Source organism: Eurytemora carolleeae, unplaced genomic scaffold (assembly GCF_000591075.1).
Source record: "Eurytemora carolleeae unplaced genomic scaffold, Eaff_2.0 scaffold394, whole genome shotgun sequence".
In the NCBI taxonomy this organism is placed as follows: Eukaryota; Metazoa; Arthropoda; class Copepoda; order Calanoida; family Temoridae; genus Eurytemora; species Eurytemora carolleeae.
The window spans coordinates 101662-173750 of NW_019396301.1; the positions used below are offsets into that span (position 1 = coordinate 101662).

The following is a 72089-nucleotide window of genomic DNA, read 5'->3' on the forward strand; positions in this document are numbered from 1 at the left end:
TTAAATGATGTTTTTTTATTCACCTAATTCATTATAAAGTTTATTTAACAGCTTTAAAAAATTTGAAATTTAAATGGATAGTCTAGGGAACATACTGTTATTAATGTACTCTACTGCATATAATTTGTGAACATTTACATGATTTGTAAACTTTGAACTCCCTTTCAGGCTGAAAGGGACTGACAAAATTCATACCGAGAGATTCTCTAAATTCCCCTATAATATGTATTCTATTCTCTTTGACTTTATCAATGCTCAGCTGATAGTCAACTAAATTTTATAGCTAAAATATAAAATAAGCTAAATTGTTAAATAAGCTTTATATCATATCTGGTGCTAACGTGCATAATGTCTATACAAATTATGAATTAAAATGGCGTGAGCCAATTTCCGATGAAAAAAAAACTTCTATCAAAAACTTTTTAAGCCACAAACCAACGTAGTCGCCGCACAGTGGTACAGAACATATGAGAAAAATTTGCAAAACTATATACGCATTTGTAATATGCAAGTTACACTTGTAATTAGAGGTTTTTAGGGGCAAGGATTTCAAATCTGATCTCAAATTTGCGAAAAGGGCATGAATATAGCACGTGCGTGCGCGTTTTTCAGAAAAAACATCAAAAAAGCACCATGCATATCAAATTAAATGTTTTTTTTGGTCAAGGAACGCAAATATGAAGTTCAAACATCCGTTTCTGTGTGCGTTGCGCGCGGGTGCATTAGAATTTCATTTTTAACAATAAAAGCATGTATACATCAAAATATACGTTTTTTGGGTTAATAAATTCAATTATGAAGCTGAGATGGCTGTGTCTAAATGTGTTTGGCAAAAAATCAATAGTTTGCAAAGTTACAGATAAATTCTCCTGCTTATTTCGAAGTCATTGAAAACTTCACTTTAATTAGAGACTTTACTTCTGATCCAAACATTGAATGAAAAGTGTTTGAAGTCCTTTCATCATTCACAAAAAAAGGAATATTTCTTTGTAGGTTGACATTGTTATTGATCAAACCAACAGCTGACTTTTAAATCTAGTAAACCTTAATATGAAGTTTATAAATTCATGTTTATTTCAAAATCTTGAATTAAAGTTTTTCTCGAATGTGTCATGAATTTGTGTTTATTCTTGAATTTGATGCAAGTAAAAACAAAACTGAGATAAATTCGATTGGATAATGATGGTCGCGGTGATATGTAAGAAATGATATAATATCATGTTTTTTATGTTTATTCTTGAAATAATATGATTAAAGCAAATAAATTAGCGTAAAAATCACAAAACCTCTCACACGCTCATATCTTTACCAAGTCTGTTATTTTTGATAACTACAATCACAGGAGCAAGTAGGTGCAACAAATCTTTATTCAAACCATTTCTATGATACTAACTTCATCTTTTGTGATAAGTCTGGGTGGTCACAAAGTAATTAATTCTAAAAATGTTGAATATAGTCTTCATGACTATTTTTAACTAAAATGTTAACCAAAAAATCTTTAATTTCTAACAAAAACTTCAGGGGTTATGACAAAAAGTATATCTGTAGGAGGGGGAAAAGAAAAAATATTTTGACATTAAATGCATATTTTTACCAATTAGGACGTTTAAAATCGAAATTTAGTAAAAAAACAGTGTAAAAAATGAAAGTAAAAAAAGTAGGTTTTGCAAGCTAGTTGTAGGACCACTGTGCGCGCGGCTTTAAATAGTAAGAGTTGCCCAAAAATGTAGGTTTAATATTACGTTTCGAATTTATGCTTTGGTTTGAAGGCAGTATAAAGACGAATAATATGTTATGTTTTTTTTTGGAAAAAACTTGTGGAATTCTCTGCTCTGAGAACTCATCATTATGTAGAAGTTTACTTATATAATAATTAAGAATTTTTCTTTCGTATTTTTTTCGCAAAGTATTTTTGCATTCCCCCCCCCCCAAATTTTCGCATTTAATTCTTTCGCGTTTTTTACGAAATATTCGCAATTTTGATTTCGCAATATTTTGCATTTTTTTGCGATTAGCAGATTAAAGCGAAATTATATAGCTTATCCGACCGAAAAATTTTGCTCATCCGACTTAAAAATATTTCTAATACGACTTAAAAATATTTCTCATCCGACCAAAAAAAAATTGCTCATCCAACCTAAAATATTGCTCATCTGGCCTAAAATTGATGCTTTACCAATCTGAGATGTATTCCCAACTGACCTAAAATTGTTACTTTAACCGACCTAAAATATTCATAATCAACCTAAATATAATGGGACATTTCGCTAATCGAACCTACAGATTTTTAGGTCGGAAAAACGTTGGAAACTCATAGGTTCGTTTCCTCTAGATTCGATTCGAGCGGGTGAAATATCGATTGCACTATGGAGTGATTGGACAAACGAACATTCGTACTAACGTTCATTCAGACTGACGTTCATTCGTAATATAGTGCAAATGAACGCATAATTGTTCGATCAAACTAAAATCCACGTGGAAGGTTTTTGAGCACATGGAGATAAATCTTTTTTAATTCTGGTGGAATTTGACCCATGTGATTAATAAGCTACATTGAACATATTTTAGTGGGAATGAACAAAAAAGTTTAATTTTACTAAAGCTAAAAGATGGGGATAAAAAGATGTTAGTACAAATGAACATATTTTAGTGCAAATGAACAAAAAATGTTCAATCGAACTAAACTTTAAAGTTCATCATTTTGTCCATAATTTATAATTAGTGCAATTAAACTCTTTTTTGAACAAATTGGAATTTAAGTTTCCCTCTTTTAACGAGAACCATGCCTGATTCACAACGGTACCCTTCCAACCTTGATTTGATCAATACTATGGAACATTTTTCGCCTGTCTAGCTTCTATTCTGACTATTTCAACTATTGTCTCTGATGCAGAAGCCTAATATCTCATGCATTGCATTCTTGATTCAACCTAACTTTCAAGGGTATCCAATAAATCGGACATGCCATCTCTAGAATTGAGATTCATTATAATAAAGATAATCCTCTATTCTCAATATAGAATATAATAACAAGGTTTGGCTTCTTAATAGATCTTGACCTGTCTCAAGTCTTCAATTGAATGCCTTTAGGATTCAAGTTTCCTTCCTTTTGTCAGGTATAATTAAATAATAAAATTTATATATATCCGCAATTCAATCACATAAATATATTCCATTATTTCATATCATTATTCCATTCTGCAACTTCCTATGCAAATACAAAACAAAAGATTATTGATAATTGTTTTTTACAAACTCCACATTTTAGTCTCACATTTCAAGTTAAACATTAAAAACTAAAAGCATCTTAAAATCAGCCCTTAAAAAAATCTATACATAGTTTATATAAAAGTATAACTTGGAAAATATAGAATTAAAAGATAAATATCAGAGTAAAAACAGAAAGCACAATCAACGCCATAACTGTCAATCTTAAGGAAAGATTACACCTAGGCTGAGAATAGATTAAATGATAAAAATTCCCATTTTACTACACATCCACCGTTCCTTTAACTTTACTACACATCCACCGTTCCTTTAACTTTACTACACATCCACCGTTCCTTTAACTTTACTACACATCCAACGTTCCTTTAACTTTACTACACATCCACCGTTCCTTTAATTTTACTACACACCCACCGTTCCTTTAATTTTACTACACATTCACTGTTCCTTTAACTTTACTACACATCCACCGTTCCTTTAATTTTACAACACATCCACCGTTCCTTTAACTTTACTACATATCCACCGTTCATTTAATTTTACTACACATCCACCGTTCCTTTAACTTTACTACACATTCACCGTTCCTTTAACTTTAACCAGTCTTGTTTGAATAAATTTCTTCACTTTCTCCAATTTAGATGGGTTTCAAAAAGCATGAGCCTTCAAGATAAATTATTTCTTTAAAATTGTTTACTGTTAAAGATCACTATGAACTATACAGCGGGAGAAGGTAAAATTCATGCTGAATTACTTTGTGACTTTGGACTGCCTCTGGTTTTGAATTGACGCAAATTTATTTGATCAAATTTGAGAAATTCAAAACTAGGTCTTCTATACAAGGTGTTATTTTTGAAACGATATAAGATTTAAATCTTAATTTCAATCAAAAGTATAATTTTCTTTAGTTCGACGTTACACTAAATATAAAATTATGCTAATGAATTTTGATAGGAGAACGTAGAAACAAATATCTATTACAAAAGGTTTATGATTTCTGGATTTCCCTGCAAATCCTATTTTTTAGTCGCTTTCGGATTTGCAGAGATTCGTCGAACTGCAATAATTTGCAATAATTTGGCAATATTATTGGAAGAATCAGTTTCACTATTAGAGGCAGTGCATATTTTGGCAGTGAGGGATTCTGACATTATGCACGTTCAGGAGATATCATTTTCTTCATAATTACGAACATTTAGTTCGAAATTACGAACATTTAGTTCGAAATTACGAACATTTAGTTCGAAATTACGAATATTTTGTTCGAAATTACGAACATTTTGTTAAAAGTAACGAACATTTCGTTTAAAATTACGATTATTTTGTTCAAAATTACGAACATTTTGCTCAAACTTACGAACATTTTGTTTAAAAACATTTTGTTTAAAATTATGAACATTGTGTTCAAAATTACGAACATTGTGTTCAAAATTACGAATACTTTTTGCTCAAAATTACGAAGAGAATGTTACTGATGTAAAATTTGAGAGATTTCCTAAACCATATCTTGCGTACATTCTGTCTTTTTATTATTTGCCGCTAAGCGGTAATTATTTTAAAACGAAACGTTCTTATCGTTAACGGTATTTTCCGTTTTTCTTTAAAGCTAAAGTTTCTTAACGATCTCATTATTATTAACGGCATTAACTGCAGATATCTTAGAAATCGTTAATGGTGCTAGGCCTTTGACAAGCCTTTAACGAGCCGATAACGATTATTTTATGCAAAAAAAAAATGAAGACAGGATTTAAAAGCATCGAAACACGTAAAGCACATCACATCCATAAAATTCTACAGTTTGACATACAAGTACGTGAGGGAGAAAATCAGAAGACAGCGTTTAGAAACAACAAAAATTATCTTTCATTTTTTGAAAATTTCTTGCAATTTTAAGCAGAAATAAAACGAAAATTGCCGTTTTTCATAACACATCCATTTCGGGTTTTTTTTTACAGTTTATTCTTCATAAACGGCTATTTCCGTTTTTTAAAGATTTAAAAAATTAACGGCTTTCCAGTTTTTTAACGGACTTTCAAAAACTTCAGTTTCCATAACGGAACTTTGCCCAGCCCTACCCTGAACAAAGGTATTCTAGAAAACTTAACATATATCTATAAATTTGTCGTTGCCATTATTGAATGGAGGGAATACTAAAAGTTACGCTTACAGTCCCTTTATGTCTCAGCTTTCAAGAGTTCTGATACATCTTTGCGTGAGCGCTTGAACCATTTCATATATTGAGATTTTGTTCATAATTGTTTAATTCGATAAAAAAGTAAATCGTTTTTTAGAACATAATTTTCACGTGTACAGTGTACTTTTCTTAACTATTTAACTTTCAAACAAACTCCTTAAATTATGCCTACATACTAAGTTACAAAAATTTCCTTTATATGAGAAAAAACGTTTTGAAATTTGATAATTTTTGTTTAAAACAGACTTACAATACGACACACAGCCGGTCACAAAAATTCAAAAACTTAAAAAAAATTAAACATTAAACGATAAAACAATGAATAGTTGAACAAACTTAAATTTTTAGAAAATTTTAGACTTTTAGAAGGCACCAAAAAATCTGCGAAAATTCCAACTGCAGTAATCTGTAAAAATTAAATTTAAAATTAAAAAACACGAACCCAAAATTTTTTTTCGACGATATAATTCTTTGGTCCGTTTTGTATATCTTCTATCAGTGTTACATTCGTCATAGGGAAAGTAAAATTTGTAAAGGCATTAAGTCTCTGCACATTTTCTACTCCCCATATCCTTATATCCTGATAGTGTGAACCGTTGATATTACTTAAAATTATTTTAAACAGAATTCAAAGTTTAAAATATCTATAAGGTCTTCGACAAAGATATAAGAACAAGAAAAGATTAAGCTCCAAATTAACTTTCATTTGCCAAAGTCTTGCACTTGTGCAGTGTGCACAGCACATACGTCTCACAATAGAAGGACTTATAATTCATTTAGTGTACTTAATCTAGCTGCCTAAAAATCGGTCTGTTACTTCAGATGAACAAAACTTTTTAGTGACAGAAAGTAGTGATAAAAAGTAAAAAAAAACATCACAATTAAATTATTTCTCCTCTAGGCTCCCTAAAATGTCACTGCTTTCAATTATTTCTATTATTATTCATAAATGTTTAATATTAGTTAGTTAATGGATATTTTTTATCCAATTAAGTCTAAAAACTATCTATAATAATACATATTATATATTATGTCATTCAATCATTAAATTGTAATAGGTAATGTACGTCTGCACCAAAAAACTACAAATTAGGAAAATTATTTTTAAGTACTACATTTATTTGTGAACTTATGACTAATTGTTAAACTGCATATGCTCTCAATCATAACATCTTTTATTGAAGAGCTTTTGAGATAATTGTTTTGAATTTCAAATATATAACTAGATAAATTATCTTTGCTCATTTTGAGATAATTGTTTTGAATTTCAAATATGTAACTAGATAAATTATCTTTGCTCATTTTGAGATAATTGTTTTGAATTTCAAATATGTAACTAGATAAATTATCTTTGCTCATTTTGAGATAATTGTTTTGAATTTCAAATATGTAACCAGATAATTTATCTTTGCTCATTTTGAGACAATTGTTTTGAATTTCAATTATGTAACTAGATAAATTAGCTTTGCTCATTTTGAGATAATTGTTTTGAATTTCAAATATGTAACCAGATAAATTATCTTTTGCTCATACTTCAAGGGCGTATACAGAAATAAATCTATGGGGGGGGGCGAAAGCCCAAATTTTTTTTGCCCCCCCCCCTAGGAGGGGGGGGGCAATATTTGAACTGTAAATTCAAAACATCAGGCATAAGTATGTATATAAGATACTCTAAAGGTTCACATACAGTCCAATTAAATAAATAAATAAATAAATATTTTATTAGGCACATAATTATATATTTACAAGGGTTAAAAACACATTGATGAATTCTATGATTAGTACAGTGCCGGGAAACCCGGAGAGCTCATATTTGGCTGTCTGGTCCAGGTCCCTGAAAACTTTAGATTTATGCGGCGTATGATACGATGAAAGTAAAAAAATGAAGGAGAGGTGAATATTTCTGTTAGGGTTCTGTGTAGGTCCGATCATGAGAGCCCAAGTAAACCTGGAGAATAGACAACAAAGCAATATATTATAAGAAGGTATTGTACTTAGACCCTGGGTACAAGCAAACTAAACAGTGCATAAGTAACAGTTACAATCTATGCTTTAACTTTCATCAAGTTTGTGTAGAAAATAAGATTTTAAATTACTGGAAAACGTTGAGCTGTTAACAATGCTATTTTTAAACACTGGTTTAAATTTATTCCATAAATTCGGAAAATAAAAAAGAGGATGTGATTTTAAATACTGGTAATTTAATCGTGGAATTGCAAAGTCTTCGCCATTTCTTAGCATATATTGGGGGTCTGTATCCCTGTTCAAACTCCATGAGTTATATTAAATGATGATGGCAGACGATTTAACCTATATTCGTACATAAAACAGAGGGCATTAACTTGTATTAAATCTTGGAAAGGGACTATGGCAGTTTTTAAAAAAAGTGGGGCAGTGTGAGAATTATAACTCTTATTGCAGACTAGACGTACAGATTTTTTTTGTTGGGTCTGAACTCTAATAAGATCCTTTTTAGAAAGAAGAGAAAATATGTTACTGCAATAATTAAGATGGGAGTGAATTTGCGCAAAATAAATAAGCTTAAGACAACTCATATAAAGTAAATTTTTAACCTGGCTTAGACAATAGATAAACCTTGAGATTTTTAAACAGATAGAGTTAACATGGGAGCGTAGTTTAAGTTTTTCGTCTAAAAGAACCCCAAGAACCCGTACAGACTTTTCTATCCCTGATAGCGCCCATCCGATTAGGATGAATGTTAATTCTAGATAGATTTTTCATTCGAAATTCTGTCATTGTGTTGTGGCTCTGGTCCACGTCTCCACGTCTCCAATCTTCTAAGTGCACTGAATGAACAGCAAACTAATTTTTCTATGTTCTTCACTCTAGAGTTTAAGATTTGAAAAGTGTGAAAGCTCTTAATTTTAGTGGGGGGGGGGTCTACGCCCCACCCTTTACAGGTCTAGGGTGGGGCACTGCCCCTCTGTATACGCCCTTGTCATACTTCAAAACTATAGGAGCGAGGTCTCAAAAGTTGTACCAGTACAGCTGAAAGAATTTTACTTTTTTTCCTTGCTAATTTTTTTTTTTTTTTTATCGAATTGCTTGTAGGTAAAGAGCACCCTTGCCATATACATACATATGCTGTGCTACTTTTTAATTGCAGATTTGAACAATGTTTACAAGAGTTCTAATTGTCGCCTCCGTAATTCAACATAGTTTAAGTATGGTTACTTTTTAATCCTTATTGGCCGTTTTCTACAATGTTATTTTAGTTTGAGGGGGGGGGGCACAAAGAGGTAGGGGTTAGAAATATTGAGTTTACACCATAACCTTCTTATTCGAGTCAAATAAGGCTCGGTCGCTTGAGTAATTTTTTTGTGAGAAGTCTCTCAGTCATCGTAATGTTATTGATGTGTTAAAGTTCTGAAATATGGTAATTTCCGTGAAAACTCTTTAATTGGGTAATTAATACAAGAAATACAAGAAGCAGAGACCAAACCAATACTTTGGCGGGCTTGTGGCGCCCCTACATCTTTGATTTCATTTTCTGAATATAACAGAAATGCCAGAATAAAAACGCAGTAAATGGATCTGTAATCTGTAATCTGTAATTATATGTTCGTAAAAAATTTAGTCTCTGCTACAAACTCTGGTTTTCTAATCCTTGCATCTTTGCAACCCAATGTCGTAGACCCTAGATACTTCAAACTATGAATTCTGTCAGAATAAATAAGCTAAGATTAGAATATCAAAGGTTTACACCATCAGTTTGCAAAGATATAGGGATGCAAACATTTGATTTTATTGCAAAGATCCAATTCCTTTGCACTTAAGAAAGCTGGGGTTAAAACACTTAAAATTCACAAAAAGGATTTCATTATTTGGCGTACCGTCCCATGAAGCATTACAAAGTTGGTATTTTTATTGTACAGTTTGCTCTAGCTAATTGAGAGTTTATAAGTGAAAGGTGTAATTTTAGTTAAGGGAAGAATTTGTTTTCAGAAGTATTTGCAATTTTGAGCGAACACCGTCTTTGAACATTTTACTTCAGTTAATACCTCTGCAGCGTTTCTGAGTGGAATTAAAACAACAGACCAAGCGATAGAAGAACAGGCTGAAATACCAGAATCAGAAGACCTAAGTAAACACAAAGGAATTGAGTTTTGCCACAAACTAAAATTTTCAAATCCCTTTATCTTTGCAACCTGACAGCATGCAACTTTGATATTTCAAACTTATTTTATCTAACAGAATTCATAGTTTAAATTATCAAAGGTCTACGACATCGGTTATTAATACTATAGAATTAAAAAATCAGAGCTTGTGGCAAACATTCAGTTTCTTTCAATTTTTATTTTTCCTAAATGAGAAAAATTAAATGAGCATTTCGTTAAGTTTTCAAATCAAAACAACGGAATTTCAAATGAGCTTTTATTTCTTGAGTGGTATGATGACTCAGATGAGATATTCATGATATATCGAAATAAAATTTTTGCTTCCACATTATTGATCAGATATAAAGGTTTAAAGGATAACGATGTGAATCAAGTTCGACATGGCTCAATATTTAGGAATCCACAATTACATGATGAAGCGAGGGTACTTGAAAGAAAAGAAAAAGGGGGAAAGCCAATTTGAGGAAATAAATCAAGAAAAAAGAAGAAAACGAAATCTCATTTTGAAATCTCTTCCTGGGGCATTTCAGGGGATTGTAGCAAAGGTAAGATATACTTATCTAATTTTGAATGTTTCCCATATATGGTAAAACTTGAAATCCTCCAACTGTTCGCAGAAAAATCTGCAATAGTATCCTGAAGATTGCACAAGCACGAAACAAATTGTAGATACGATAAAACATCTTTAAATAGTTGTTGATATTTCTTCAAATTTTTTATTTATAACTATTTGTTAGAATTTTTTAATAAATTTTTTTTAATTTCTCGAAAATTGTTATACTTTAATGAACATTGTTAGAATTTCTTGATAATTGTAAGAGTTTCTTGATAAATTGTTAGAATTTCTTGATGATTTGTTAAAATTTCTTGGTAAAATGGTAGAATTTCTTGAAAAATGATAGAATTTCTTAATAAATTAGCATTGTGAGTATATCGATTCAAATCAGTTTACTTAAGTTTCCAACCAACAAAGTTTCCCATTCATTTTCTATCATAAATTTTAACAAGAACTTAAAAATGTTTTCTGGAATATTTTTTGAAACCTTTAAATTAAATTTGTTTAGGTCCCTATATTCAATATTGGGCGCCCGTTCTCTTTTATCTCAGGTAAATCTAATTTGATAGTTTTTATTTTTAATAAAAATAAACCATTTGCGAATTGCAAAAATGTTGATAACATAAAGTCTAAACTTTTGGCTGAGTACTTCTGTCACTTTATTCAAAGAATTTCAAATAATTTTAGGTCAGCATGAAAGTTTCATCTTTTGTGAACAATTCTGAAATTATTTTTTAGAAAATTCTTTTGTTCTTCAACCTGTCACCCCCACCACAGCTAAATCATCAACAACCTCAAGAACTACAACAACAAGATCAAAAACCTCTTCAACATCTTCAACAACGACAACAACAACGTCTACGCCAACAACCATCTCAACCTCAACAACAACAGCAACAACAACAACACCAACTAGTTTGCCTACAACAACAGTGGATGATGTTTCAAAACCTTCAGAACCAACAACACCAGAACCTGGGGAAACTAATAGTGAAGGTTGGATTAAAGGGAGTGGTCGCGAAACGTTAAAGCCTGATCCCGAATTGAATTTGGGGTTGATCGCTACTAATCTTAATTCTATCTGTTGCGTCTTTAAATAGAAAATAGTTAAAAACAACTCATGCGGAAAAGCGTAGGATCCATACAAAGTTATGGACCGTAGATAATAAAATTGTATTTAAAACTGATCTTTCAGATATTTTAAATTTTAAATGTCGAATTCAATTCGGGCATTATTGTTTAGTTTAAAATGTACTTTTTATGTACTTTTGAGGACGATTTTTTGGCTGCTAGGTGTCTCTCCTGAGTGAAATCTCTAAATTATCGAGAGCAGAGACACCTGGTGGCCAAATAATCTAGATCTGGTAAACTCCTTGCTAATGGGTCATCTTAAATTACGCTAAATATCTTACTAATTTGACACTTATTTACAAACGAATTATATTATTATCGTCGACCTATATAAATATAAAATAATCTCAAATTGTCTAGTTGTAAGACCTGAGGGTGAACTTGAATCTGAGATTCTTATTTATCCTGAACTCATCTTCAGAACTTTAGGAGGCAACAGTGCAGACCTTCAGGTCACAGTGCAAACTATAATTACAAGTTATCTCAATATAATTTTTAAATAATTTTTTGTGACCACCCATTTATAGAGTTGTCCGATTGACCACGGCACCTATGGGCTGACCATATGTCTTGAGTAAACCTTACGCGAATTACGTCTCATATTTTATTTATTAAAATATTTCTTTTCTATGACTCCCGGAAAATACATATTTATAATTTTTAAATTTTAACTATGCAGCTGCCATACAATTATTTATTAAAAATTTCGGAAAAATTCAAGATAATTCCGACTTGAACTGTCAACGGTTTGAAATGGCATCCTCTGATCGGAAATGTTTACAAATGGGGGGTCACGGAAAATTTCGTATACAACCCCTTTAATACATAAAAAAAAGGCAGAAGCCCAACAAAGTTACGCAGTACGCACGCATGCTGGGTTGAATTATAATACATAGAGAGAGCCTGTTCTAGCCGCGGCGCTCGGTTCCTATGCCTGTCCTGGACGCAGCACTCGGTCCAGAAAGTGTATTATTCCACCCTAACTCTAAAATATAAACTAATCTCTCTCATTTCTGTAATTCAACGCGGCAAGCGCGCTTAACTCCTTTAGGCAACTGCCTAAAGTAACATCTTAAATTTGCATTGATTTGTAGAACCTGGTTGAAATCATGTCCCAGTATATACAAAAAGGTGAAGAACATTTTCCCTCTTGTGTTTCTTGAAAGGAATTGAGTCTTTGACACAAATTCAAATTTCAGCAATCATATATCTTGCCGTCCTAATGATGCATAATTTTCAAACTTATATTATTATACCTAACGGAATTCACAGAAATATCTAAACTCTACGACAGATAGGATTGCAAAGATATATAGATTAGAAAATCAGAGTTTGTGATAAAGACTCAAATCATTTCACAATCTTTACTTTCTTTCAACTAACTCTCTGAATTCAAAACCGTATTTTTAACAGTGTAGACAATTATTCTTTGCACTGCACGGCAAGCTAAAGTAAACTTCACGTTAGTGTTAAATCTTATCTGTATTTAATAATAACTCCTCTTATTAAAAATCTATTAAAAAGAACAAAAATGTTTTAATTTCTTTTATGCTACCAGAGGTGAAAACTCTAGAATGGTGGATATCGAGATCAATGCTTGATCTCCTTTTTTTCTTATAATCTCCAGATTAAATAATGCTTGTTCTCCTCTTGTTATTAATCTCCAGATTAGTTAACCCCTTCAGGATTAAGGATATCCCATTCTAAAGTTTTCAGAGCTGAAAACTTTAGAATGGTGGATATCGGGATTAAGGCTTAATCCACTCTTTTTCCTAATCTGCAGATTAAATATGGCTTTTACTCCTTTCATTTTTAATCTTCAGATTAATTAAGAGAGCAAGATTAAGGATATCACATTCTAAAGTTTTCAGCTCAGCTCAGATATAAATTAGATTTTTCATGCTAGTCCGTAAAATCAACACAAAAGGAGCTACGAGGTCACTTCTCCGTCAACAGTGTCTGTAAAATCAATTCAATAATTTTTCTATTTTTAGAGCATGAGGGAAGCCATGGGCTTGAAACTCATAAACCTGAAATTCAGGCAGAAAATAATGAATTTAAAATTAATTTTTCGCCATAAAATTTTATTGTATAATCCTTATATCTTTGCAACCTAGTGTCGTAGATAATCAAAATCTGAATTTAGTTTAACCATATTAAGGTTGAAATATCACAGGTTTACACCACTTGGTGGCAAAGATAAATGGACTAGAAAATTCAAGCTTTTGGCAAAAAAATGTCGGTGCGACCCTTTTTCAGTCAAGAAAATTGTGTGATGTTATTCGAAATTTCAGTACTGAAAAAGCTGTACAGTGTACAAATATAATTACCCTGGGAAAATATATTTTTCTTAATAAATTACCAATTCTCTATAAAAATTGTTTATTTAACCTTACAAAAAAAATATTCAGAATTTTTTTTCGATTAAAAAAATTGGGTCAGCCAGGAGGAGGTCGATTTTTCAATTTTTCCGAAACATATTGATATGATTTTCCGAAACATATGATATGATTTTCCGAAACATATGATATGATTTTCCGAAACATATTGATATGATTTTCCGAAACATTTGATATGATTTTCCGAAACATATTGATATGATTTTCCGAAACATATTGATATGATTTTCCGAAACATATTGATATGATTTTCCGAAACATATTGATATGATTTTCCGAAACATATTGATATGGTTTTCCGAAACATATTGATATGGTTTTCTAAAGTTGGGTCTCTCACCACTGAGTAATAACCAGTTGTTGGTGTTTAGAAATTTTGAAAATCGTTGGATTTAGTCGACTAAAAACAAGGTTTTTTACTATTTTAACATTTTTGAATTCAGTGTTTCGAGGAGGAGTTTTTCCTTCCCGTATCGACATATTTTGAAGACAATTTTGAATTTGAAATTGAGGAGAAAAAAAATTTCATTTTTGTTTTACTTTTTTTCATAGAAACTTTTAAAACACGTGCTGAACACGTGCTAAACACGTGCTAAACCGTGCTGAACACGTGCTAAACACGTGCTGAAAGGATCTGAACATTTTTATTAAAAAGTAATACAGCACAAAGTAACGGTCCCACCTGTAGTTTAAATTTAGAACAACAGTTCGGGCATTTTGGAATACTTTTAAAAGTTCAATGTGAAAAATTAAAAATGTTTTTTTAATGCGGTACAAATTATACATAAAGATTAATTGAAAAATACAAACAAATATTTTCGTATTTTTGTAGAAAACAGATGAAATCGAATTGAATTCAGGTCTCCCTGGCGATCAGATTTCATATTTCGAGAATCCAGGGAACCCATACACAGAGACAGATTCCTCTTAAAGAGAATGTACATGAAATTTCCATTGTCCCCACATTTATCTAGTTACCCGTTAAACCTTCATCAGAATACTTTTGTAAAAGATATTGATCTTTATTATCAATAGAAAATAGAGAAATCAAATTATTGCCGTATTTCACCATGACTGGAAATAATAAATATTTAGCTTAAGAAATCTCATTCAATCTTCATTAGACCAGCAAAAGTTTTAAAGGGTGAAACGGATAAAATGGAGACTAACTAAAAATACGTTTACAATCCCTTTAGATTTGTTTTTAAGAAAACATATTCTTAGTAAAACGAAGCTGGCACATGTTTTTATGGTAAGTTTGAAATTGTCAAGATGTAATGATGATGAGACCTAAATTTCAATATACACAGTGATAACCCAAAAGAGGAATGATTAGACTTATATCTAACAAGTAATAATTAAACAAATTATGTAGATTTGTATAAGCTCTAAAAATATGCTTTAGACATTTTTATTACTAATAACGTTATAGACGACCCAAATCTTTAGGATTTAATGGCGATTTAATCCAGAACATTTATATATATATATTTTTACCAAACTAATTAGTTTACTGAAAACTTGAAAGATTTAATTACCTTTGATATAGTGAACTGTTGTTTCTAATAATTAATGATTAAAGGGAGTGTCAGCGTAATTACAAAGATGCCAATACCCGATTGCAAACAATACCTTTAAAACCCTAATCTGAAAAAAATAAGAAAGGTTTGATCATTTTCTAAGTTTGATAATTCTTATATGTTTTCCTGCAGTAGAAGTGAGTAAGTCACTTTTTTAAGAGAAATCACAATTGAAAATAATTATCTTTTAAAATTATAAACATTGATATCTAATTTATAAACAGATTAAAGGGTATCGTTGTGAATCGGACCTGACCGTCTTTTCATGGAGGATTATTTGAAATACTGTAATTATTTTTTTCATAAAAGCATTGTTTATCAATCTGAACAGTTTACCATATAATATTCAGATTTAAAATTTCTTTTACAATTTTTGTCAATTATGATTTAAAAGGTTTTCAGTATTTGAAGTTAGTTTTTAAACTTCAAATATTGAAAATACAAAAAGTTGTATGGTTTTATCAGAGGTTACAACTCAACCAGATTTTAGGAAAATTTTTATATTTTATTAAGCTAAAAAATGTAAAAAAATTGTTAAAACTTTTTTGTTAATCCTTAAAAGGGGTCTGAACCTATGAATCACCTGGGGAAAGAACGTTCCACGACCTCCCCTCCTTCCTGTAAGAAAAAAGCCTGTAACTCATGATGGTTAGGGTGCCAGGGAGATAAAAAAAATGGCAAAATGTAAAAAAAGTCAGTTATGGGCTGGTTTGAATGTTTTTAAAACACCAACAAGCTTTTCGACCATTGTGTGCCCTACCCTGTACAGATTTTACTAATTTTTAAATTTTTTAAATTTGTTTTCGAGTTAAATGAAATTTGAATTATTTTAAAGAAATTCTTTTTTTTCTTTTTTTTAGTTTATCAAGACTTTTTATTTATTCTTATTTTCATTTCGTTCATTCATCGTTCATAAAAACCCCATTTCGTTTTTTTCAATCGTTTAAAAATAATTTATTATGTTCGTTCTCAATGTTGTCGTTCGTTCCGAAAAAAACAATCGGTTTTTTAGAATCTTTGGGAAAATTTGGTTTATTCAGTAAAAACTATCGTTTTTTTCAAGATCGTTTGAACGATTTTAAATAATTCGCTTTTGTTTTTGTTTTTAAAAACGATAGTCGTTTTTCTAAACGACATCATTATTCATGAAATATTATTAGTATTTGGAAGAGCTTTTCAAAAAGTTACAATTTTATTTATTTTGCAAACCTTTTTTTTGAAATATTAATCTGGATTTTGTTTAGCTATTCAGATTTGGGTCTTCTTTTTAATTTATACTAAAATTTAAATTTTCGGAAATTTCTTTTTTAATTTTTGGAATTAATTGCTTCTTTACCCTAAAAAATTGAAACATTAAACGATAATTTGAATTTAATAAAGTTATTTTCCCTCATTAGAAAATTATTTGATTAGACATTAATCCACTTTTGAAAATTATTTTATCAAAATTTGAAAAAAGTAATCTTGTGTTCACAACTCATGCACCAACAAATCAAGGAAAATGTGAAAAAATCGTATATTCAAGAAGATAATAATTTTTGAATTTATTGTAGAAAAATCAATTTTTAAATTGAATGAGTTTCTCAATTCAGAAGATAATAATATTGCCACTTTTGCTGCTGCTGATGATACTGCTGGTGCTGCTTCTACTACAACTGCTGCTGCTGCTGATGATAAAGATGATAATGATGATATAGATGACATGGATGAAGTAAAGGATAGTAGCAATGACAAAAATAATGGTGGTGATGATGAAAATAAGGAAGATCCAAGGTACAATATTTATTAAAAAAGTTGGGGTTGATTTCCACATAGATTTCATTGTTTATTTGGCGTGCCGTCCCGTTTTGCCCTATGCAGTCTGTCAGTGTACAACTTGCTCTAGCTGGTTAAATTTGGACCGGTACTTCAATTGAACAGGAGTTTCTAGCGTATCAGGCATTACAAAATTAGGGACAAATTTAAATATTTACTTACTTGCTCAGACCTCCGCTGTCGGGGTAAGAATTAAAATGTTTATATTAAAATAAAAAAATTCTAAAACATAACTTTTGCAAAATATTGAAACAATTAAAAGATGACTCGAACTATTAAGGCAAAGACAATTTTGATTTATGGATCTCAGGCGCATCCTGAAGTGATGTAATTTCAAGTTGGCCGATTAAAGCCATGTTTTCTTCTTGAAATTAGATTTTTTAAATTGTGGTTTCTCTGCAAAACCAACTTATAGATTTTTACTACAGAACAAAAGAGTAATTATTAGAATTAACATTTCCTACAGATATTTTCCACACTATTGAGCATTTTCACCGTACCATTGAGCTCAATTTTTTTATGTCAACTCATATGACCCTGCGGTAGATTGTGGATCGTTAAAATTACAAAAATTTGGCCCGGAAAAAAGTTGAAAATGCGCCAATTTTAATAGAAAAATCCACCAAATTTTAACTGATGACTAAAAATTTTCAGACCAACTGTTAAAGAAGGCAAAAAGTGACCTAGAAGTCTCGTCTTGATTATTTTTAAATTGTTGAAAAATCCCATTTATTGATTAATTGATTAAGTTCTGGCAGCTGGTGGCAGGATAAAGAAAATGTAATAGTGCAGCTGGTCCAGGCTTCTAATCAGGTAAAAATATATTACAAATCTATATATTGTCGTTGAATTTGTAACCAATAAACTTCAAAACGGCTGAACCTGTTAGACCGAAATTATTTTATATTTTTTAAAACTTCTAAAAATTTACAATTAAAACAGAAAATTGGCGAAATCTTTCATTCTTATTATATTCCCCAGTCAAAATTTCAGGCCAAATTGTAAAGGGTTGTGGCCGTGTGGCTGACACACAAACAGACGCCCAAACACCAATTACTACTTTTTATAATTCGGAGAGCTTGGGGCAGGTTTGCTCTGGAAACTAAACTTTCACTAAAAAAAGGGTGTGTTCATCTTGGTATTTCAAACCAAGCTATAGAACATATTTAGACTGCACTTCTAGGGTGCGAAGCGCCCCCTATTCTGCTTTTTCATTTTTTATTTCTTAGATTAAAAATTACATTAATATAGACCCAAAAAAGGAAATATGGAGGTCTTGTTGAACAATACTTTTTAAAGGAAGTGAAAACTTGCCACAAATTCGAAATAGCTATAGTCCCTTAATCTTTGCAACCAAATGGTGAAAACTTTTGATTTTTCAAACTCAGACTATTTAATCTAAAAGATTTTATTGTTTGAAAAAAACATTGATATAAAACATTAAGAATGGAATTTAAAGAATTTGAGCTAGGTCCCTAAATTACCTGATTCCGCCCGTTTAAATATTGAATTATCGATTCAAAGTTCAGCTACCTCTCCAAATTATTTTAATGGGTCCCAGGGTGCAAGGATATAGGAATAGTAAAATCAAATTTGTGGCTAGTGACAGTTTTTTAAGGCTCCAGTATCTTTCAATTTGTTTTGTTTAGTTTGGTCGAGAGAATTTTGATGTTGAACTTGAGAATGAGCCGATGAGTGAGAATATTCTTGAAACTTGGTCTTCAGCAGATCCCTACAAACTGTATTTCTTAAACCATATGCAGGCTATTCAGTCCACTAACTGGACCATACCAACAGATATCTTAACCAATGAGAATGTAGCATCTCAATATTACAATGATCAAAACCAGTTTGTTGATTTTTCAGCCAATAAGCATGTTTTAGTTTCTGATCCCACCAATCAGAGCTCGGCTACAGAATATCTGGCCAATGAGGACTCATTTGAATTGCCAAACCAAACCAAAGAACTTGATAGAACTTTAAACCAGTATCACACAAACCTCAGTGTTGATTCTTTCCGAACCCTCCTTGATATTCTTTTAAATTCCAGGGGAAAAGTGACAATTTCAGTCGATTGACAGTCTTAAATATTAACTTATGAATTGTAATAAATTTAGTATTTAAATAAAAAAGTGCATTGTTTTATTGAACTATGAGTTAAGATTTAATCCAGATTAAATACATTGCTACAGACAAAAAATTTGTCTAAATTTCAATAATGATGTGTGTGTGTCCGACTCATAACTTCGAGATTTTGAACTTGTCATTTTAAAACTTTGATAGATATTTTGTGACATAGTGTTTTTAAACTAATGTGTGAGATTTCTATAAATAATGTGGTAGCAAAAAACGACATTAACTAAAGTTTATAATACTTCTATAGGGAACCCTAACCTTCGTCTGCCAGGAGCTCCAATATAATTTTGTGAAACTTTTCAATATAATTTTTTGTTTAAAAGACAGTTCAGTATCCTTGCCATAAACTGTAATCAACTGATGTAATTATGAATTATCATTTTAACATGTATAATTTTCGACTAAATATATGTAATTTGATTTGATTTTATTAACGTATTATATTCACTGTATATGATGTTTTGTAAACCAAATAAGTTTACTATAAGCTTAAAAATAATACTTTCAATTAAATTGATAATTTCATGTTACCATTCATGCAAAGATGGCAATGCATTAATATCCGTGGAAGATACAGTCGTTTTTTTAGGTATAAAAGTGGTGAAATATGTATAATTCCTATATGTTTTCCTGCAGTTGAAAAGCGCAAGTCACTTTTGTAATAAATGCACCTGTGAAAACAATCAGTTTTTATAATTATAGACATTAATATATAATTCAGTCTTGCCAGTTTTTGCAATCTTTTAACTTGGTGATTCGCTTCAAATTAGCCTAACAGTCCCTTTAAGTCTCACAGTCGTCTTCCCATTCCCAATGAACTTCTCAAAGTGTGTATTTAAATATTGTGTACTCTATACTTTCTTTGTATCGGAAATTAAATTACAAACATGTTGGAAATTTAAACAATTTTGATTTTATTCAATTATTTGTAATATATGCAATAAAAATCAAACTTGTAAATTCATTTTGCGAAAATATTTTGCTGGATTACAAGTCGTCTTCTTCTTTTTTAGAAAATTTGATGTTTAGTGCATCACACTGTAGGTGTAAAAAAGGAAATATTAAGATATGCCTGGAACTTTCTTATCAAAGATATTTCTTCAGTTTATTCTAAACTCAGGAAACAACAATAGTATAGTTTTAACAGTTAAAAACTAAAGTTTTAACAACTATAGTTATAACAACTAAAGATATAACAACTATAGTTATAACATCCATAGTTATAACAGCTATAGTTAGAAAAAATATAGTTATAACATATATAGTTATAAAATCTACAGTTATAGCAAGTATAGTTATAACAACGTATATAGTTATAACATCAATAGTTATAACAAGTATAGTTATAACAAATATAGTTATAACAACTAATTATAATTATATAAAACAATAGTTATAATAACTTTAGTTATACAATTTATAGTAAAGTGCAACTTTAGTTATAATAACTATAGTTATAAAATCTATAGTATAGTATAGCTATAGTTATAACAACTTTATAATTATTTTAGTAATAAATCTATTCTTTATATACATATATATTAATTTGTAACATATATTAGCTATATCTAAAGCTTTATATTAATTTTCAAAAATCGGGTTTTAGACGAATTTTTATATTCGATTTTTTTTGAAATTCCACTGGCAACGCCGGAATCTTGAGCTAATACTATTGTGTAACAACTATAGTTAAAACATCTCTAGTTATAAGAACTATAGTTAGAACCATAGATTAATTTAATTAACAGATAGAACACTTGATGTCGCCTTTTCAAACTTTGGATGAAACTCGTACACAAAAACCCTTAAACAGAAGCCCAAAGGAGTTTCGCGCAGTCAGCGTAGAATTACATGACAGAGAAAGTGTGTTCTACGCCGACTGCGCAAAACAACTCTGGGCTTATGCCAAAGGGTTATTGTGAACGAGTTTCATCTAAATCTTGAAAAGGTGACATCTATTAAGTGTCTTATCTGTAATTTAAATTAATCTATGGTTGTAACTCGCACAAGTTATATCGACACGTGCACTGGTTAAAAAAAAATGTTGTTCAAAATATTAAACTACATTTCGAACTAAATTTTGAATTTGTTTCCAGTAGGTTTGGTAATATCAAATTAAAACCTAATTGGACGGATTTAAGTTTTTTTTTTAAATTATAGATTAATAAAATTATGCAACCTGTGATTAAGTAAGATTTGCATTTCGCGGAAAAGTGGCAATCTTATCGTTTTATGAGATGAAAATGCGCGATTTTTTCACGAAAACCTTGAGAAGCGGGATATTTTTTTGCTATATAATTGTCCACTGTTGGGAAATCATAGGTCGATAATGTTAGTCTAAAGATGTAAATTTAGAAAAATAGTTTTAAGTCGTTTGTAATGGAAAACAAAACTTAGTTTTGTCCGGGAAACAATATTTTTTTTAAACTTTTGTTTTGAATATTTGAATAACATAATTTTCGTTTTAAACTTTATTCTGAGAAGTTTGTTTTCTTGTGAAATTATAATAAACCCTAGAAACTGTTCTAATTCAATCGTATCAATTGAAAAAATGACAAAAAATTTCATGCATGTTATGTTGAATCTCCATGTTTAACAAGGAGAGATGAAACTTTTCAAGAGTCTTCAGTTAATTTTCATAGAAGGCAACTTATACGCATAAACTACAGAGTGTTCTGTAAAACTCTCTCCACTTTAGAAAATATCCCTGAAAACTCTCTCAAGTTCATGCACAAGGTTTACTGCAAAATTCTCCCCACTTTACAGGGTGTCCCGTAAAAGTCTCTACATTTAAAAGGGTGTCTTGTAAAACTCTTTCTGGTTTACAGGGTGTCATGAAAAACTCTCTTCACTTTACAGGGTGTCCTGTAAAACTCTCGTGACTTTAAAAGGTGTCCTATACAACTTTCTCCACATTACAGGGTGTCCTTTAAAACTCTCTGCACTTTACAGGGTGTCATTTAAAACTCTTTTCACATGACAGGGTTGTGTTTGTTGATTAGTTTTGCTTAGAGGTACAAAATAAATAAGATAAATAACACAGGAAATATTTTTAAAAGAATTCATAATTTTCAAATAAAGCCTTAAAGTCGATAAATGTTTAGATAATTTTCTAAAAATGTTTAATTGATTTAACATTAATTAATTAATTAGGGTCTATCATTTTATTGAATTCTGATCTTTTTCTAGGAAACTAAGCTTAAACTTCTCCGATCAGTTTTACAAGATTATCAGAAACTTCTTACTGTCAGTAGATTGACAAATAGCTCACGCGAAATTAACTGACATTAAATATGTCCTTAGGCCGAATTTAAAGAATTTGACCGGCGGTTTGAATTTAAACCTCGGATTAAATATGCTTGGTTCCACTTAAAATTGTATCAAATGTTACAAGATTTAAGCCGGTGCTTAATTTAAACCGGGTTTTGGCGGATTTAAGGTGCGGCTCAAATTCTTTAAATTCGGTCTCTGATTGAATAAACTCAGAAACTAGAAACTTTCTGTTAGTAAAAAATCTTATGAAAAACTAAATAAACCTATTCTCTAAATATCTAAAAACTATTTCATTGAAATTTAGCACATTCATCTTGGACATCTGAACTGCCGTGAGAGTTAACAGCACATACATTCTTGGACATCTGAACTGCTGTGAGAGTTAACAGCACATACATTCTTGGACATCTGAACTGCCGTGAGAGTTCATAGCACATACATTCTTGGACATCTAAACTGCCGTGAGACTTAACAGTGTTCCTCGTTATTTTTGTTTTTCAGTTTTATTACCATTGTTTGGAGTTAGATATTGGCCAATCAGGGATCAAGCACATTGCACAGTAGATTCGGATTGGGTTGTTAGATGATTGACGGGGGAGGGGGGGGGGGGTAGTCTTCCGAAAAATAGAGTAATAACTGTGAGATTCTCAGCAGGGGCGTATTTTGCTTTATGATAATGGGGTCTTCGCTTTGGAACAAACACATAAACGATTTCCTGTGATGAAAATGTTTGCGCAAATTGTACAAAATTGCACTGTAATGCGCCGAATAGATTTTACTATAGCTGTTTCTTAGCAAATTTGCAAGTTTTTGAAAAACAATGTAAGAATTTTTGCGGGTTACTTAAACTTCAGTTCCTTTAAAGTACCACACCGACTTTTAAGCTGTACAGTATAAAAATAATTTTTTTAATTCAACCTGTAACATTTTAATGATTTATTTAAACTAAATTTGTAGTGAATAAAAGGTTAGCACGGGCAGCCGTAGTGCAGAAACTCAATAGGACTAGCCGGTGCAACAAGGTTGACGAGGTCAGACTTGAGGTTGAATTTTTACTAAAGGGACAGAGGTGCGTGTTATGTTAACGCCTTTTTTTCGGGTTGAGCGCTGCAGCCACATATCTGTGGTTGAGCGCTGCAGCCACATATCTGTGGTTGAGCGCTGCAGCCACATATCTGTGGTTGAGCGCTGCAGCAACATATCTGTGGTTGAGCGCTGCAGCCACATATCTGTGGTTGAGCGCTGCAGCCATATATCTGTGGTTGAGCGCTGCAGCCACATATCTTTGGTTGAGCGCTGCAGCCACATATCTGTGGTTGAGCGCTGCAGCAACATATCTGTGGTTGAGCGCTGCAGTCACATATCTGTGGTTGAGCGCTGCAGCCACATATCTGTGGTTGAGCGCTGCAGCTACATATCTGTGGTTGAGCGCTGCAGCAACATATCTGTGACTAGATTCGCAGAGAGAATGCTCCCCCTTCACATAAAGCTTTAGGGGCGAGAGGATTGTTGCCCCCCTCCCTCATGAATACTTAAAAGCAAAATTTGATAAAACTACAACAAAATATGGTAAAATTAGCTTGGGGTGGAAATTCTATATAACAAAATGCATGTTTTTTTGTGTCAAAGCCACGTGGCTAGAGCCAGGAAAGACTAATGGATCAATGGTCAAATGAATAAACTAGAAAATGAAAAAAAAAACCAGTTTTTCTTTTCTATTATTTATTTTGATTCCCTGTATCTTCTCCAGCAATACTATTTCCCAATACACCCATTTATACATAATATTTCCGCCCCTGTCAGTGTTATCATGCCCACCCTTCCACTTCAACACCCCCCCCCCCTCAATCCTACACCTCCCTCCCCGCCAACCCCTTCCGCCCATCTAAGATAAATCCAAGAACCGACACCGGAGGATCTCACAAGGGTAAACTTCTTCTCAGAGAATGGATACATCTCTTGGCGGTGGGAGGATACAGGATACAGGTATAGGAGGATACAGGATATAGGTATAGGAGGATACAGGATATAGTTATAGGAGTATACAGGATACAGGTATAGGAGGATACAGGTATAGGAGGATACAGGTATAGGAGGATACAGGATACATGTATAGGAGGATACAGGATACAGGTACAGGAGTATACAGGATACAGGTATAGGAGGATACAGGATACAGGTATTGGAGTATACAGGATATAGGTATAGGAGTATACAGGATACAGGTATAGGAGTATACAGGATACAAGGATACAGGATACAGGATACAGGATACAGGATACAGGATACAGGATACAGGATACAGGATACAGGATACAGAATACAGAATACAGAATACAGGATACACTTACGTCCTTTGCCCATGTCGTTTTACATTTCTTGAAGGAACAAAAAACAAATCTGCTGGCCCAGGCCTGTTGGTCTTTTTTCATTATGAAAACTTCTATTATAACGATTATGTATAATATATAACGAATATATATGATATATAACGAATATATATAGTATATATAACGAATACAACTCTAAAATAATTTATCCGTTAATTTTAATAACAGGTTCTCATGACAAAGAATATAAGTGCCAAATTTTGCAACAGAGAAAAAAGTCTTGAAATAATGAACTTTATAAAACTTGTTAAAATTAACAAGCTATTCAGGCTGACGTATGGTTTACCCGAAATAGTCTATTTCCTTAATGTGATACAAATCTATAACATTCAATACATTTTATATTTTAATGACAAACAAATTTGCAAATTTGCAAAATTTCAAATATTTATTGCAATATTAAGTTATAAAGCAAAAAAAGAGTAATAACAACAAGTGCGAGAAATATGATAAATTACACATTTTTGAAAAGCCCTTAGCGCGGCAAATTGAAATAAGCAAAAATATTTGCAAAATTTTCAAAAACTAAATTTGTATTCTTGGAAAACTAAGAATGCGGAAAAATCTGTACAATTTTTTGTTCGCAAAAATTTTGCAATCTGCTTTCTTTTGTTCAAGGCTTTCCAAAGAGCTAGAAAACCTTGACCAGAAGTAGGTCTAAATATAGATTTAGTCGGGTAAAGGTAAAATAGGGCATTCAAGCTGTATATGCCTGAGGACTCAGGCAGTAGGTATAAAAGCTTTGAGCCTAAAGTGAGGGGCATGTGATAGCTAGAAAAGTAAAAAATTTTGAACAGCCTCAGACCAATTTTTGAGAAATCTCCAAAAACGTCACCTCCCCCCCCACCCCCGTAGGAATAAGTTTAAGAGATCATTTTTAAAAGAAATAATATATAAGCGTTGGCTCAACTGTTTGCGACTTCTTCTCGATTTAAATTTTTACAGCTACAATATATAAAAAATGTGACACGTACATATGCCAGCATTTTATGCGATCTAATATATATATGAAAGGAAACAATTAAAAATAATGATACTTTAAGAACCACAAATTATCTGATTACCCATTCTCCGAGTTAAACCCTAAATAAGCCATACATCGAAAGAATTCATCAAATGTCGTATTCTTCACTTTCTAATAATGGAATGTTGCAGATATTTAGTTTTTTTTTAATTAAATGCTTATGTGTAACTCTTTAAACTGTTCCCGCATAAATGGTTATTAATTTATTTTCGCAAATACTGAGATTTACGTAAAAGAGTATAAAACCTGTTGAAATACTGTCAAGACGACATTTGATAAATTCTTTCGATGTATGGCTCATATAGGGTTTAATTGTAATTTATCTTTTTGACCTCTTTTATAAGAAGTAGGATCTAAACGATATAACCTTAATAGAACTACGTAAAACGTTATTTCTGATGATATATTATGTGTATCAAGCAGAGCGTAATAATTGAATGTATGAACTATGTTTATATAACTTTAAAGGCTAGAGCATTAAACAAATTAGGCCTCTTTATCTTTAATGGATAGGATGCTAGGGAGGTTTTAAAAAGTTCAAAAATACGTAGGAAAATTTCTAAATAATAATGATAATACATTATGATAAAAATTGGCGAAACAATTAAAAAGTTGTAACAAAAACATTTTTTTTACATTTTTTGACAAAGGATGTCTTCGACATATCATTCAGATTAACCATTTGGACGACATAGATCCAGAGAACTCTAAAAAGTAATTTTTAAAGTCTGGGTCAATTTCAAAGTTTTGCATCGCTTAGCCTTTGATATTCCTCACTAACTATACTTTTCTGTAGCCCTAGACATTTACATAATAGAAATTTTTGAGAAATCATTGGAAAACTATAATCAATTTTTGTATGAGAGCTTGCAACCTTTGGATCATTGTAGGCGCCGCATGGGTAATTTGCCTGGTAACATTAGAGATGGGGATTGGGCATGTTAGAATTTTTTCCTTTAGTTCATTCATCGTTCGTGAACAACCAATTTCGTTCGTGTTCAGTAAAATTTTTCATTCCAAAAAATCGTCCTTTAAGTAAAAAAGCGTGTTTTTTTAAATTTTGTTCAAAAAAACATCCGTTCAGTAAAAAACTAAATTTTTAAAAAATATTTTGTTAAAGAAACAACTCTTTCTTCCTAATCTTTTGGAAAATTCGTTAGTTCAGTAAAATTACGATCGTTTTTTAAAGTTTGTTCAAATGATTTCCCTTTTTCATTCCCTATAAAAAAACAATAATTTTTTCATTTCTCTGAATGATCCCTTTTGTTCATCAATCGTTCGTTTTTCTTCTGAAAGACATCCCTTTTCACGAAAAATTTCGTCCGTACTCAAAAATTTCATTCGTTCAAAAAAAACGACACCCATCTCTAGGTATCATCTGTATGTGTACTGTAGAGCTCGCGCGCCCTAAGCTGGTTATGATGGCAGCCCGGTTCTTGAAACCAGACTTTACAGTAACATTTGATAGTTTTCTCTCATATGTAAATAAATGTTGAATGTTGAAGGCACATGATACAAAATAGCGCGTGGAATCATCAATTTTTGAGCTAATAATAATTCAGCCAACCGCCCACCGGGTTTTCGTCACATAAAAGAAATTTCGCAATAAAAACAGATTGAAAACTGTTCATACAATTCAAATCGGACGATTTAATATTCTCTTTTTTCTGATTTCTTAAATTAAAATCTTTGCATCGATCTTAAAAACAACTTGGGAGTTACCTTCAACAATACTCTCTTAAATTCCCATCTCTGGTAACTTCAAATGAACTGGAGATTGCAGTTTGTACAGACACTTTTCCACTCAAAATTTAGTGGCATACATTCATTCTTTAATTTCTAATCTCTATTATAGTTTAAGCGCAGCTTTAAATATATTTAGTCAACTTTAATACTTATTTTAGAATGGTTTGCTAAAGATGACGGTTAAAGAAGATGAAGGAGGGGGGCCAGGGCAACAGGGGTTTCCAGGGTTGGGTGGAGAATCTACAGTTAAGGGGTATATAATCGATGATGACGGACTGGGAATGAAAGCATACGAGGAACAGAATAAAGCATATTACCACTGATGTTCATAATATTTAACTTGAAAAAATTAAATTGATCATATTATGATATAAACACATAATTTCAATGGTTCTAGAGTAAAGACTGATCTTAATAATTTAAATATTTGGTCTTAACATGGCAAGGGATCCCACAGTTCAAGTTAAGATATCTTGCAAAAGATCCCATTGGAAGGTTAAGATATCTAAACATGTCATAGAACCAGTATGCTAACATCACATAAACCCAATTGTTGCAGGATCCTAACTCGTATACAAGGATTGACTTGTCTAGTGTTTACTTGTACCAGCCCGTCTAGTGTACACAGCCTGTGGTTGCAGGATCCTAACCCGTATACAAGGATTGACTTGTCTAGTGTTTACTTGTACCAGCCCGTCTAGTGTACACAGTCTGTGGTTGCAGGATCCTAACCCGTATACAAGGATTGACTTGTCTAGTGTTTACTTGTACCAGCCCGTCTAGTGTACAAGGTCTGTGGTTGACCTACCACAGGCTGAACCTATGTGACATGCTACCCTCCTTAGATCCTTAAGCTACTATTCTCTGGGATCAGGTTATTGATGTCGGTCAGCAGAGACCAAGCCAGGTTCAGGAGAACTCTTCTGAATCTAACATTATTCGAACAGGAATATCATCAGTTTAAATATTTTCTCCCACCCTGCGCGCAAACTCCAAACTAAAGTCATCAATAAAACAATCAATTGGTAGTAGCGACTAGAGTTGGGCCCGTTTGGTTTTTTTATTTCGTTTGTTCATCGTTCATGAACGGCCCATTTTGTTCGTTTTTTTTCCAATTGTTCAAAAAATAATTGAATTCATTCTTTTTTAAAATTATTGATCATTTTACATCTCTTTTGTTCAATTCTTCACTGAACGATTGCTTAGTTCGTTTGTTTAATAAAATTGTTCTTTAAAAAAACAATTATTTTTTATGAAAATTTTTCGAAAAAATTGTTAGTAAAGTAAAAAAGCTATAGTAAAAAGTGTTTTCGAAAAAATTGCATGTTCAGTAAAAAAACTGAACAACACCCTTTTCACAAAAAATGTTGCTCGTTCAAAAAAGGATGCCCAATGCGCCCATCTACTTGCAACAGGGCATGGGCACAATCAATGTTTTAACCAATGTTTTATCTATGACTTTTACAAAACTGAGGGGTTTCCTTTAAACAAGATATTAAATTCATGCTTAATTTTAAAAGTGTATGCTGTATGCAACTAGGATTTCCAATTTTCTTTACTGCAACTGGAACAAATTAGACACATTAAAGCAATTTACATAATTTTTCCTAAATACAAAACCTTTAAAACTTTTTAAAATGAAGAGCAGAACAGTGCTTAACTGAACCTCTTTAGTGCTACGAGCTGTGTTATGATGCTAATAAAAGTGTGTGGATGATTATTCCGGATAAATTTTAAATCGTCCTGTAAAGGAATTGAGTCTTTGTCACAAACTATGATTTCCTAAACTCTATATCTTTGTAATCCAATGCTTTAGACCTTAGATATTTCAAACTATGAATTCTGTTAGATGAAAAAAATCTAAGTTTGAAATATCAAAGGTTTACACCATTAGGTTGAAAAAATGTATGTATCAGAAAATCAGAGTTTGTTACAAAGACTCCTTTGTTTCAGCATGTCATACCCAAGGATGTAATGCAAGGAAAGTTATTTCAGAAGTGTACACATCTTTTGTACTGCAGTGTACTGTCACTGGGCGGTAATGTAAGCACAAGACGGATTTCAAAGCCCGACATGGGATCCATCTTTCACATAAATGTTTAATGAAATATTCTGGTCATAGGAAACTATTATGTGAATTATCAAAATTATCAAAATTTAATGCTTTTAACCTCCTCGGATACTAAACGAACACTGATGCATCTATTTTTGTTTACAAATTCCGCCCAGAGAGAACTGGTTCAATATGTACACAGAGTATACACGACCGCAATTAACCTTCCTTGCATTACACCCTTGGTCATACCTAGCTCTGTTTCTCTGCTAAGGGGTGAATTTATTTGGAAATCACTAAACTTAAGAAATGTTGTTAATGGAGTATTATTAACAGCTTAATGAAAGATTTCTTATGTCCGAAATGAGTAGAAATGGATCCGAAAGAAATTGCAAATATGTAACCCCAAAGAACTTTTTCTTTATAACCTTATTTATTTACATCTGGATGATGTTAATCAGCTGTGTCTGTTGAACCGAAGGCAATGAATTTCAAGCTGAGTCCACCACCAAGCTACAAAGCTGTGGTTTATTCAGATAGCAGAGGTCAGATCTACAATTTACTCTATGTACACTCTAAACTATACACTCTACACTCCACACTCTGTACTCTACACTCTATACTGTACACTCCACATTCTACACTCTACACTCTGAATTCTACACTCTACACTCTACACTCTATGTACACTCTACACTCTACACTCTACACTCTATGTACACTCTACACTCTACACTCTACACTCAACACTCTACACCCTACACTCTACACTCAACACTCTATGTACACTCTACACTCTACATTCTACACTCTATGTACACTCTACACACTACACTCTACACTCTATGTACACTCTACACTCTATACTCTACACTCTACACTCTATACTCTACACTCCAAACTCTGTGCACACTCTACAGTCTACACTCTATGTACACTCTACACTCTACACTCTACACTCTACACTCTACACTCTACACTCTACACTCTACACTCTACACTCTACACTCTACACTCTACACTCTACACTCTACACTCTATGCACACTCAACACTCTACACTCTACGCTCTACGCTCTACACTCTACACTCTACACTCTATGTACACTCTACACTCTACACTCTACACTCAACACTGCATGTACACTCTACACTCTACACCTAATTTGCTCTGCAGAACCAAATTAATTTATAGCCAGGCATATTTGAACTATTTTGAATGAGTTGAATCCCCTTTTCTTCAGTTGACCCTAAACACATGAGAATTTGTTAAATTAAGTTCACACGGTTCAACTACTTCATTAAATCTGGTCTGTTTAGAACTAATAGAAGGAGGGGAAGACCGGGAAACCTGGGGTAAGAAAATAGAATTCCTCTTAGCAGTTGTAGGGTTTGCAGTTGACTTGGGGAATGTTTGGAGGTAAATAAATAGTCATCGGAAACTAACCCAAAATTATCAAAATGAAACTCTAAATATGATTTTATTTATTATTTGCCCTTTTTTCTTTAAATCTTGAATGAAAACTTTCGCACAAATGCTAAATTTCATCTGTAAAAAATTCGTATGGAGCCTAAAAATCCAGACTGTTTTTAAAATCCCAATCAATTCAGATGATCAAAACTATTTATCAGGTTCCCTTATATCTGCTATGCAAACGGTGGGGGAGCATTTTTGATTCCTTACTTTACAATGCTGGTCTTTGGGGGTCTTCCTCTCTTCTATATGGAGCTCTGTTTAGGGCAATTTCACAGGTATGGGCTAAAGAAGGATGATAACAATATTGTGAACGGAAATAATCTTTGATAATAATTCAGTTGGCAAAAAGTTCATATTTTACTTTGGAAATAAACATTTTGGTAAGTCCACATGCAAAAATTAACACTGCATAGAAAATAATTTTATTTTGGATGTATATTTGTTGTTGTTAAAATTTCAAACATGTAACGATTTCTTAAAAACAACTTTTCATTAAATTTTAAGTTAATATTGAGTTTAATTTGGATTTTGTCTGAATTTTTATTTAGATGTGGATGCTTGACCCTATGGAAGAGAATTTGCCCAATGCTCAAGGAATAACACCTTTAACTTGTTGTTAGATATGGCTAACATTTTGTAGACAGTGGATTATAAAGATTAGTTTTATTTATGGAGTAATCTGGGGACCAAATTTAATGAATTTGAACTGGGAACCAACGGTTCAAATTTGAATCACCAATCAAAATCCTCCTTATTCTTTAATTTGAATGGGTGGTTCAAATTTTAACCAGCCGTTGGTAGTTTAGCGCTGAGGCTCAACTTAATCAAAGTTGGTCCCCGGGTTTTTAAAAACAATTATACTAAGCTGTGACATTACATTGTGATTTTGCTGGGGACGTCAACAAGGAGATGAAGGCCAGCCACAACAATTTTTTGTCCAGGCCACATTCTCTTCATTTTCTCGTCCGAGCCACCTCAAAATCCTCGTCCTTTGCTTATTATATGTTTTTAAGTTTCTAATTCTTGTGGATAAAGCTATATTTTAAAATCAGGCCATGTTAGGGCATAAAATATGGATAGACTAAAGTATTGCAATGTTGGAATCTTCAAAGCCGTGAAAATGATGACAAACTTTAATTCGGCGAAACTTAAATCTCTTCTGCCTCCAAAACCTTCATGATACAAAATTAATAGCAAAATATTTGGCATACCTCTGCCTATAATTTTCCCCATGGAACCACCTAAAAAAATTCTGTGATTTTTGCTTTAATTAGCAAAACAAAAATTAATGTTCTATAAACTTGGAATTATTTGCAGCATTCTATACCCAGATTATCTAAAAATGCGCGTAAAAATGTGAATTATTTTCAGGATATTGCACTCAAAAACTTTAATTCTATTGAAAGTATTTTTTCTATTTACAAGAATTTATTATTTTGTTTATGCTCAAAGGTGACCCGATTCTTAACAAATTGTTTTATCTTGGAGAATTGAAAAATTAAAAAGATAATATTCGAAGGACGAGGATTTCAAGGTTTAGACGAGAAAACAAGGAGAATGTGGCTAGGACTAGAAATTGTTGTGGCTGGCCTTCCTCCCCTCCTTCAACTTGATCAGATTCTTATTTTTTACTAAAGAGTTGAATACTGCTGTAGCACAGCCAACCAGCAACCTTTAAACCAGGCCATTCTTATATGATAGTTCTGAAGGTGACTCTACAAATCTTATCAGAGATTGATATCGAAGTCTGAATGTCATCATGCCATTGACATAAAAGTAGCTGAAGTGTTTATACTAATTAACTGCAACCCTATAAACCTGTGATATTGTCAACTTATGAGGCTGAAGCTCTTTTGGTATAATTATCTATGTACTTACAATAGAATCTTTTACTATAATGGTACCTATCACAGAGTCGGGACTTATTGTTTGCTGGGTAGGATTTCATTAAAGCCACATGGCACATAGGCGCTACCAAAATTCAATACTTTGTGATAAGGATCATTAAGAACATTTAGCTAAATTCATAACATCTCACTGTAGCTAGTAAATGGTGTTGACTTAGGGGGTAGGGTATGCTATCTGTGTGATAGATATATACGTTGGTATGTTCTATAATACAATCATTGGTTGGGCTGTCTACTACCTTGCAGCTAGTATCTACTCTGCTGCCCAGGTATATATGTTTATTATGGTAAGGCCATCAGCTACCTTACCGCTAGTATCTACTCTGCTGCCCAGGTATATATGTATGTTAAGGTCAGGCCATCAACTACCTTGCGGATAGTATTTACTCTGCTGCCCAGGTATATATGTATGTTGAGGTCGGGCCATCAACTACCTTACGGATAGTATTTACTCTGTTGCCAGGTATATATGTATGTTAAGGTCAGGCCATCAACTACCTTACGGATAGTTTTTACTCTGTTACCAGGTATAAATGTGATTTTAGGTACTTTTCCAAAGGCTTTTCCCCAATTGTGTCAACATCCCAATGGTATTTTCCTAAGTGACAACTTACCACTACGTAATTTCCCAAGTGGCAACTTCCAAATCTATCCTGGCCGCAGCGCTCGACCCCTAGCTCATCCTAGCTGCAGCGCTTGGTCCCCATTGCTCCCTGTGGTCCCTCAGAAGCCCTAACCTAACATTTGGGAAGTTGAGGCTATGTTGGTTCAACAGGGATCTAAACGTCATTGTTAACGCTGCGTGCATCTATTGAAAATATTTAACAATCCCTTTTACTAGAATCTGGGAGGTGCGAACACTTCCCTGCCTTGGACATCCTGCGGAAACTCCTGGAACAACAACAACACCTGTGTGGATATACATATGACAAAGGAAAAACCTTGTTCCACAAAATGATTTTAAAAAATTAATAAATCAAATACCTCCCCCTTCATTTACCTTAGCTGGACACTCTTGTGTTAGATACAATTATTGAAGTAATCTTGGTTTCCAAAATTTGGCAAAAAAATAAAGAAATTTGTCCAAATATTAATTAATTCCACAAAATCGTAATTGTCCAATTACCATATTTCACTGTCAATTTTAAATACACAAGAAAGATAGACTACAATTTTGAAAACATATTAATACATTCCAGGCTTTTAATTAGCTATCGAAAATTGAAAATTTAATTCGTCTCTTCATTTCCAGGTTCATTGGGACACACTGTATTTTAACTGGATCAATATTACACTTTAGGGTCGGAAACTGAACATCTCGAGTCCCGCTGAGGAGTATTTTAAGTTAGTTTTTCATATTTTTATTATAAAAAGCCCCAACATACTTAAAAAAAACTATAAAATTTCAATCATTAATTTAAAACCCAATTTAAAAAAGGATTAAAAAGGTATATACTTAACAAAATGGCCTTTAGATTTTTTGGGGCAGTACTGTGTACTGTGTATACATTATGACTAACAATATATCATTATCAATTTCGAATACTAATCTTTGTATTTTGAAATATAAATCCATGATTACAACAAATAAAATATTTTTTTGTGACCACTAAAATGTTAAAATCTAAATATCAATATTTTTTGTGACCACTAAAATGATAAAATCTAAATATCAATATTTTTTGTGACCACTAAAATGATAAAATCTAAATATCAATATTTTTTTTCTTCAGAACAACCAACTAGCTTTAATGCAAAAATTGTGTGCACTATTGTTGACGACTAAATAAAACTTCATATTAAGAATTAAGAATTAATATATAATGAAAAAATCCGAAAGACAGGGGAAGGCGATTATATCAATACAATGAAGACGACTTTCGGTTTCAATTTTGATTTATATCAAGCTTTAAACAGCATGGATATTGGATATACATAAACATAGAAGACAAGAGAACTGTTGATCAAAAAAGCTTCTCTTTAATTACTTGTAAACTTCTAAAAAAGATTTTTATTATTTAAAATTTGAATGAAAAAGTCGTTTCCATTGTATTGATAAAATCGCCTTGTACTGGGGCACTTTACTTAACATTTTATATAAATATTTCTTCTTTAGTTATCCTTGTTGCATGAAATGAAAATGATATTCTGCAATTTAAACACAAATATTGTATGTTTGTATTTCTCATAGAGGAACCACAATTGAAAATAATCAGTTTTTAACATTATGAACATTGATATCTAGATTCATACCTGCAATCAGACAAAGCTGTTAAGGGTACCGTTGTAAGTCAGACATTGACATCTTTGCACGGAGGGTCCTGTTGAAATTATGCTTAACTCAATTTGGAATAGAAATGCAATTCATTTTATTTTTGCAGATATGGGGTGTTAGAAGTTCAGAAAGGAAACGGTTTAGCGGATTTGGGACAAATTAAACCAGAATTAGGTAGATTTCAAGAATTTAAAATATAATTGTCATTCATCCAGGGAGTAAGGAATAGAAGGGTTCGCCCTACAATATGATAATACATGCTTTGCAGACCTTACTTCATTTGTATAAGACATATTCAGAATAGGTTATTGTATACGCAGTAAATGTACATCAGACAAATATTTCTTATTCAGATGAAGTACCGTCTGCAAAGTATGTATAATTATATGGTAGGGCGAACCGCGTCAGTTATATCTCCCTTCTTTTCCTTACTCCCTGTTCATCAGCTATAGTTCTTTGTATCCTTAATAGATGTCACCTCAAATTAAAAGAAATTTCACGCTACAATAAAATCTTACAGTTTTCAACTAATTATTTCAATTTTTTGAAGAGTTATTAAGAAAAACTAAATGTTTCGAATTTAAATTATAATGAATGTGATTCGAAAATTGATGCTTCAGCGAATTATTTGAGTAATTTGCTCAGATTTAAAAATTGATGGAAAAATTATGTCAACTAGGAAGATTCTTTTAAAATCCTGTTCACAATAAGTAATTAGTTGCAATTAATAAACATTTATAGGAATTTGAGAGTAGTCGAAATAAAATAGAAATAATAATACAAATGTTAATTTAATAACAATAACAATAATTACAATAATGATGATAATGATTAAATAATAATGATAATAATCATAATTATGATCATGAAATTGGTCACGATCAATGATCATAACTTTAATAATAACCAACAAAAATAACAATAAAATAATGATTTTTTAGCGTTTTCTGTTTTGTTTGTTTTCGTTCTTGTTTACTTTGCTCTCTGGAAAGGTGTAAAATCTACCGGCAAGGTAGGACATATCATATTATATATGTATAAAAGAATATATACAGTTTTATTTAATTACTAGCTTGGGAACCCAGCTTTGCCTAAAATAAAAATCGACCCACTCAACTTCAAATGTTAAACCAAGCATTCATATTTTTTAGTTGATATTTGAGGCAAACCGCTCAAAAGTTATGATCGAACATGGACACAAACAGACAAACAGAGATTACTACTTTATTTACATAGATAACATCTGCATTGAGACCCCTAAAACTGTGGAATAAGAAGACGACTTGTTAGTCCCGAGTTCGTAAATAGTGCATTGAACATAAAACAAAGAAATTGTGCAGTTGACACAAACCCATTTCACTTAATATTTATATGGTAAACCTAATTGATTTATTACAACATCAAATACATATCTTATCATTTATAGATATTAATTTCAAGTTCCATAGTTTTATAAGTCCCACTGTATATTTCTAAATTTTATATGATAATTCCATTGATAGATAACAATACAGATAGAAAACTGGACGTCGTCTTCTCAAGATTTATGGGTTTTTCGTTCACATAACCCAGAGGCAAAAGCCCAAAGGAGTTATGCGCATGCTGCGTTGAATGACAAGACAGATAGAGAGTATGCGCGTAATTCATTTGGGCCTCTGCCTCAGGGTTATTGTGAACGAAAAATCCATAATTCTTGTTATTAATCTACGGAAATTCTCTCTAAATGCTCTCAAAATAATGGGACTGATTTGTTACACAACAATCTAAATACTTTTAGAGAACAATTATTATATTTTCATAAAACAATTGTTAAATCATTGTTCTGGGTTGAGAATAATTGAATCATTCATTTTAATATTATGATTTAATAAGATTAATTCTAAAAACTTATGTTTTACGCCAAAAGTTCTGTTGTGGGCATATGATACAGATTTTTTTAGCTATGTTTACACTTTATTAAGTTGAAGTTTTATGACACATGCGAAACTAGCGATATGTTTAAGCTGTCCGAAAGTGAGAATTTTTAAAATCTGAATTCAGGGATCAAGCATTGATCTCAATCTTATTAAGCCTTCGCATTTTATTTAAATCCTCTTCGATTAGTTCAAATGAGGGATTATCATTAATCCTCAAATTTAAAAGTGTCCATATACGATATCGAGATCAAGAGTTCAAGATTAACGATTAAAGTTCCGATCTTAAACAAACACAAAGGATGAGACTACAAAGACGACCTAGAACTATGAAAAATTCCAAGATTAAATAAAAAAACGTATTTGCTCTGAATTTAGTCCTCGTTGGCTTATTTCATGATTTGTCAAGAAAAAGAAACAAGTTTACCGTTTAAACTAATTATAAATACAAGGAAATAGACAGTATAAATTCTATGTAGTCGTCTCTGACATCTGATGTTTGTGGGTAACCTTGTAGAATGATAAGTCAAAGAAAAAAACACTCTTACTTAAATATGCAAAATGTCCAGCTACAAACAAATAAATTAATAAGAAAATATGATTCGATAGAACAGGTTTGAAATTTTAAGTTGATTGATTCTTAAACCAAGGATTCTGAAACACCGTGACCCGAGGCCGAATTTGAGCCGCGGCTTAAATTTAAGCTGGGGCTCACATATGGTTGGTTCCACTTAAAGTTGTATTAAATATTTCAAGATTTAGGCCGGCGCTCCTTTGAAACCGGTTTTTAGGGGATTTGAGACGCGCCTTAAATTCATTAAATTCGGACTACGGACTTAATTTTCGTGCCTCCTTATCTATATAATAAAGGTATTCGCACAAATATGTTCGCAATTATAGCTGTCCATACAGCTGGACCAAATTGGCAGAATTTTTTTGAGAAAACCGAGGGGTGACAGAGGCAAACATATTTTTTTTTCAATTCCAATGTCAACGCTACTGCCACTTTAGCTACAATCATAATTTAATACCAAGCGCGGGTAAACGGCGGAAGTAATTATGACATAATATAAACCCATGGGCAACGCCGAAAACTCCAGCCAGTAAAATATATTTCTTAATATTTACAAGCAATAATTGTAAACAATTCCTTTAAGGTGGTCTGGATAACTGCGATAGCTCCATACATAATACTTGCCTGTCTTCTTGTAAGAGGTTAGTTCTTCGTCGAAATACACCAATTTTAAGTTCACCATTTTTTCGTCCGGCATTGTTAAAATTTTCTTTAAAATACTTTAAATTATTATATTCAAAATTTTAGCCACGTCATGTTGTTTAAAATGATTTAAAATATGTTATCCTTTTTTTTAAAAAAAAAGAACATCTTATGAAGGATCAGTAAACATAAAACAACTTACGGACATATTTATTTCATAATCCCTTAAGCAAATCCTAACCTGTTGCTATGTTCCCTACTAGAAAATGTTAATCTTTAGTTAAAGATTCTAAAACTCCCAATAGAAAACCCACTGGAAACCATAGATTTCAATATCCAGGGGACGGGGCTTTCCCCCCCCCCATGGGACCTCTTCTGTGACCATCTCTTTTTCTTTTGGTATATAATGTTTTGTTGGTTTAGTTTATTATTAATTATAAGTTTATAAATATAGTTATCTTTAGCTCTATTTATAAAAAAACAGGTTAATCAAATATATATTTGGATTTAGTACGTACGAAAAAAAAGTTTATCAATTTTAATTGGATCTTTTTTACAGATGTTATCTCGTTTTTTTTCCTATTTTTAATATATATCTAGTTTAATCTTAATTTACAAAATGTACTTTTAATGAGACCTCTATATTAGTTGAAATCAGAAAATGCACAAACCTAAACTCATTTATAAAAAGATGTCGGAAGAATTTAAATAATGCTGCCTCGAATTAGAATTTGCAGCTGTCAGTTGTATTTTCCCAAGCTGTCAAAGTTTTACAGGGATATATGTATGATTAATTCTAAAGCATTTCTGAGTTGAAAATCAAAGTTTTTATTGGGAATGAAACTATTCTAAATTTGTTTATGTGAAGATAAATAAATATCCTTGAATTACATGGAACATGTTATCAAACAGCTTTGTTAATAGTTGGACGCTATTTTACGTATAAAATCCTGTGTCTTCTTATATTGGAGTTTAACTGTGTAAAAAAGTAATCTAAATCATTATTAGGTGTTACTTTGGATGGAGCTATGACAGGGATAGAGTATTATCTGACTCCACAGTGGGAAAGACTCTATGAGAGAAAGGTAAGAAAAACAAATTACTTTTTAAAATATTTTTTTGTCCAATAAAATATGCATAGTAGTGTCGACCCAATAGAGTTCTATGAGATAATAACTATTCATGATCCCACCGGAGCTACTAGCCCATGCACCAATAGTTCCAATACTAATCAGCAAAAAAGTTTTATTTTAATCATATTTAACTCAGAGAAAAAACACTAAGTGTGTAATTTTACGAGGAGGAATACAATACAAAAATCAGAGCTGAAAAGACTTGATATAAATGACAATTTTTGCGCGCATTTAGACATTTCAATATTAAAAGTTCATTAATTAGGATACTATTGTTAAAGCTTTAAAACATGGATATTTAAATAAAATGTCACATCACATGCCAAATTTTAATAGTTCTCCGATCTACTTGTGAATCTCGGGATCAAACGACGACGAAAAAAAAAAACAAAAAAAAACGAAATGATCGTTTTCATAAAGCACGTCGTTTGGGTAATGATAGTTAACGACGAGAAGAGGAGAGAGGAAGAGAGGAAACCGAAGAGCATCAATACTTATCATTTAGTAGTTTTAAAGAAAATATCAAGAAGTTTTAGCTTCCCCACAACCTTTTACCTGCATGTAAGACGACACTCGATAAAGTTGCATATTTATCCATGAACATTTTTTTCAAAAACGATCGTTGTTTTTAAAACGGTGTTAACAGAAGATATTTTAGAAATCGTTAGTGGTGCCAGCCGTTAACGAGCCATTAACGGTTATTTCATGTAACCATAGCTGGAACAAAGACAAATTCATAAACATCAAAACACGTAAAAAAAAACCATCGAAATACAAAAAATTATTTTTCTTTTCAGTTTTCTGTAAGTTTTAATTTAAAAAAAAAAAAAGTCTTCTTTATTGTGGAACATATTCGTTTCATGTTATCTATATAATAAAACAAGACATTCGTATATATCTATATATAAATTTGGCTTGTCTGTTTTTATGTTTGTCTGTTTGTTTGTTTGTTTGTTTGTATCCAATAAACGTCAAAACGGCTAAACCGATCGGGCCCAAATTTTTTGTGGGACATCTAGGGACTCCAGGGAAGGTTTATGAAAGATTGAAATTTTAAATATTTGTCTCCATCAAAATTTGATCGTCATTAAATTTTTAAAAATTTTGAAAATCCGCGAAATTTTTTGTGAAAATCCGCGAATTATTTTTGTTTTGTTTTCGAATTATTTTTGTTTTGTTTTACGATGTACACAAAGAGAACATGTTCACAACTAATTTAGAAGATGGGCGCGAAGCGCCCTCTTAGGCTAGAAAGAAGAGCGCGAAGCGCCTTGAATTTCTAGTATATATATATTTTGTTGTCTATAGCCGGCCAAACAGCTGAACCGATTGGGCCGATTTTTTTGTGGAAACTCGTGGGTGGACGGGGGTGTTATAGGATAAAAAAATTCGATCATTTTTTTCAACTTTTTTTCAAAATTTTATTTTCAAATTTTTTTTCTACGGGCAACGCCGGGACCTTCAAATACGTTTTTATTAAACCCTTATATACTTTCCGTTCTTCAACTATTTCAAAACTAAAGGATTTTGTCCTTGCCGTTCGGTAAAGAAACGTTGCCCATCCCTAATCACAACCCCTTTGAATCCCAATGTCTATAAACTACCCTCATTGGTAATTGTATTTTCTAAGTACTTTAAGGTATTTATGTACTGGAGATATATTGTGTTTTCTAACTGCCAATAATGACCCTATGTAGTAGACCAGAAATAATAGATAACAAAGTAAAGTGTATTTATATTAAATTACGGTATATTTATTTACTACAGATAGTTAGATATATTATTAGATACTTAGCTAGATTGGTAGATAGTTAGATAGATTAATAGATAGTTAGATTGATTAATAGATAGTTAGATAGATTAATAGATAGTTAGATATATTAATAGATAGTTTGATAGATTAATGTATAGTTAGATAGATTAATAGACAGTCAGATAGATTTATAGATAGAAAGATGGATTGATTGATAGATAGATACACATAAACTTAAATAACTCGACGGTAGCCCTTATTTGTACGTGGTCTCGGCTTTTCATATCAAATAACTGCATTATATCCATTGCAAGTTAAGTTGTTCTTTTTAGTATACTTCATAAACTCTAGCAAGATGATTTTAAAAATTACAACTTTACCATATTGATTAAATTTCTAAAACACAAATATCTCCTCCTTTCAGAAACAGCGAACACTCCCTTTAATCCATCCTTATCGTACAGAGAACACTCCCTTTAATCCATCCTTATCGTTCTTATTTAGAACCTGTTGCGGTATAATTTCCCCATTACTGGTGGAATCAAATTATTAGAGGAGGGATTCTAGGGAGAGGGGGGGAGGGTGAATTCCCTTGGGTTGGATTTAGTATTCTCCAGTAAAGGATTTATCTCTGGTTCTTTGAGAAGATATGCTCCAGGCTTCCTATTTATACAGTATAAACTACTGATTATATACCCCCCAGGAGCTAGGAATAAACCGACCTACAGAGGAATCCGACCAACAAGGGAATCCGATGTTTTTTCCACCGACCTTTCACAGAGGAATATGGCACTGTTGGGAATCGAAGATGCGACTCTAAACATGACGGTTCATATGCAGACTGAATCTGTGTGGGTTAATATGCAGACTGAATCTGTGTGGGTTCATATGCAGGCTGAATCTGTGTGGGTTCATATGCAGGCTGAATCTGTGTGGGTTTATATGAAATTAAAACGACTGCAGTCTCTTTCAAAGAGAATCTAATTCTGAACAAAATGTATCATAAAAGTTTTTTGAGTTTTTGAGATGTCGATCTTAATTTCGAAAGAATTTCTTATTCTTTTGAACTTCGAATTCATCATTATCTTCTACATTATTGGTACAACTTTGCACCCTCGTAGGAAGGAAGTAATTGTTTACTTTAATTTGAGCCCCTGTATGTCCATTGTCTGTAGATATATTGCTGAGGTATACTGCTAACAATTCAACAAAGTGAAATACATCAACATAAATGGGTTTTCTATTGAAAACAAATCATTTTGCAGTATCGATAGTACACTGTTAGAAATTAAAGATTTTGTAGTATTTATAGTACACTGTTAGAAATTACAGATTTTGTAGTATTGATAGTACACTGTTAGAAATTACAAATTTTGTAATATTGATAGTACACTGTTAGAAATTACAAATTTTGTAGTATCAATAGTACACTGTTAGAAATTACAGATTTTTTAGTATCGATAGTACACTGTTAGAAATTACAGATTTTCAATCAAATCAATCCTTTAATGTATTCAGTAATATTTTCTTGTATATATACTGTACAATGAATGTACAATGTGTTATTAAAGGGACTGTAAGCGAAATTTCAAGTGATCTTACATTCATGAGATGACAATGTCTGATTCACAACTGTACCCTTGAAACATTTTTCTGGTCAATAATGTGGACGATATTGTCGTTTCTCGAGGTTTGAAAGTGGTCAATTCTAATAACTCCAATATGTTTTACCCCTTTAAACTTTTATTAAAAACCACGCAGTAACCTTTTTACACCCAATTATTTACATATTATATGATTAAAACTAATTTGTCTATAAAAAAAGGTTACAATTAATCGTTATATTTAAACATTTTTTATTAACAATGACGCACTATATGATCGCGTAAGGATATTTTACTGTCGCGTTTCATGAATAAACGTACAATAAATTCTTTAGCAATTAAAGAGTTACGTTTATAACGTTGATTGAGCAGTAATAAATATGAGCTTTTAAAGTGTGTTTATTGTTTAATTCTGAGAATTTCATTTTTTTTCTTTGCCGCATGAATGGCCTACAGGCAATTTTACGGAAAAATCAAAATTGTATATCATAATTTTTTTGAAAATTTTTGATATCTTTGTTTATTTTGCTGAGACAAGATCTAGAGATGATTTTATTGTTAATCAGCTGTTAGAACTATTAATCAGTTTATCCAAGTTTAGATTTTTGTCTGATAATAAGCTTTCACGATTTTTCAGTTGATTTTATCGTTAATCAGTTGTCAGAATTATCAATCAGCTCAATCCAAGTTTATCGTTAATTAGTTGTTAGAATTATCAATCAGCTCAATCCAAGTTTATCGTTAATCAGTTGTTAGAATTATCAATCAGCTCAATCCAAGTTTATCGTTAATTAGTTGTTAGAATTATCAATCAGCTCAATCTAAGTTTAGATTTTTGTCTGATACTAAGCTTTCACGATTGTTCAGTTGATTTATCATTAATCAGTTGTTTGAATCATCAATCAGCTCAATCTAAGTTTAGATTTTTGTCTGATAATAAGCTAATAAGTTAATAAGCTAATAAGTTGTCTGCTAAAATGTTCAGTCAATTTTTTTGTTAATCAGCTGTTTTAAATGTTAAGGTTTGGATAGCTGCTGCAACCCAGATATTCTTCTCCCTGGGACCAGGGTTCGGTACTCTCCTAGCTCTCTCCAGCTACAACAAGTTCAACAACAACTGTTACAAGGTCAGCATCAACATCAGAATCAAAATTAAGATCAGCTTCTTGTTTTATTTCGTTTTCAAGTTAGTTTTTTGTTCGTTGTTAAGTTCGTTGTTTAGTTCGTTAGTCATTTCGTTTTTTAACATCGTGTTTTAGTTCAATTTTGAACCGTTTCTCGATTCGTTTTCGCATTCATTATTGTATTTTTTAATTTTGTTTTCATAATTAAATCATCATTTCCGGAAAAATTCAAATATAAGTGATTTACTTAGTGACCTTTAGCTTTTTCTAATTTTGATTTTAAATTTTAATCCAAATTCACATTTTTTTCACGTCTTAAGTTGCTTTTTGTTCAGGACGCTTTAATAACCAGTTCTATAAACTGTTTTACCAGTTTTATTTCTGGATTCGTCATCTTCAGTGTTCTAGGATACATGTCCAAGATGCAGGTAGACATTCTTAAAAATGTCATATATAATATTGGACATTTAGACATTTTATACATGGGACATCTAGACATTTTATTGATAGGACATTTAAACATTTTATTGATAGGATTTTTAGTCATTTTAATGATAGGACATTTTATTGATAGACATTTAGACATTTTATTGACATTTGGACATTTCATTCATAGGACATTTAGACATTTCATTCATAGGACATTTAGACATTTTATTAAAAGGACATTTGGATATTTTATATAAAGAGGACATTTCATACATAGAACATTTCATACATAGAACATTTCATAGATAGAACATTTCATAGATAGAACATTTTATAGATGGGACATTTCACTGACATTTCGAAGTACATTTCATAGATGAGACATTCAATGGAATAGATTCTTCATTGATACCCTGTAAACAGAACTCGTATGAAAAACTAGTTTAGAACCAATTAATAAAATGTCAACTTTAAATCTCATCAAAAAAAAGGTTAAAAATATTGAGAATGAGAATTTGAACGACTAAATTAGAGAAAAAACCGATTAAAAATTTTTTTTGAGAAAAATTTGAATTTTATTTGCATGTAAAATGTATATGCAGGGATTACCGATAGAAAAGGTTGGTATGGAAGGGGAGGGTCTTGTATTTGTCGTGTACTCTGATGCAATCGCTTCAATGCCAGGTAAAAATGCCGTGTCCGGCCAACTTTATCATTCCGTCCCGGGTCAACTTTATAAAAACATTTACCTTACCTTTGTGTAAATCAGCTTTGGGCCACATTAGTTTAAAATTTGCATGATCTGAACCAATACAACAGTGCTAGTCTAGTTTTTACCTTATACCAGCCAGCCCGTCTAGTGTACCCTGTATGTGTACACGTCATGATGGTTGACCCAGCCCGTCTAGTGTACCTAGTATGTGGTTGATCCAGCCTGTATAGTGTACACGTCATATGGTTGACCCAGCCCGTCTAGTGTACCCAGTATTTGGTTGACCCAGCCCGTCTAGTGTACCCAGTATTTGGTTGACACAGCCCGTCTATTGTACCCAATATGTAGTTGACCCAGCCTGTCTATAGTGTACCCAGTATGTGGTTGACCCAGCCCGTCTAGTGTACCCAGTATGTTGTTGACACAGCCCATCTAGTGTACCCAGTATGTGGTTGACCCAGGCCGTCTAGTGACCCAGTATGTGGTTGACCCAGCCCATCTAGTGTACCCAGTATGTTGTTGACACAGCCCATCTAGTGTACCCAGTATGTGGTTGACTCAGCCCGTCTAGTGTACCCAGTATGTGGTTGACACAGCCCATCTAGTGTACCCAGTATGTGGTTGACTCAGCCCGTCTAGTGTGTATGTGGTTGACTCAGCCCGTCTAGTGTACCCAGTATGTGGTTGACACAGCCCGTCTAGTGTACCCAGTATGTGGTTGACTCAGCCCGTCTAGTCTATCCAGAATGTGGTTGACCCAGCACGTCTAGTGAACCCAGTATGTGGAATTGACTCATGACTTGTTTTATGCAACAGAATGAAGCTGACTGAACATAGTTGAGAATTTTACGAGCGCAACACGTTTGAATTAGTATTTTTTATAACGTATCCATTTAATTTAGTTCTCTCTGTTCTAATGAATTAGCTAAATAGACATTATAATAATTGGCACTGAAAATTTAAAGTACAATTTTTTTGCAGGATCATTTTTTTGGGCTATCCTCTTCTTCTTTATGCTTATTACTCTTGGTTTGGATAGGTATAGTTTTGTCAATAACATCAATTCAAAGGTAATGAAAGAGGTAAAAATATTGATCCAAAAACTTCACTATTAAGTTTCCAAAAATCAATTAAGAAGATTTGGAAAATTTTCCAAAAAAGCAAAAAGTAAGATTCTTTTCTATTTACAGTCACAAAAATATTGTGATTTAAAAGAAATTTGCTTGTAAATAAGATTACAAAATTAGCTTTTTTAAAAATTTTCCGTGACCGGCAATGTATGGTAGTTGAACTGAAAATGTAGTATCGTGGAGAAATTTTTTAGGATTCATTTAAGACATATAAAACGTTTTAAATATATATAATTACTAATTTAAGCGCAAAGTCGACTTTTAAAATCATCCATTTGGGTGGTTAAGTATTGAGAATAGATATTTTTTGAAATGATTAAGTAACGACGACAAAATGTAACACAAATTCTACAGTAAACTAATTAGTTGTTTAGAAACAGCCTAATAAGATAAAAAGGTAACTCTTATTATTGAAAATAGGTAATCTTCTTCAGTTATTAGTTTCTGCAATCTCTCATTGTTCACAAATATTTTCTGTAGATTTTCTGGAATTATGATTGAAAAGACGACATTTGAAGAATTTGTAGAAATCTGCAAACAAATTCGTTAAATGTAGAATTTTTAATACTTTTTTTGCCGTCGTTATTTAATAACTTAAAAAATAACGATTTTCAAAACGTAACAATCAAAAGGGATGATTTTGAACGTTGACTTTGCGCGTAAACTCAGCAATTATGCATCACTAAAAGGTTTAATATGTCTTAAATGAATCCTAAAAAATTTCTCCACAATACTGCATTCTCAGTTCAACTAACATACATTGCCAGACACTCCCTTTAAAGCTCTTTCATTTTTCCTACTAATTTTCAACAATGAATAGATGTTTATAATCTTTTCAAAAAAGTTAATTTATTTTTTTAGTACTTTTGGAGGCTTAGAAGCTATGATTACAGGGCTATGTGATGAGTACCCAAAACTTCTCGGAAGGCAAGATTTTTTACAAAAAAAGAAAGAAAAAAAAATATATAATGTTATAAGTGAATTATAGATCCAAAAGCAATTCTATTTAAATATTTAAATTTAATCTCTATGTATATATACAGAGTTACCTGCAATAGAAGGAGACAACAAAGATGAACTAATAAAAAGAAATCTGAAATTTTTAATAAATTCTTTTAAAGGAATACTAACAAATTTGACGACGAACAACTGTAGTTGCAGTGAACCACTAAAATAGGAAAAGATGGAAATTATTCTGTAAAGTCGTCTTTAAAGTCGCATCCTTTGTGGATAACCCTGTATGTAGTTCTTTTAAAAAATTAAGAGCTAGAGTGTATAATTTGTTTCTTTAAGAAAAAAAAATATTAAAAACGATATTTTTAGACGGAGAGAATTATTTGTTGGATTTCTACTCCTTGGAATATATTTGTGTGCCTTACCAACCTGTACATATGTAAGTGTACATACAATTGTAAACCACATGTACATATATTTGTGTGCCTTACCAACCTGTACAACAAAGTTGGTTAATGAGTGATTTTTAGATGGATAGTATAATTACATTAATAAATATTTAGGGAGGTAAAGATCTTGTCTCGATACTGAATTCCTCTGGATCCTCCATACCTTTACTTCTTGTAGTATTTGTAGAAGCAGTTGGAGTATTCTGGTTTTATGGAGTTGCAAGGTCAGTTTTATGGAGTTATGAAGGGAGTCTTCTTGTTGTATGGAGCTGCTAGATGAGTTAAATTAAGTAACTCAGTAACCTTTTTTATGGAGTTGCTAGTTGCTGAGTTCAAAATAACCCAATAGAAATTACTTGACCCTGGAGTCTGCTTGCCTCTGTTATCTGTTTTCCCAGCAAACCAAAGAATGTAAGATGACCAATCAAACTAATGAGGTCTCTGCTACTCTTAATGAGCAAACGCCAATGCATGTGGATTTTACTTGTCCAAAATTGCTGGCCTTTGCATGCAAGTGAATTTAATTGCGCGCAATTCCATTCTTGCTTGCAATTCTGTTTAACTTCCTTTGGTTTGTAAATTCCAATTGTAAACACTAGTCAGAATCCATAAATAACTGTTGATATAAAAGTTGCGATGAAATTTTCAGTTGGCCCAATGATTGGACTTACTGAAGGAGTCACTCTTATGAGGGTGTTACTAATCGAAGGCAGATTTATTGAGGACACACAAAAAATGTCACCTATAATTAGATACTCTTACACAATTTAGCTTTATTTGAAAAGATGTTAAAACCTTTTTTATCTAGATTTTGTGATGATGTAGAACTGATGATTGGACAAAGGCCAGGTATTTCAGAGTAAAGAAATTATTATACCGAAAACCACAAAATTATATTTGTTTTGTGTGACTGATTTTTTAATTTTTAGGACTTTTCTGGAGAATTTGCTGGACCTACATCAGTCCTGTTTTCATATTTGTAAGTGTAATCTCTACAAAAAGTCTAAATAAACAGGATCAAGTTTAGAGTTTGATGCATCTTTAACCCTTTTTTTCCTAAAATTCTTGTTTTTTTATCAATTCATTGTTTTAGGTAATCCTACTATTCAGTATTTACGATTTTGCCCTTCCGATAGATCTGGTTGCAGAACCAGTTCCTAGGTAGGTATACATTAATTGATCTGGTTGCAGAATACATTAATTATACATCAATTTTTACTTTTGCCATTAAAAACAAGCAGTGATTGCCAAATTTGAGGCTCCTAGGCCTAACAACTGTGACCACAATTGATATTTAGCATTAAAAAATTCCAAAAAAGTCATTAGGAAAAAGAAATTCTAAAAACATCTCGAATTTGGTATCAAAAGATGCACATTGGGTGAATGGTGTCCATTTGCTTTTTTTTTTGCTATTCTCAAAATTGTTTGATATTTGTTTTGCCTCTAATTAGTTAAAAAAATAACAGATTTTTTCCGATTTCAAAATTTCTGAATTAAGTGTTTCTATGCAGATCTTTTCTTTTCTAAATTTTGTTTTAATATATGAAACTTATCCTGTGCTAATAGAGATATTAGAGGTTTTTGTGAAGAGGGGTATAGCATGGATAGAAAACAGGCTGGTGCCCGTGCTCGTGCTAAATGGTTATGATTAAGGTCTAAACCTGCTCTAAGGCAAGATAATACAAGTTTAAGAATACAGGTATCATACTGGAACTGTAATGGAATTCTTATTTTGTGTAAACAGGAAGAGATAGTAGAGGCAATGAACTCAGAGGAGTTGGACCTGGTGTTCATAGACAAAATTCACCTATGAAAGGGTGGTAATGCTGACATGTTGGTAATGCACCATGGTCACCAATCTTCAAAGAGCGAAATTTTAACATGAAGGGCGGTATTGGAAAATTGATTCTTAGGTCGGATGAGCGGGGGAAGGCAGACGGTCATGAGCCACCACTATTTCCCCTTCCGTGCCACATATTAGCTTTTTTTCTTCCGGCAGCCATGAAAAAAAAATCCAGCCGCGTCACGCAAAAAAAGCACAACTCAACCCATTTTTTCAACTCTACTTAAGATTAATATTTTGTGTGTTGAATTCTTAAACTGTTTTACAATGAAATTTTTGACAAATTTGACTGAGTATTGCATCTTGAAATATCACAAAGTTGGTTAATGAGTGATTTTTAGATGGATTTAGTATAATGAGTCAGTAATTGAATAATCATTAGACTATGATATTTTAATACCAAAATCCGAAAGATGAAAAATAATAAAAAGTTAAACACTATGAATAAGGTTAAAATAATCATCTTTAATGAAAAATATTGTCTCTAATAATATTATGATCAAAATTTATTCTTTTACACATTTTCATTTTCGCGAACACTCTCTTTCATTTTTTTTAGTTGGATTTCCGGCCTAGGATGGTGCCTGACAATGTCGTCTGTGTGGTTTATCCCGGCATACATTATTTACAAGTTCTATAACGTGACAGGAACCACAAGGTAATTTATAGTACAGGGTGTCCCAGATATTATATTAAATTATAGATATATACAGTACAGGGTGTCCCAGATATCATATTAAATTATAGATATATATAGTACAGGGTGTCCCAGATATTATATTAAATTATAGATGTATACAGTACAGGGTGTCCCAGATATTATACAGTACAGTTTGTCCCAGATATTATATTAAATTATAGATATATACAGTACAGGGTGTCCCAGATATCATATTAAATTATAGATATATATAGTTCAGGGTGTCCCAGATATTATATTAAACTATAGATATATACAGTACAGGGTGTCCCAGATATTATATTAAATTATAGATGTATACAGTACAGGGTGTCCCAGATATTATACTAAATTATAGATATATACAGTACAGTTTGTCCCAGATATTATATTAAATTATAGATATATACAGTACAGTTTGTCCCAGATATTTTATTAAATTAGATATATACAGTACAGGGTGTCCCAGATATTATACTAAATTATAGATTTATACAGTACAGTTTGTCCCAGATATTATATTAAATTATAGATATATACAGTACAGTTTGTCCCAGATATTTTATTAAACTATAGATATATACAGTAAAGGGTGTCCCAGAAATTATATTAAATTATAGATATATACAGTACAGTTTGTCCCATATATTTTATTAAATTATAGATATATACAGTACAGTTTGTCCCAGATATTATATTAAATTATAGATATATACAGTACAGTTTGTCCCAGATATTTTATTAAATTATAGATATATACAGTACAGTTTGTCCCAGATATTATATTAAATTATAGATAAATACAGTACAGTTTGTCCCAGATATTTTATTAAACTATAGATATATACAGTACAGGGTGTCCCAGATATCATATTAAATTATAGATATATACAGTACAGGGTGTCCCAGATATTATTTTAAAGACAGGGTTACCGTCAAAGAATGACCTTCAATGAAGACCTAAAATTTGTTGAATATTACCCTGTACCTTTTCAAAATATAAAGTTTAAAATGTAAAGATGTCAATGCCCGCAACACAACATCATCCTTAAAAACTTTGTTTGGTCAAGTAGAATTAGATATTATTATTTATTAATTTTGAAAACTAATTTGTTTCAATTGTGGGTTTTTTACAAACTAACTTGCGGATTTCTACTGCAGTAAAACACATAGGATATATCAAAATAAACACTTTTATAAATGAAAAGCGGGAATATCTTCCACAGTATTGACCAGATAACGGTTTTAATTGTACCGTTGTAAATCAGGCATTGCCATCTTTGCATGGAAAAATCTCTTCAAAAAAATAAGTTTTTTTTCTATTTTTCCCTAAAATAAAATTTAATTTTGCAGAGAGCGAATTCAGAAGATGATAACACCTGAGGAGTTTATGCCAAGGTAAAAATTAGATTTTGAAATAAAACAGACGTTATATAAACATTTTAGTTAAGGGGTGTGGGCACAAGCTCACGCATAGAAATAAAAATATATCAATAAATCTGTTTTCAGTTTATTGTCAAGGTCTTTCTATTTTGATTTGCTCAAGATCCATTAACAGTCATGTACCTCAACGTTTTGTGCTGCGCCGTTATCTTAAAAACGTGACCATGAGTAACCCTGAAACCATAGTGAACACTTATTAATTTGTTAATAACTTGTAATTAACCTTTTTTCCATGGTAAAAATACCAAATTAATGCGTTGATGCTTGAAATTAAACATCATTCTCAAAATGGTCTTTATCAGTTAAATAGATTTCATTGGTCAGATCCATAATTTTTTACCACTAAGAAATCGGTTTGTCTCTCTGTCCATAGTATTTTTACCACTAAGAAATCGGTTTGTCTCTCTGTCCATAATAGTTTTACTAAGAAATTGGTTTGTCTCTCTGTCCATAATATTTTTACCGCTAAGAAATCGGTTTGTCTCTCTGTCCATAATAGTTTTACTAAGATATCGGTTTGTCTCTCTGGAAAGCAATAATTAGTTTAACACATTAGTTTTAAAATCCATGTCACGTTTTCCAAATTGTTGATCAATTTGAAACCTTTCCTTGATGTTGTTAAAAAATGACAATCCAATAAAAGCTATTGGAAATTAAGATCGGATCCTTTCTTTATCGAGCTAAGAAAAAAAAGCGTTCCATATCATTAGATTATTTCCACGCTTTAACGTCAAAATACAACAATAATACTCGAAAAAAACTAGTTTTTTCAGCAAGAAAATTCTTATGTTAGCCAAATTCAATTTTTCAAAACGATTCATTCTTCTTAAATTTTCTAATTAGTCCCGAAAATCGAACTTTAGACCGATCGAAGATCTAACATGATGTGGGACACCCTGTAGATTCTACGCAGAGTGTGGCTTGCTGAAATAAGTTTACGGAACGATTATTCCGAACTAATTTCTTATGGAATTTTCGTTCCGTAAACTTTTTACCCGCATGTCATACCTAGCTAGCTCTATTTGGCATCTAATGGGCAGATTTATTTAAAAATCGGTTAAGAAAGCCTACGCCCTTAATTCCCAAATTTTTTTAATGATTTATCATCCTTAACAGGAAAGGTTCCGGAAGGCCTTTACGGAACCAAATTGAACCGGAAAAAATGAAAACGCTAGTTCCGGTTTCGATTTGTCAAATTTGTTACAGTGAGTTCCATACATAGAACTGTGTAAAACAAAGACGACTTGTAGTCCCACGAACATAAAACATAGAAATTATGCAGTGTACTTTGTACACAGACCCATTTTACTAAATATGTTGATTTTAAGCTTGTTTGCGCTATAACAACATCAAATACGCAAACTATTGTTTCAATGTCGTCTTTTATTCCAGTTTTATTGGTCACATTGTATATTTATAAATCGTGCTTAAAGGTCGTCTTCTAAAATTGTAAAACCTGTGGACACTCATCTTAGCATAAAGAATACTCTCAGCTTTAATTCAGGAGCTCTTGCCACAGATCTTTAGGTTAGTTTAGGTTAATTCACATTATTTTGGAGACCACTGTAAAACTCTTTATTTTTTGATACATTTACCCGCAATTTTTTAGTTTTTACTCGTTATTAGTGCAACAAAATAATTCGTTTTTACATAGACATAAACATAATACTTTGAAATAAGGAACATAATATAAAGTTTAAACCAAACTTATACGATCATACTAATACGTTTTCTATTTTTTTTTGTATATTAATGTCCAATATGATAATAAATGTTGTCAAATCTAAAATATTTTTTCAGAGCTTTACCGAGAATCATGGAATCAAACTCCGAGAATAAAAAATGGAAATAGACATATTCAAAAAAATATAAATTTTTGATTGAAAATGCGCATATCAATTAGTTTTAAGGGTACCTATTATATTCTATTCTAAGTGGGTTAAATGAGATCATATCATCAACTGAGCAGCACTTGATTATGCTTTCAATAATGTTAAGGGAATTAGATTTAACAGTTTTAAGGAATATATATTATTGTTGTTATTTATAAGAGAACCTATACAATGCTTAAGGAATAAATATGTTCAAATAATTATTGGAATGAGAGATAGAGATTTATAGATTTATAGATGTGCCAACTCAACATAGATAGAGATTTATAGATTTATAGATGTGCCAACTCAACATAGATAGAGATTTATAGATGTGCCAACTCAACAAGATAGAGATTTTTAGATTTATAGATGTGCCAACTCAACAAGATAGAGATTTATAGATGTGCCAACTCAACAAGATAGAGATTTATAGATGTGCCAACTCAACATAGATAGAGATTTATAGATGTGCCAACTCAACAAGATAGAGATTTATAGATGTGCCAACTCAACATAGATAGAGATTTATAGATTTATAGATGTGCCAACTCAACATAGATAGAGATTTATAGATTTATAGATGTGCCAACTCAACATAGATAGAGATTTATAGATGTGCCAACTCAACAAGATAGAGATTTATAGATGTGCCAACTCAACAAGATAGAGATTTATAGATGTGCCAACTCAACATCCCAAATTTGAAATAGAGATTTATAGATGTGCCAACTCAACATCCCAAATTTGAAATAGAGATTTAAAGATGTGCCAACTCAACATCCCAAATTTGAAATAGAGATTTATAGATGTGCCAACTCAATATTCCAAATTTGAAATAGAGATTTATAGATGTGCCAACTCAACATCCCAAATTTGAAATTTCCCAAGCGGAATTTTTCCAGAGGTTAGGTTAGCACTGTGATTTTAAGGCCTCAAGCTCTCCAGCAAAACTCGATGAGACTTTTGCCAATTATCTTAAAGTCAAATGTGCGTGTAAAGAACTAAAGAAAAGTTGTGAGTTAATCAGTAAAATCTAAGCCCAAGGTATTGCGACAGTTCAAAGTCGACCCTGTCTTAAAATTGATAAGACTTTTTTAAGCAGGCTGAATCTATTTCTTATTTCGATGCATTTGGGTCCGAGCGCTGCGGCCAACCGACTTGGGAAATGGCCGCTTGGAAAATTGCAAAGTTGGGAAAATACATTTGGGAGTTTGTCGTTTGGGACGAGTACCTAACCATAAATTAATAAGGAATGTCGTCTTTGCAATTTTCAAGAGCAATGCCGCTAAAAGGATTTTCAAAGGTTAAAGGGACTGTCCTTGAAATTTCAAATTTCACTGGACCGATGCACAACGGTACCCATCAAACCCATATACAATCAATCCTATTCTTGCAATTTCTTCTTTAGTTTCCTCAACAGAATTCCGCAAGATACTTTTAAAAGAAACCTCAATAATCGATCGGACGTCACATTAGTCAGACATGAATCAGACATGAATCAGACATGAATCAGACATAAATCAGACATGAATCGGACATGAATCAGACATGAATCGGACATGAATCGGACATGAATCGGACATGAATCGGACATGAATCAGACATGAATAAGACATGAATCAGACATCAATCGGACATGAATCAGACATGAATCGGACATGAATCGGACATGAATCAGACATGAATCAGACATGAATCGGAAATGAATCAGATATGAATCGGACATGAATCAGACATGAATCAGACATGAATCAGACATGAATCGGAAATGAATCAGACATAAATTGGACATGAATCAGACATGAATCAGATATGAATCAAACATGAATCGGACATGAATCGGAATTGAATCTGACATAAATCGGATATGAATCGGACATGAATCGGACATGAATCAGACATGAATCGGACATGAATTGGACATGAATCACTTGTAAACGTAAACAGTTCCTTATAATTTTATTTTTTAGACTTCTTTTTCTTTTTCCTTTTTTTCTTTGTTTTCTTTTTTGATCCTTTTGTTTTCTTCTTTTTCTTTCCTTTATCTTTCCTCTTCTTTTTCATGGATTTAGTTTTCTTCTTCTTCTTTTTCTTCCCCACTTTGGAATTCTTTTTTTTCTTTTTTTTCTTAGACTTTTTCTTCTTCTGCTTACTCCAAAGTTGCTTCATGGCTGAGTCATAAGCCTTGAATCCATATTTTGTAACGTTTTTCTTTTCGAATTGTTCCTTGGAACAAATTCTGAAACAAAACTAAATTTAGGATTATGAAAATGAAAGACGGAAAGATAAAATGTATTTTAAGATCTTGGATTTTTTTTATGAATATAAAGTAGTAATTTTATTTTGTATGATTGTTTGGATGTCCGATCATAACTCATGAACCCCTTGACCGATTTGCCTCAAATTTGGATTGGGGAACTTGGTTTAAGAATGTTAAGTGTAGTGAATTCTTTAAGCTAAAAAGCTGGGTTTCCAAGCTACAATTTCAAAAATTTGAATATCCAGTAATTTTGAAAGGGGTATTTTATGATAGTTGGTTCAAACAAAAAAAATGTAAAATGAAGGAACAAGTATATATTTGAAAATGTAAATCTAAATTTTTGAATTTCAATTTTTTTAAATGATATTTTGTTGATTAAATGCATATTCTTTTCATTGCCATTGGCCACGCCTACCATCATGGATAAAAATGGTTCATTCATACTGGAAAGTTTCCGCAGGAAAAATTCTGTCGGAGCATGAGTTTCCGGCACCCTTTTCATCCTCCGGAAAAAAAATTCTGACTGACACGGGAACGAAATTTTCGGTTGATACTCAATAGCCAACCAAATAATTAACATTACATTCTAGGAATTCCCCGACCAAAATTTTTGACAAACCCTTAAATGGATTTATGAGATTTGATTTTAAATATATAAAAAACAACATTTAATTATTAGTTTATTAAGATATCATCATGTTTAGAGGTACACTCTTACATAAAATCCATTTTGTAATCCTACCCTATATGGATCAAAAAGGAAATCAAAATATCTGTAAAAAATACGCCACATTAAAAAATCCGCGAAACGAAAACTGATATCAATATTCACCTTATGTTTGGGTGTTTTCTTTTTAAACACTCCTCATAGGTCTCTCCAGCCTAGGAAAGTCAGAATTAATCTTCAGGGGAAAATCGGCCAAAACTTTCAAAAGTTTTGAATCACGTTCTTTTAAGTGATTCAATACTCTAAATCTTAATCTTAAGTGACTCACTATGCAAAGATGGCCATACTCAAAATTAACCTTTTAAACATGATATATATATACGGGGTGTCCCACGAAACATAACAGTAGCAAGACGAATTGAAGGTCGTTTTTGATCCATGAAATAATTTGTATCATTGAGTTGTAAACTATAATTTTAAAAGTTAAATTATATAGTTAATAATAACAAAATAGCCGTAGTCTTGGCATTTCCAAAATGTGGTCTGCCTTTCTTGTGCTTTTAATAGTACCGGAGGTATCAAGAACTTCGTTCAGATTTTATTTTTGATAAAACTAAAATCTGAACCAAATTCTAAATATCTCCGGTAATATTTACATCACAAAAAAAGCAGACAAGATTTTGGAATTACCAGGAGTAGGAGAATATTGTGATTATTGTTTCGAGAATCATACATGTGAAACTAGGTTGACAACTGAATGTCACAAATAATGTTTCGTTGGACACCCTGTATCTATGTTTTTGTTTTCAATGTTTCGTGGGACACCCTTTATCTATGTTTTTGTTTTTAATGTTTCGTGGGACACCCTGTATCTATGTTTTTGTTTTCAATGTTTCGTGGGACAGGGTGTATCTTTGTTTTTGTTTTTAATGTTTCGTGGGACACCCTGTATCTATGTTTTTTGTTTTCAATGTTTCGTGGGACACCCTGTATCTATGTTTTTGTTTTTAATGTTTCGTGGGACACCCTGTATCTATGTTTTTGTTTTCAATGTTTCGTGGGACACCCTGTATCTTTATTTTTGTTTTTAATGTTTCGTGGGACACCCTGTATCTATGTTTTTAAGCGGTTTATTTTCTTTTGTGGTTCCTCAGAAAAACTGAGAATAAATGGTAAAAATAATAAGAATAAACTTTAAGAGTAAAAAAATGACATTATCTTTTTCATCTTTATTCAGATCAATGTTAAGGTTCCAGCAAATCTGGAAGCTCGGATCGGTCATTTTGAGGGGCTTATGGCGCCTCCCTGACCGAGCTTTAAATCTGGCATTGCCACTTTTGCATTCAGGGTCTCCTACAGTCCCTTTAAATCTTGAACAGATGATCGTCGTCTCAATAGTTTTTATATGAAATGCCGCTAGTTATTTTTTATTTATAGGTACTATAGCTGAAAAATGTCAGAACTTTTCATCGTGAATCTAGGGATTAAGCATTAATCTCCATCTCATGCAGATCTAGGGATACCCTGCAGAGATAGCTTGGTTCGAGAGATCAAGCCTTGATTCTCAAATTTAAAATTTAAAAGTGTCCACATTCGATATTAATATCAAGCGTTCAAGGTTAACATTTCCATAAAAAATTCCGATCTCTGACCATATTTTAACAAAAAAAAATTAATAAATCGAACCTTTCTTTTTAATTAAAAGAAATAGTGAAATAGTTCGATGCTTGATTTCGAACTTTTGTTAACATAGAGAATAGAATATATATTAGAGAGGAATTTAGAGAATCTCTCGGTATGAATTTTTGTAGTCCTTTTCAGCCTGAAAAGGAGTTCAAAGTGTACAAATCATGTAAATGTTGACAAATTATATGCAGTAGAGTACATTAATACAGTATGTTCCCTAGACTATTCATTTCAATTTCGAATTTTTTAAAGCTGTTAAATAAACTTTATAAAACATCATTTGATTTATAGTTATAACGGAAAATCATCATTAGTGAAGTGAAAGGCATAGAGTCTATGTGAAATGATCATTGGTCAATTATGAAACCAGCCTATTTCATAATTTGGTTTTCTTTTAACATTAATTTTAGATTTTCTATAAAATGATATTCCAGGGCCCAAAAGGTTATATAGCACAAATATGTGAAGTACACCTGCAGTATGGAAACAGTACAACAAAATGGCAGTTTTACACTTTTTTCTAGTAAATTCCACTCTAATATATATTCTATTCTCTTTGTTTGTTAATCTGTTATAGATTGATTTAATATTTATACCATATCCTGCATGTTAATTCGGGTGTTAAAGGGAGCTTTGATCAGGAACTAGAATTAATTACATTGAAAATATGGAAAGGTACAGTTTTATGAAAATACCATTAATCCTTATATCAAAAGTGCCCCCAATGGATATTGAAATCAAGCGGATCGGGAGTTTGAGTATTCCCAGCTTTGATTAGACTTAGCATTAAAATCAATGACAGTGGATTTTTTCAGAGCAAAGTGATAAACTGTGTTTGTGTAAAGTTGGTTAAAAAATTAAACAAATCAAAATTTTTGTTTATTTTGCTTTGGCCATTAATCTATTTTGTTACCTTTAAATGATCACTTGCAGTTGTGGGTTCCCCTCTGTCCCAAAGTTCTAGAAAAAGAAAAATTTTATACCAAAAAATGTTAAAACAACATAGGTAAAAAAACAGAAAGGTAAACAAATGCTGATTAAAAAAAAATATTTAAACAATACAAATATAAATGTACTAAAAATGTCTTAAGGTAAAAAATACTTTGGAAACTGGAGAGTGAAAAGGGTTAGTTATTCTACTCTGACGTATATTGCTCCTAGTTTAATTGTAAACAAACAACAATTGATAAATGCAGCAAATGTCCAGAGAGAAACTTTTGATGGGAAAGTTTTAGTTTTATCGACTGAACTCGATAAATGTATACAATACACAAACCTTTTATTTTTAAATCGGGAAAGGAAATGAGTCTATGCCACATACTTAAATTTTCTAATCCCTACATCTTTTCTGATGTCAAACTTCGAATATTTGATGTGACATATTCCATATTTTTAAATATCAAAGGTCTACGACATTAGGTTGCAAATATATAGTGTTTTAAACATTAGAGTTTATGGCAAGTAACAATGAGACTTCCCACGTCTAACTGGCTTAGCACTAAAGTAACATATTTAAAAGTTTTGGCCCCAGGTCTGGCTCTTCTGCCCTGGTAAATGCAATATCAAGTAATATTTCACAATATTTCCTATTGTTTACAAGAAACCTAGTAAAACAATACGTAGTTCCTCTTAATTTCTACACCATTAGAGGAACTGTTAGGAAAGCGTAATTTCAAGTGACCCTTCATGCAAAGATGACAATACCCGATTCAGAACGGTTCCCTTGCAACCTTTATCTAATCTGTAATGTCTTATTTTATAGATTTAAAGGTGTGCATTATCTGATAATATCTCTATACTTTCGTGCAGTAGAAATGCGCAAGTCACTTTTATAAAAAAGAAACCACAGTCCAAAATTGAAAATTTTTATTTTTTTATTTAAGCATTTATTTCAAATTTATACTTGATTATACACAGTTGTTAAGAGTACCTTCTTGAACCAGATAGAGGGTCATTTAAAATCACGCATACAGTCCCTTTAAAGGGAGCGTTCGCGAAAAATGAAAGGGGGTATAGGCTTTCGGCGAAAAATAAGCGCTTTTTTATAGCTACATCTATCTCTTTCGTCTATAAGGAGAAAATTGTTAAAAACGACTTATACCGAAGAACGTAGCGTCCATACAAATTCAGAAAGTTGCAACATTCAACTTGCATCGGAATAAAAATAAATTTAATTCCAAACGCATCATTTAGATACTACAAACAATAGTCATCGATAATTTTTCGACGCATTCGTATATAATTGATATTTCATAATATTTCTTATTTTTTATGATCTGAAAACATTTTTTGAGAACATTTATTCCTGTTTCGAGGATTTCTGATAATGAAGACGACATTTTCATATTTTCCAGGAATGTCCGAAAATCTAATTCCAGTGAAATATTATTTTTTTTAAATCAAAAATATACGAATGTGTCGAAAAATAATCGATGACTATTGCTGAATGATTTGCTGGACGCTACGTTCTTCACCATGAGTCGTTATAAACCATTTTATCCTTATAAACGGAACAGATAGGAGTAAGATTAGTAGCGATCAAAAGCGCTTATTTTAATATTTATTTTAATACATTTGGTAACCAATTAAAAAAATATACTTCCCACCTAGTTTACAAAATGACTTCTGGTCATAAGCCCGCATAAATGCTACGTTGTCTTTAAAGTATGCAGATTCTACCTAAACAAATTGTATTATTAGATATAAACAAGTTTTATTCTTCGATTCAAAAAAATTTTAGTCTTAGATGTAAACAAGTTTTATTCTTAGATTTAAACAAGTTTTATTCTTAGATTTAATGGAACATGGGAGAGTTAAAACTTAGGAATACATATATTAACATTTATATTATTTAACTAATGCAGGGGGCACAGAACACAATTCTTCTTAATTCTACTTGGATTTTTCTATTTTTAAACAATCATAAAGAGATCTTAAAAGAAAATAAAGGTGCATGACAAAAAATGGCTTCTCGGCATGGGTCCGGTGTTCAAGGAGCATGGCACTGGACCCATTCATTTGCCAGCCCCAGTGATTAGGGCTGGTATACTTTGCATAGTGCCGGTGCTCCTGAGAGCCAGGACAAATTTATAGTGTCATTTACTGTCATGAAAGCCAAGTAAAAATTAGTTCGATTTCCATTATATCTCTTAAAGATCTCTTTATTTATTCTTTATTTTTTTCATAAACTAAAAATATTTCAGGAACTGAAATGGAGGCACCTTGGTCATAACAGTTAGATGTAATGTTCTTTTTATTTGTTACTTTTAATACAACTTTATGTCTTAACCAAAAATGTGTTCCGTTTTATTTTTTTTGTTCAATCACATTAATGTTCATCGGTAAACCAAAAAACCTCACACAACTCAAGGATGATCATTCTAGGTAATAAAATGGAAAAAGCTTACTCCAGCAGAAACCAGTTCCAAGCGTAAAACAAAACTTATATAATTAAAATTGATTTTTGGAAAAATTCTTAATCTTTATAAAGTTACAAAATTTAATGCTGATGAGTTCTGTGGAATGATATGAGATGTTTTGGTCTACCGTAAAATCCAGAGATAATTTCAAGGATGCTCGAGGGGAGGAAAAATTAAGCTGCCAACTTTTCCAGAAGAAATTCTGAGTTGAAGCATTTTTCGAAATGTCTTCTTTATACAAATTAATCAAGTTTCATTCTTAGATGTAAACAAGTTTTATTCTTAGATTTAATCAAGTTGTATTCTAAGATGTAAACAGGTTGTATTCTTAGATGTAAACAAGTTGTATTCTTAGATATAAACAAGTTGTATTCTTAGATTTAATCAAGTTTAAATTCTTAGATGTAAACAAGTTTGTTCTTTGATTTAAACAAGTTATATTCTTAGATTTAAACAAGTTTTATTCTTAGATGTAAACTAGTTGTATTCTTAGATGAAAACAAGTTTTATTCTTAGATGTAAACAAGTTTAAATTCTTAGATTTAAACAAGTTTTATTCTAAGATGTAAACAAGTGTTAATTCTTAGATGTAAACAGGTTGTATTCTTATATGTAAACAAGTTTTATTCTTAGATGTAAACAAGTTTTATTCTGTCTATTTTATGATGTAAATGATTGTTCAATACTTCTATTTAATTCTTATAATGGAATATTGACACCATTAATTTTTCTCACACATAACAATTTCTTAAATAATACTAACGTCATTGTATTTATTTTTAGATGTAAATAAATTTTTTAAATGCTGACATAATTTTTTCTTTTATAATGTGTAAAAATTCCATTTCATTTTTCTTCTTTCTTTAATTTATTTAATTATAATTTGCAAAACAATTATAAAACATATTTTTACCAATTATCTAATTATAATCTTTTCTTTAGATTTTAGATGCCAATATTAAGAAGAAAAAATAGTGATACATTTTGGTAATTGTTAAATATTTGAACTAGTTTTTTTTATTAGAATTGAACCCTGACGGTTCATGATAAAGAGACAAAACAAATTTTCAATTCAAAATAATTCTTTTGTTAATAACTTGAATCAAAACAAGTTTTATTTAAATTATCAATGATAAAACTTATCTGATCACGTGAAATTGGACCCTTTATAGATTAATAACAATACAGATGGAACACTAAATGTCGTCTTTAAAAGATTTAGGGGTTTTTCGTTCACAATGAACCTGCGACAGAGGCGTAAAGGAGTTACGCGTATACAAGACAGAGAGAGAGCATGCGCGTAACTCCTTTGGTCTTCTGCCTCAGGGTTATTGTGACCGAAGATTCTTGAAAAGACGACATCTAGTTTTCTATCTGAATTGTTATTAATCTATGATTGGACAGATCAAAGATCAGTAAATGACATCTACAACTGCATTATGAATAATTAAGTTTTTTTTTCTATATTTTCTTTCAGGGTTAAAATTTGGTACAGTGCTCGAATGTACACAAAATGTAAATAGAATGGTCATAGAATGTACATGGAATGTACATATAATGTAAATATAATGTACATAGAATGTACATAGAATGTACATTCTATGTACGTAAAAAACGAAAATTATTGGATCGGGTTTCCATTTTTTAGAATAAAAATATTGCAGAATTACCCATTACAAACAATAATTGTAATACTTTAAAATCTATAAATAAATAAAACTCTAAGTTCAAAACTTTCAGTAAAAGATAATAACGGGGACTGAGAACCTGTTGTAGAATGATTTGGTTTGGTAGAATGATTTGGTTTGGTAGAATGATTTGGTTTGGTAGAATGATTTGGTTTGGTAGAATGATATTTACAATTTACAACGATGATTTAAACTTTTATCTTATCTATAAGAAAGGATGATGTAGATATCCTTATTTTTCTAGCTAAAAATTGTCTGACTCAATTTTCAGCTAGAAAAAAGATATCTCCATTTTTAATGTTTAGACAGAGGTTAAACAGGTTGTTAATCGGATATGCCAATCTGTGAGATTCCAAATTTCAATTTCTTCTTAATTCCGTTGAATTCAAAAGTTTTGACTCCCGGAGATTATAAAACTATTACCAAGCAGGTGTCCAGACTCAGGCACGAATCTATCCTGTATCCAAGTCTCTAAAATATCAATTATTTTTATTTTTAATATTGTTTAGTTTTTTTGGTTATTTATTTTCGTTTATTAATCGTTCGTTAACGACTCGTTTTTATGTCCAACAAATTTAGTTGGTTCTCAAAATTATCGTTTACTTTTCTTCTATTTCGTTCGTTTTCTCACTGAACGATTATGTAACAAAATTATTCCATCAGATAAAAACGGTAGCTATTTAAAAACCTTTTAGAAAATTCGTTCGTTTTGTAAAAAACTACCGTTTTTTCAAGATCGTTCTAAAAAACGATTTTGAAATCGTTCACAAACGCTCAAGATTGTTCGTTTATTCCATTTTTTTGTCTAATAACGATGGTTTTTTTCATTTTTCAGATCGATCAATCCGAGTCGTTCGGCCCTTTTTCGTTTCATTACAACACGTTAGTTTTTTATAATTTTTGGAGTAGTTTTTTACATATATCTTCTGATAGTTGGGCGCACTGTAAGAGAAACAAAAGTTTAAATTCAAAAATTTCAGAACATTTGCCCTTCTAATACTATGCAAAATTTTGACTCTGAAAGGCAAAAACGGCCCAAAAACGAATTTAACGTTGTTGCTAGGACAAGGCAATGAACGGAGCTGTGGGAGGGGTCAAGCGCTGCGGCCCAAACAAGGTTCAAGAAACATTTAAACGTTCCGAAAATTGTTTTGCAAAATATTATGTTAAGTCTTTCTCTACAGAGATTGTATTATACCTATTTAAAGAGAATTTTAGGATTTTAGTGTTTTAAACAACATCATATTTTGTTTACTTTTTTCTCCAAGCTGTATTAAAGGGACTGTAAGCGTAATTTAAAATGACCCTCTTTTCGAAGATGGTAATGCCAGATTTACAACGGTACCCAACCTTTATTTCATCATTCATGCGGAAGATAGTATTTGTTTTACTGCAGTCTGGTAGAAATGAGCAATTCCCATATGTAAAAAGCCACAATTAAAAATAATCAGGTTTTAAAATAAAAATCATTAATAATCAATAATCTTATTCAAGCTTGTTCCTATAAAGCTTTAAAGGGTACCGTTGTGAATCGGGAAACACCATATTTGCAAGGAGGGTCACTTGAAATTACGCGTACAGTCCCTTTAATTACCAAATTTGTGGTATTGGACTCTATTTTTGCCTCTGCTTGTGCATCTGGGATAGTAAACCCTCTCAGTGGATTCACAACTAGACACATTTTACATTTATTTGGAAAAAACAAACAATTACAGAACAAAAATAATTTCTTTAATGTTTTAGGGATTGATGGGAAAAATAATTTATTCTCAAACTCTAGATAATTTTATCAAAAAAAACTGTAAATTTTGGTGACCTTACGATGAAAGATTGGCATCACCGATTAACAATAGTAAGGGGTGGGGTACAATAGTAAGGGGTGGGGTACAATAGTAAGAGGGGGGGTAACAATAGTAAGAGGGGGGGTACCTTTATCTCAAAAATAACTATTGTGAATCGGACATGCATCTTTGTGTTTGTTTATGCTAAGGTTTAAATTATGATTTTATAAAATAAAATTGAAATTGTTCCTAATGGTGTTCTGAAATCTAGAGATACCAGCCCAGAAAAGGGATTCTGAAATATATAAGGAATATATTTTTTTAGAAAAAATAACAAAATTCAGTGGTGTATATTTTTTATTGATAAAATTTCAAAGTAAGTTTTTGTGCAATATGTCAGAAATCAAGTAAGTTAAAAAAATTCAAACATGTAATCTACAGGGTGATTTTTAAAAGTAGATTTTCTTTAAATGTTCACCAAAACAAAACAGGGTACAAGAAAAAGATAATTTTGATATTTTTTTAACTCGTTATTACATGCGAAAGATATTTATTATCTCCAGCATTGTTAATCTTTCTCCCTTTTAACTCGATATTTGGACAATAAGTCACAATTTAAAATAAATTGACTTTTAAAAAGTCCCCTGTCCACTTTACTTGTCTGTTTGTTTGTTTGTGACCGTAAAGGTGAAAACGGCTGAACCAAACTTGTTGTGGGACCTTACATGATCCCAGGGAAGGTTAAGAATTAAAAAAATTTGCCTGAAAAAAATTTAAATTTTTCAAAATCCACACAAAAAAAGTTTAAAGAGCAACTTTCAAAAATAAAATCCAAGATGGGCGCAAAGCGCTCTGAAAGCCTTGTAAAAATATATAAATATATATATTAACAAATTGGAATTGTTCCCTTACATAAATGTTTTAAAGTTCTGCTCAAATTTTGCGAATAACAAAGATTATAAGCTAACTCTTTAGTTAATCTGATTTATATAACTAAATTGAACAATAACAGAAGTTTTAAGGATTCCAATTAAATTTTAATTCTGAAAAAAGTTAGAATGAATTTGCAAATATCGAACTTTAAAACGACTAAAGAAATTAACTGATTTTCCCACTTAATCAAATGTCAATTTCTTTATACTTGTCCCTCAGAGTCCGAATTTTATGAATTTGAGCCGCATCTTGAATTCGCCTAAAAATCGGTTTCAATTAAGCGCCGACTTAAATCTTTAAACATTGAATACATTTTTCAGTGAGACCAAAAGCATTTAAGCCGCGGCGCAAATTCTTTAAATTCGGTATCTGATATAGGTTAAAAGGACATTGGTGTGAACCGAACTTTGCAGCCTTTAAATTAAGAGTTTTCGTTTTCAGTCCCTTTAATTAATGATATTGTTCTGTACTTCAGTCCCTTTAATTAATGATATTGTTTTGTACTTCAGTCCCTTTAATTAATAATATTGTTCTGTACTTCAGTCCCTTTAATTAATAATATTGTTCTGTACTTCAGTCCCTTTAATTAATGATATTGTTCTGTACTTCAGTCCCTTTAATTAATATCATTGTTATGTACTTCAGTCCCTTAAATTGATAATATTGTTCTGTACTTCAGTCCCTTTAATTAATAATATTGTTCTGTACTTCAGTCCCTTTAATTAATGATATTGTTTTGTACTTCAGTCCCTTTAATTAATAATATTGTTCTGTACTTTAGTCCCTTTAATTGATAATATTGTTCTGTACTTCAGTCCCTTTAATTAATAATATTGTTCTGTACTTTAGTCCCTTTAATTGATAATATTGTTCTGTACTTCAGTCCCTTTAATAAATAATATTGTTCTGTACTTCAGTCCCTTTAATTAATAATATTGATCTGTACTTCAGTCCCTTTAATTTATAATATTGTTCTGTACTTCAGTCCCTTTAATTAATAATATTGTTCTGTACTTCAGTCCCTTTAATTAATGATTTTGATTTCAGTACTTACCATTGTAGAGCAAATGTGAACGTTCATGGAAACTTTACATTTTTCCTGGTCAGGGCATAGTTCTTCATGGGCACTGTAAACAAATTATAGTTCTTCATGATGGACACTGTAAACAAATTATAGTTCTTCATGGACACTGTAAACAAATTATAGTTCTTTTTGGACACTGTAAACAAATTATAGTTCTTCAAGGAGACTTTAAACAAATTATAGTCTTCACGGGCATTGTAAACAAATTATAGTTCTTCATGGACACTGTAAACAAATTCATGGGACTAAAAAATTATTTTGCCAGAGTTACGGTGAAACTTTGAGTTATTTTCAACTTTTATGAATCCATGGTTGCTTCAATATCCAATCTTAATTTTTAAAGAACGTTTCTTTTTTGACAGGAAAAAATACTTTTGAAACCTTTCGAACCAATGAACCAAGACTCCAGTGTGAGAATTAAAAGCAAAAGAAATATGAGTTCACACTATTTATTCTTTATGAAATGAACTTCTTCTTTTTTAAGTCCGCTGAGATTAAAGTGATAATGGATCTTTGAAAACGGTGAGTGAATGTGTGGGTATAGTGGTAGCTTCTCTTTCAAAAACTAGAGCTGGGAACCTTAGAATGGTGGATATCGAGATCAATGCTTGATCCTCTCTTTTTCTTAATCTCGAGACTAACCTAATCTTTTACTTTATATGTATAAATACTAACTTGTGAACCCAGCTTTGCTCCCACTGTTTACCCGCGCTTGGTACTAAATAATTATTTTAACTATTTTTCCCTATACAAGTAGACCCATTCAACTCAAAAACTAAGCTAAGAACATTTCCATGGTTCTCTCGAATTCCCCAATCAAAATTTAAGGCAAATTGGTCTAAAGGTTCCTGAGTTATGATCGGACAAACAAACATAAAAAAGAGATTACAACGCTGCACAGGGTTATAGTTAATCTCGCCGATTACCCTCACTTTAACGATTTTTACTAGGAAACTAAATTTTCGCTATAAAAGTCGACCCACTCAACTTTAAATCTCAAAACCAAGCTTCCCGTGAGTCTCCCGAGTTCCCCGATCAAAATTTAAGGCAAATCGGTCAAGGGGCTTCTGAGTTATGATCGGACAAACAAACAAACAAACAGAGATTACAACTTTATAGTTATATAAAAACACTAGCTTCAGAACCCAGCGTTGCACTGGGTACTCAAAGTTGGTCCCGCTGATTACCTGCGCTTTGTCGTTAATTACGATGTTAGCTATTTTCCTCAATACAAGTGGACCCAACTTATAATCTCAAAACCAAGCTAAGATAATTCCCGTGGCTCTCCCAAGTTCTCCGGTCCAGGGGTTCCCGAATTATGATAGGACAAACAAACAGAGATTACAACTTTAAACAGGGGAGGTTTTGTATAATGAATTTTACTCAGTTTTCTCAAAACCGTTTATTTACGATGAAATATTGCTCTGTAAAAAATGTAAAAGTACGTCTTCCAGTGAAAATATAATCCTGCATACGATAAAGGAGTAAATAGTGGATTTTAATAGTTACATGAAAAACAAATTCTCCATTTAAATATTTCCAGAAATCATCCCCGAGTACTGTACTATACAGATTGACCTTTGGAAGTGAATTGTACATGACCTGTACAATTAGCAAAGAATTAGCGTACATCATCACTCTATATACTATAACCTCGTTGACCGTACATGATAAAATAAATAACATACTCATCTATTAAATTAAGTTTCTTCAGTTCTGTTCTAATCTTTAGAAATTGTTTCTGTCCTTTCCTAAATAAAGATAAGCAATGGGTTTTTCACGTATTTACAAAAATAAAACTAATTTTCCATTTTTTGGAATCAAGAAAATATAAAAGCCATTTTAAGTAGTCGAAAATGGCCAGGAAGGTTAAAATTTTCTGTTAAAACCCCGTTTTTAATTTTAACTGTGAAGTTTTACCATTGAAAGTGAAGGTAACATTGTATATTGTATAATCAGACAGTATTTTGCATTTTGCGGTTTATATCCCCTCTGTATGTTTTTATTCGTTCAGTTTCTTCAGTTTGAATTCAACAGCGTTTGTGAATCAGAAATCTTTAGACTTATACAGAGGTAGCTTTTTCATTTTTTATGTAAAATGCATTCTCGACAAAAAAGCCAATAGGCCGAATTTGAAACGAAACTTGCAGCTTGCTTTGACAAGAACCAAACTGTTCGATCAGTCTGCAGGGAATTTCAAAAAATTGTTTTATTTTATAAAAAAAAATTTAAAAATGTAAAAACTAAACCTTGCTTACTTACACTGATGCACAACATTTGAAAAATCCGTTTTTTTTCCTACACTTCCTGGCAAAATCACTTTTTTCAGCCTCATAACAATCCAGCAGGACCTTAACAATTATTTAAAGGACAGTCAGCATTATTTCAAATGACCCCCCATGCAAAGATGGCCTTACCCGATTTACAAAGGTACCATTTAAAGCTTTATCTAACCAAGGATGAATTATATATTCATGTTTTTAATTTATTTAACCTCTTTATTTTCATTTGCGGTTTCTCTCTTCATTTCTTGCAATGGAGACAATGGAGATTTCACAACAAATTACTTTCCGGGTCCGAAAAACTATTTCATCATCCACATTTTGATTAGATTAAGCTGGTTACCTTCTACCCAACGAGGTTATGGTGTACAGAATGATAATGAACGCTAATCCTTCACTAATTGTATAGGCCATCATTTATTCCGAGAGCGTACTTCATATTTGTCTATTATAAGGAGATTTTGAGCCCGAAATTTAAAATAGTATCGTTGAACAAAACTTAAAAGTTTCCTTTTTGGGGTCTAAATTTGTGAAGATTTTGATTTGAGAGTTTCGAAAAAAATTGGGAATATGAAAAAAATTGAAAATATGAAAAAACTAAATAAAATAATAGTCCATAACAAAAATATTGCTATCCACAAAACTGCCTAACTACATTCCTGAAACCCGGGTTCCAAAACTGGTTTTCATAACGATACCCTGTCTTAAGTTTTGGGCTCTTGCCTAACCTACAGTATATCAATATTAGGAAACAGTTGCAAGTGTACAGAACAGCTTAAAAAGCACACATGTAGAGAACTATCATCCCTCCCCCTGCTATGTACCGTTGTATATCGGGCATTTTTATGTATAGAGTCATTTGAAATTCCGCTTTTATTCCAGGGAATAGGAATAAAGGGAAAGGAAATGGCGCTGGTCTGTCATGAAAAAGCCAGTCGCACTGCTTTGCAGACCAGTACGGTAACCTTACACACACTCTTCTGGTACAGACACACAACATGACTACAGTCAAGGAAATTGCAGAACAATGTCGTCAATTATAATTAAACTTGAATAACGAGTAGTTTATTGTAAACTTTAATCAAATTATATTCTTTGCATGAAAATTTGGCTTACAGTGTTGACTTAAATATGTAAATAATATATTACATGCATATTAAACTTATTTTTTAGTAAACAATTAACAATAAACAAATGTATTCTCCTAGACTGTACAAATACCGAGATTCGTACGTACTGTATTAACCTACAGTACACACTTTTGGTACGGTAACCTTACACACATGCTCTTTTGGTACAGACACACACACATGACGTTTTATTCTCTTAATTAAAAAATGGTGGGATGCTATCATTGATTTCAAAATATCAAAAAGGATTTGAGTTTTTGCCAAACCTCTGATTTTCTAATCCCTATATCTTTGCAAACCAAAGTCGCTGGTCGTAGCTATTTCAAACTTTGAGTATTGTAAAATCAGATTATCTAAATTCGAAATAGGTTTGCACCATAAGGTTGCAAAGATATAAGGATTACCGAATATTTGAGTTTGTGGCAAAGACTCATTTCCATTCTGAAGATAGATCAACCTTATGAACACTTTGATCTAAACAATTTGTTATATTTTAGCATTAACAACAATACTAAATGTCTTATACTATATATTTCAGCATTAACAACAATACTAATATGTCTTATACCATATATTTCAGCATTAACAACAATACTAATATGTCTTATACCATATATTTCAGCATTAACAACAATACTAATATGTCTTATACCATATATTTNCAGATTCTAAAAGTAGAGCACAAGAGCTTTCTAATGATGTATCATTTGTCATATTTGGACATAAAACATGGGATTTAGAGGGGATTTGCCCCCCCCCCAGCGTATCCTGGTTTTCAAGTACCCCAGCAGGGATAGGGTTAACAACAATACTAATATGTCTTATACCATATATTTCAGCATTAACAACAATACTAATATGTCTTATACCATATATTTCATAAAATTTTAAAAAATGCTAATAAAATTATCTTTCTATAATCATTTTGAAATGTGTTGAAGCCAATTTAAGAGTAAAAGTATTTTTAAAGTATAAAGCTTAGAATGTGGGGCGTATTCAGGAGGGGGGCAATGGGATATGCCCCCCCCCCCCGTTAATACAGTTAACTTACCTCACTATAATCCCCTTTATAAGAAAGAAAATCAAATCCATAAACCTCCTTCCAGTTTTTTCTAAAATCTTTCCCGGACATTAACTTGATTACTTCCGGGTCTTCTAGGTTACGAAATCTCTTGTCGAATGGATAGGTCAACACCTTGGAGAAAAAATTAATAATCATTATTTTTTAATCATAATTTTTCTGTCATCTGTTTGTTGGTTCGTTCTGATTATTGATTAATCCTGCACATAAATCCTCGGAAATTTGAAGGGCCGCTCGAAATTAAAAAATGTCGCCAAAATGTCCATTAAAAAAATTTGAATCCCTCAATGAATTGTCCAATTTTTTTAGTTTTTTTGCTGATGCACGAATAAGAAATGACATGAGTCGTTGTCACAAATTCTGATTTTCTAATCCTTGTATATTTGCAACCAAATGTCACAGACCTTAGATATTTCAAACTATGAATTCTGTTAAAATCAAAAACTAATTTTGAAATATCAAAAGTTTACGGGCTCAGATTGCTAAGATATAGGGACTAG

The 72089-nt window shown here is 31.7% G+C and overlaps 2 protein-coding genes across 2 annotated transcripts; both read left to right on the plus strand.

Moving 5' to 3' along the window:
• The first annotated feature begins 8517 nt into the window (after nucleotides 1-8517).
• LOC111700501 (putative uncharacterized protein DDB_G0292292) lies at nucleotides 8518-19608 on the plus strand. Its single transcript, XM_023471433.1, has 14 exons — nucleotides 8518-8607; nucleotides 9438-9527; nucleotides 9958-10106; nucleotides 10626-10668; nucleotides 10856-11113; nucleotides 11609-11700; nucleotides 12343-12379; nucleotides 13243-13289; nucleotides 14480-14546; nucleotides 15693-15717; nucleotides 16687-16724; nucleotides 16820-17000; nucleotides 17792-17855; nucleotides 18692-19608. Exons 1-14 carry the CDS (start codon nucleotides 8559-8561, stop codon nucleotides 19118-19120), a joined length of 1569 nt encoding a protein of 522 aa, XP_023327201.1. The 5' UTR covers nucleotides 8518-8558; the 3' UTR covers nucleotides 19121-19608.
• Nucleotides 19609-24294: 4686 nt separating this feature from the next.
• Nucleotides 24295-53799, plus strand: LOC111700495 (sodium-dependent serotonin transporter). The gene is made up of 28 exons (XM_023471425.1): nucleotides 24295-24437; nucleotides 27770-27907; nucleotides 28486-28558; nucleotides 30126-30209; nucleotides 30984-31083; nucleotides 31296-31415; nucleotides 31689-31734; nucleotides 33206-33316; nucleotides 33889-33981; nucleotides 34348-34391; nucleotides 35429-35496; nucleotides 36264-36334; nucleotides 38393-38450; nucleotides 39460-39536; nucleotides 43964-44068; nucleotides 44401-44493; nucleotides 45097-45178; nucleotides 46188-46245; nucleotides 47198-47263; nucleotides 47660-47729; nucleotides 47854-47963; nucleotides 48548-48588; nucleotides 48669-48718; nucleotides 48833-48900; nucleotides 50142-50240; nucleotides 51615-51659; nucleotides 53138-53231; nucleotides 53505-53799. The coding sequence occupies exons 2-27, from the start codon at nucleotides 27785-27787 to the stop codon at nucleotides 53229-53231; spliced, it is 2049 nt and encodes a 682-aa protein (XP_023327193.1). The 5' UTR covers nucleotides 24295-24437; nucleotides 27770-27784; the 3' UTR covers nucleotides 53505-53799.
• Nucleotides 53800-72089: the final 18290 nt, after the last annotated feature.

Coding starts and splice junctions, on each gene's coding strand:
- LOC111700495 (XM_023471425.1), top strand. CDS start 27,785: ATGACGGTTAAAGAAGATGAAGGAGGGGGGCCAGGGCAACAGGGGTTT. Junction 44,069..44,400: donor TCAACAACAACTGTTACAAG/GTCAGCATCAAC, acceptor CTTTTTGTTCAG/GACGCTTTAATAACCAGTTC. Junction 47,264..47,659: donor TACCCAAAACTTCTCGGAAG/GCAAGATTTTTT, acceptor CGATATTTTTAG/ACGGAGAGAATTATTTGTTG.
- LOC111700501 (XM_023471433.1), top strand. CDS start 8,559: ATGTTTACAAGAGTTCTAATTGTCGCCTCCGTAATTCAACATAGTTTA. Junction 8,608..9,437: donor CGTAATTCAACATAGTTTAA/GTATGGTTACTT, acceptor ATTTTACTTCAG/TTAATACCTCTGCAGCGTTT. Junction 17,001..17,791: donor GAAAATAAGGAAGATCCAAG/GTACAATATTTA, acceptor TAATTGATTAAG/TTCTGGCAGCTGGTGGCAGG.